We start from the raw sequence: 72,089 nt of genomic DNA, 5'->3' as shown, positions 1-72,089 counted from the left end.
CAGGCCAAAGCGCCTGAACCCATCTGCCAGCCCCAGCCTTCGGCCAAGAGACCGGGAGCACCCTGCCCGAGGGGCCGCGCACCCCGCAGCTGTACTTGGACGACCGTGTGCGTGAAAGCATGTGTGTCTACAGACGATTGTCTGTCCACATGCGTGTGCCTTGATGCAGGCTCCATTCGTGCTTAAGCGCGAGTGAGTGCACAGCTGCGCCGTTTGTTGGCAAAGCTCCGCGTGTCGCACGATGTTGCCCAGTCCTGCATTTCTCACGCAGACAGATACACGGGAGCTCTGTTAGTAAAGGAGCAAAGACAGTCGTAGGCAGAACTGAACGCTGCTCCGAGCTACTTCTCACCTATGGCAAATGCTTCACAGGGGCCCGAGGAAAGGCGCTCAGCAGCCGATCTACAAGAGAAACAAAAGAGATCATGCCTTAACGCGAAAGAGCAACAAGGCGTCACTGCGCAAGCTTGTCCCTCATCTACAGCTGAGAGTGGACACTTGTGTGCTTGTCGGAGAGATTGTGTCTTGCCTGTAAGTGTCTGGGAGTTTGGGGCAGGTCAGTGTGGCTGGTTCGATAATCAACGTCTAGGATAGCTGCAGAGCGGTCCCTGTTGGTGTGGGGACAGTCTGACTGTAGGTCAGTCTGTGGTCCTGGCGCCTGCTGTATCTATTCGTAGCTCCACACGCGTGTGAGTCCATGTCTTTCTCTCCACAAACTTGTGTGCTCATTTCGTCGCACATGTGCATCTGCGCTAGTGTTGAGCTCAGCGGAGTGTGTCTCTGGACACTTGGTGTGCGTTGGCTTTGCCTGTGTGTAACACATCACAGTCATGACTGCTCTGTGTGAAGAGAGATCAGGGAAATCATCTAGGCAGAGTCAACAAAGGAAAACCGAAGAGGGATTGACGTGTGCTCGACAGAGACGGATTCCCTGCGCTGACATTTCTCAGTAACGCCAGAAGAAAGCTGAGCGGTAGATCGACCGGAGAAATGCTTCCCTAGACGACATTTAGCGAATGAAGGGCATTGTGCGCGGCTTTCGGGATTGTGCCTGAAAAGTGCGAAAACCAGCAGAGCCTGTGCTCAAAAGCTGGTGGCTGTGTGACTGCATTGATGCACGTTCCCGTGTCTGCGAGTGTATAGACGGCTGTTTCACGTTCACACAAAGGCACCTGGTCGGGTTTTTCTTCTGTGCGTGCACACGCGTTTCCGTTGTCTCTTCGGAACAGACGTAGCTCTCTGCATGCTGAATGACGTGGTAAAACGCGTCTGCCTATATTTTGGTAAACAATCGAGGGTGCGTGTTCCGTCAGCGGCATTTTCGCAGACGAATCCGCAGAGACAGTTCTGAAAGCTCCGCACACCAGGACTGAATGTAGAACCAAGCAATTGCACCGGTGCCCTCGTAACATATTCTGACGGACGTCTTTTATGGCACAGCAGCACGAAGGTATTTGCGTTCAGGCACGAATCTGAAACAATGTATGGACGAGGATGTGTTGGTATTTTCTCCGTACGGCATGCTTCGTGGTAGCTTACTTGCCGATCGCAGGCTTAGCGGTTTCTATACAGGAATCCATATAGGGAGAGTGCATCGGAAAACTTGCGTTTTCTGCACTGGGACCTAGTTGCTACGCCTTCTGTTTGTTCACGTGAACACACACGATTCCCCACTGAAAATCAAGCAGAAACCATTCCACAAGCTCCCAGGTAGGCGCACCCACCACCTCGTGCACGCGAACGCAGCTAGAGAAAAGCACCTAATTTTTCACACTGATGCTTAAGCAAACGCCTGGCCACACACAAGCACACATCTGCAAGCGCGCCCACTCCCATCTATGCACAGAGAGACGTACGCGAAACGTACTGACATGCTTGAGGGTAAACAGGTGTGCGTTGATGGTTGGCGTACTGCATCACGCATACGTGGCTGCACGAGAATATTCTTTTGGAGGGTACGTGCAGATACATCCCTGTACTTGGACAACTATGTGCATGGAAGCATGTGTGTCTACAAACGATTGTCTGTCCACATGCGTGTGCCTTTTTGCAGGCTCCTTTCGTGCTTAAGCGCGAGTGAGTGCACAGCTGCGCCGTTTGTTGGCAAAGCTCCCCGTGTCGCAAGACGTTGCCCAGTCCTACATTTCTCACGCGGACAGATGCAAAGGAGCTCTGCTAGTAAAGGAGCAAAGACAGTCGCAGGCAGAACTTAACGCTGCTCCGAGCTACTTCTCACCTATGGCAAATGCTTCACAGTGGCCCGAGGAAAGGCGCCATGCAGGCGATCTACAAGAGAAACGAAAGAGATCATGCCTTAACGCGAAAGAGCAACAGGGCGTCACTGCGCAATCTTGTCCCTGATCGACAGCTGAGAGCGCACACTTGTGTTCTTGTCGGAGAGATTGTGTCTTGCCTGTAAGTGTCTGGGAGTTTGGGGCAGGTCAGTGTGGCTGGTTCGATAATCAACGTCTAGGATAGCTGCAGAGAGGTCCCTGTTGGTGTGTGGACAGTGTGCCTGTAGGTCAGTCTGTGGTCCTGGCGCCTGCTGTATCGATTCGTCGTTCCATACGCGTGTGAGTCCATGTTTTCTCTCCACAAACTTGTGTGCTCATTTCGTGGAACATGTGCATCTGTGCTAGTGTTGAGCTCAGCGGAGTGTGTCTCTCGACACTTGGTGTGCGTTGGCTGTGCCTGTATGTAACACAGCACAGCCACGACTGCTCTGTGTGAAGAGAGATCAGGGAAATCATCTAGGCAGAGTCAACAAAGGAAAACCGAAGAGGGATTGACGTGTGCTCGACAGAGACGGATTCCCTGCGCTAACATTTCTCAGTAACGCCAGAAGAAAGCTGAGCGGTAGATCGACCGGAGAAATGCTTCCCTAGACGACATTTAGCGAATGAAGGGCATTGTGCGCGGCTTTCGGGATTGTGCCTGAAAAGTGCGAAAACCAGCAGAGCCTGTGCTCAAAAGCTGGTGGCTGTGTGACTGCATTGATGCACGTTCCCGTGTCTGCGAGTGTATAGACGGCTGTTTCACGTTCACACAAAGGCACCTGGTCGGGTTTTTCTTCTGTGCGTGCACACGCGTTTCCGTTGTCTCTTCGGAACAGACGTAGCTCTCTGCATGCTGAACGACGTGGTAAAACGCGTCTGCCTATATTTTGGTAAACAATCGAGGCTGCGTGTTCCGTCAGCGACATTTCTGCAGACGACTCCGCAGAGGCAGTTCTGAAAGCTCCGCACACCAGGATTGAATGTAGAACCAAGCAATTGCACCGGTGCACGCAGTCACATATTCTGACGGACGTCTTTTATGGCACAGCAGCACGAAGGTATTTGCGTTCAGGCACGAATCTGAAACAATGTGTGGACGAGGATGTGTTGGTATTTTCTCCGTACGGCACGCTTCGTGGTAGCTTACTTGCCGATCGCAGGCTTAGCGGTTTCTATACAGGAATCCATATAGGGAGAGTGCATAGGAAAACTTGCGTTTTCTGCACTGGGACCTAGTTGCTACGCCTTCTGTTTGTCCACGTGAACACACACGATTCCCCACTGAAAACCAAGCAGAAATCATTCCACAAGCTCCCAGGTAGGCGCACCCACCACCTCGTGCACGCGAACGCAGCTAGAGAAAAGCACCTAATTTTTCACACTGATGCTTAAGCAAACGCCTGGCCACACACAAGCACACATCCGCAAGCGCGTCCACTCCCATCTATGCACAGAGAGACGTACGCGAAACGTACTGACATGCTTGAGGGTAAACAGGTGTGCATTGATGGTTGGCGTACTGCATCACGCATACGTGGCTGCACGAGAATATTCTTTTGGAGGGTACGTGCAGATACGTTCCTGTACTTGGACGACTGTGTGCATGGAAGCATGTGTGTCTACAAACGATTGTCTGTCCACATGCGTGTGCCTTGATGCAGGCTCCATTCGTGCATAAGCGCGAGTGAGTGCACAGCTGCGCCGTTTGTTGACAAAGCTCCCCGTGTCGCAAGACGTTACCCAGTCCTACATTTCTCACGCGGACAGATGCAAAGGAGCTCTGCTAGTAAAGGAGCAAAGACAGTCGCAGGCAGAACTTAACGCTGCTCCGAGCTACTTCTCACCTATGGCAAATGCTTCACAGTGGCCCGAGGAAAGGCGCCATGCAGGTGATCTACAAAAGAAACGAAAGAGGTCATGCCTTAACGCGAAAGAGCAACAGGACATCACTGCGCAATCTTGTCCCTGATCGACAGCTGAGAGCGCACACTTGTGTTCTTGTCGGAGAGATTGTGTCTTGCCTGTAAGTGTCTGGGAGTTTGGGGCAGGTCAGTGTGGCTGGTTCGATAATCAACGTCTAGGATAGCTGCAGAACGGTACCTGTTAGTGTGGGGACAGTGTGCCTGTAGGTCAGTCTGTGGTCCTGGCGCCTGCTGTATCGATTCGTCGTTCCATACGCGTGAGAGTCCATGTCTTTCTCTCCACAAGCATGTGTGCTCATTTCGTCGAACATGTGCGTCTGTGCTAGTTTTGAGCTCAGCGGAGTGTGTCTCTCGACACTTGGTGTGCGTTGGTTGTGTCTGTGTGTAAAGCAGCACAGCCACGACTGCCTCGGTGAAGAGAGACCAGGGAAATCATCTAGGCAGAGTCAACAAAGGAAAACCGAAGAGGGATTGACGTGTGCTCGACAGAGACGGATTCCCTGCGCTGACATTTCTCAGTAACGCCAGAAGAAAGCTGAGCGGTAGATCGACCGGAGAAATGCTTCCCTAGACGACATTTAGCGAATGAAGGGCATTGTGCGCGGCTTTCGGGATTGTGCCTGAAAAGTGCGAAAACCAGCAGAGCCTGTGCTCAAAAGCTGGTGGCTGTGTGACTGCATTGATGCACCTTCCCGTGTCTACGAGTGTATAGACGGCTGTTTCACGTTCACACAAAGGCACCTGGTCGGGTTTTTCTTCTGTGCGTGCACACGCGTTTCCGTTGTCTCTTCGGAACAGACGTAGCTCTCTGCATGCTGAACGACGTGGTAAAACGCGTCTGCCTATATTTTGGTAAACAATCGAGGGTGCGTGTTCCGTCAGCGGCATTTCCGCAGACGACTCCGCAGAGACAGTTCTGAAAGCTCCGCACACCAGGACTGATTGTAGAACCAAGCAATTGCACAGGTGTGCGCAATCACATATTCTGGGGGACGTCATTTATGCCACAGCAGCACGAAGGTATTTGAGTTCAAGCACGTATCAGAAACAAGGTGTGGACGGAGGATGTGTTGGTATTTTCTCCGTACGGCACGCTTCGTGGTAGCTTACTTGCCGATCGCAGGCTTAGCGGTTTCTATACACGACTCGGTATAGGGAGAGAAAGAGAGCGCATCGGAACACATGCGTTTTCTGCGCTGGAACCTAGTTGCTACGCATTGTTTTTGTCCACGTGAACACACACGATTCCTCACTGAAAACCAAGCAGAAACCTTTCCACAAGCTCCCAGGTAGGTGCTCCCACCACCTCGCGCGTACGAACGCAGCTAGAGAAAAGCACCTACATTTTCACACACTGATGCTTAAGCAGACGCCTGGCCATACACATGCACATATCCGCATGCGCGCCCACTCCCATCTATGCACAGAGAGACGTACGCGATACGTGCTTACATGCTTGAAGGCAAACAGGTGTGCATTGATGGTTGTCGTACTGCATCACGCATACGTGGCTGCACGAGAATATTCTTTTGGAGGGTACGTGCAGATACGTCCCTGTACTTGGACGGCCGTGTGCGTGAAAGCATGTGTGTCTACAAACGATTGTCTGTCCACATGCGTGTGCCTTGATGCAGGCTCCATTCGTGCTTAAGCTGGAGTGAGTGCTCAGCTGCGCCGTTTGTTGGCCAGGTTCCGCGTGTTGCACGACGTTGCCCAGTCCTGCATTTCACACGCGGACAGATTCAAGGGAGCTCTGTATAGACGGCTGTTTCATGTTCACACAAAGGCACTTGGTCGGGTGCATCCCAGATACAGCATTCCAGATTCAGCATCCCCGATACAGCTTCCCGGATACAGCATTCCAAATACAACATCCTAGATACAGTATCCTAGATACGGCATCCTAGATACGGCATCCTAGATACGGCATCCTAGATACAGCATTCTAGATACAGTATCCCGGATACAACATCCCAGATACGCCATCCCAGATACAGTATCCGAGGTACAGCATCCCAGATATAGCATCCCATATACAGCATCCCAGATACAGCATCCTAGGTACAGCGTAATAGATACAGCATCCCAGATACAACATGTCGAGCTGTGCTCCTCTCCCACACCAAGTGCTGATCGTGGGGCTCAGGGTGAGGCGGGGCAGCGAGGGGGTCCGTGGACTGGAATAAGTTTTGTTTGGGGTTTTTCAAACGCCTCTGCTGACACGTCGTATAAAAACCGATTGCTGTAGTGCTAAGGAATGAACAGGAGGATGAGCAACAGACTGCAGAAACTGCTTGCGTTTCGATTTATTGAAAAATTCTTATTGAACTCAAAAAGCAGTACGATCTTGCAGTGGTCTTCTAATACCTAGTGACAGCTGTTAATGTACTGGCTTGGAACTTTGAGATGAGATTTGAGATGAAGGGCTGTTCGATTGTGGAATATTGCAGGAGTAAATTTCAGGCATTTCAGCATGCCTGGCAGATCTGCAGCTTGCTAAAGACCTCAGGCTGTTTGGTTTAATCAGACTTTTGTAGATCCCACCTTCACTGGTCAAAGCACCGGCTGCCAATGTGTTTTCTGGTGTTGTCACTTCTTTCTGACCAAAGACGGCAGAGGCAGCAGCTCTACTGGTGGTGTCTGTTTGATTGAAACATGGGGATCTACAGGAACTTTAACCCGAAAGCTCAGGAAGTTGTGGTCCGTGGTCTATCTTTGTAATGTTTGTAGATTGTTCTGCAACGTTTGTGAGTGTGAACTGCTGTGCAGGTAGAAGGAAGAAAGATGTGTGAACTAAAGCAGCAGGAAGGCTGCAGCCGTGTAAGCCGGGGGTGCAAGCGGCACGAAACGGGCTGCAGCGGCGGAGCCCTCGGTCCCGGGCCATCCCGGGCAGGCGGCGGAGCCCTCGGTCCCGGGCCGTCCCGGACAGGCGCAGCCCGAGCGCTCCCGGCCCCGCTGCCGCTGCCCCGCCGGGGCCGAGGCCGGGGCCGCGCTGCGGGCGGACAGCGCCGCTCTGCGGCCGTCGGCGGCTCCGGGCCGGGAGGGGGGGCGGGGCCCAGTGGCGGGCGCCGGACGGGATTGGCTCTTGCGCCGGATGGGCGGGGCCACGCTGCGTAAGTGCGGGGGCGGGGGAGTGCGTGCCGCCGGTGCGGCGGCGGGAGGAGCGCGCGAGGAGCGGCGGGGCCGGCGGTGAGCGAGGGGCGGGCGGACACCGGGGAGACCGGCCGGGGCCGCCCCGGTCCCGGCTGAGGGGGGAGGCTGGAGGGGGAGGGACGGGCTGGTTTGGGCAGGAGGAAGGCGAGGGGCAGGCAGCCGCAACAGCGCGGCCCCGGGCCGAGCAAGGGGCGAGGGGGAAACACGCGGGCGGCTGTGAGGGAAGGGAGCCCCGGGCTGAGCGCTGCGCGGGGCTCGGGCGGGACCGTGGGGCGGAGGGGGGAGCCCGTGGTGCCACAGGGCAGAGGGAGGAAGGCGAGCGGGAGGGGGCGGTGCCAGGGGGCGCGAGGGGCGGGGGCGGCGCTGCCGCCGGGAGGGGCCGCGAACGGGGGGAGCGGCGGAGGAGCCTGAGGGCGGGACGGCGGGGAAGGAGCTTGGGCGGGAAAGGCTGAGGGACCTCAGGGAGGGGGTGACATCGGGGAGGCTTTGGCGGGAAAGGCTGAGGGACCTCAGAGAGGGGTGACATCGGGGAGGCTTTGGTGGGAAAGGCTGAGGGACCTCAGGGAGGGGGTGACATCGGGGGGGCTTTGGCGGGAAAGGCTGAGGGACCTCGGGGAGGGGGTGACATCGGGGGGGCTTTGGTGGGAAAGGCTGAGGGACCTCGGGGAGGAGATGGCGTCGGGGAGGCTGCAGGGGGCAATGCTGAGGGAGCTCAGGACGGGATGGCACTCAGGTCTGGTTTCAAAGGGAAATGCTGAGGTACCTTGAGGAATGGACGCTGGGCTGGGAGCTATGAACACATCAGACTGGTTAAGAGAGTGTTCATGACAGAAATTTGTGCAGTGAAGTATTCCAGCAAAGAGCGGGAGAAGAGCCAAACTTAGATCAGGCCTCCTAGGACGCCTGCAGGTTTGGGGACAGGGATGACGAGGTTGTTAATCCGGTCCTAACTGTTTCTTTGTCTGTCCCTCTCTTGCAGCACCTGACTGAATGGAGGAGCAAGTGGCCGGGAAGTTCCTGCGGCACACACAGGTCACATTTATCGCTCTCGCCCTCAGAGACCCGGAGATCCAAACCGTTCGCATCGTGCCTTGAAGCAGCCTGTGCTCATGCGCTTCTCCCAGGGAGAAGGCGGAATGGCAGTGACTGGCCACGTTAAGCCACAGGGTGCACACTGTGCAGCTGTCAAGCCCAGCTCTGCGTTAGCTCACACCTGCGGTTTTGCGCCGCACACGCACATTTGAGTTGTCGCTGGTTGTTGCAGCGTTTGGCTTTGGTGAGGACAGCGTGTGTTTGTCAGCAGTTGGTGTAGGTGGGATCTGGAGGAGAAAGCGGTATTTCCGTGCCAGAACTGGTTGGTGTTTGCATGGTATTGTGGCGGTTGTTCCCGCAGGCGATGAGTGCTGGAGTATTATTGCAGGATGAGGGGATTTTGGAGGCTTGTCTGTGAGATGCACTAGAGGCAGCAGCTGAAAGCGAAAGGCTGAGATTTGGAGGGTTTGTCGGTGGGTTTTGGACGGTTGTCAGCTGAAGAGTTGGCTGTTTGCAGGTGAGGTGTAGGGCAGAGGGTGAAGCTGACTTTGCCTGGGCGGCGCAACTGGCTGGGTGTGCAGAGCTGAGGAGAGCGGGCTGCTGCGGGTGACCCTAAAGCTGGAGAACCAGCCGGCAGCTCCAGACGCTCCCGCTGCCGGGCAGGGCCGTGCAGGCCAGTGCCCCGGGGCACAGCGACGTGACCCTCCGCAAGTACCAAAGAGCAGGTGAGGACCGTGGGCATTTGTACTGAGCTGTGACATCTCTAACCCGTGACATTGGGGTCCAGCCTGAGCAGGGCACGTGCGGAAGCTGTGCTGCAGGGACGGCAGAGCTGAGGGGAAGGGCTGTGCCAGGGGTTGGTGCCAAGGCAAGGTGGGCGCGCTGTGGGGTGTGGGGAGGTGTCAGCCCCGGACTCAGCCCCTGTCTGACTGTAGTGCCCTTGGGCTGGTGTAGCTCAGTCCTCTGTGTGTTTCTCTTCAGGGGGAGCAGCATGCAAAGGAAAAGCAAGGAAGGAGGTGAACCCATGAGGAAGAGTGATGGATAAAGGAGGGTTGGAGCGCACCTGCCAGTCAAGAGGGATCAAGAAAGAAGACACCAGTGGTGGAACCGCAGGTCAGGAGAGCTCAAGGAGGGAGAAAGGTGACTGTGGCCGTATGGGTTTTTCTAGCTCACACACCAATGAAAACAGTTTGGATAATAAAAGAAATGTATGCAAAACCGATAATTAAAGGCAGAGAATGTTTATATGCTATGTATGGGGTAGACCTGAAGGTATATTTCTTTCTACAACGAAGGAGAATTCGCAATACATGCTGCTGTCAGCAACGACCAGTAAGCGACAAGACTCTATTTACTGATGCCTGTGGTCGCTCACATAAAGTTGTAATTACATGGCTAAACTCAGATACCCAGTGCTGCAAACACAAGGTAGAAAAAGAGACCAAGAGTCAAACAAGTTCTTGAGCTGACAGCTGTTAGGATCGCTTTGAGGTGTTCTGTAACAAGCCTTTGAATGTTGTAACTGGCTCATATTATGCGACTGGCATACTTAACCGCCTGGAAGCTTCTTTTCTTAAGGAAGAGGATAATCCTCTTTTGATGGCTGAATTGAGAATGCTATGGTTTCTAATAAATCATAGACATCATAGGTATTATGCAATGCACACCCGCTCTCGCAGTGGCCCTTCCAGGACCACTTGCGGAAGGCAGTAGGAGGGCCGATGCACGAGCTGTGCCGCTCACTGTGCCTAAAGCCTTGGAGCAAGCTAAATGATCACATAAATTCTTTCACCAGAGTGCAAAGGCGTTAAAACGACAACTTCAAATGACAGTGGATCAGGCCAGGAGCGTTCTTATGTCCTGCCCTGATTGCCAACAGTTGGCACCCGCGCCATCCACAGAGGGTGTTAATCCAGGAGGGGTTACTGCCAATGAAGTACGGCCAGCGGATGTAACGCATTGTTCTGAATTGGGTAAATACGTACGTGTTTCTGTAGACGCTCATTCCAGATTTCTTGTTGCTGCTGCACACGCTGGTGAAAGAGCACGAGACGTCTGTAACATTGGTTGGCATGTTTTGCTGTTTGAGGAGTTCCACGATCTGTAAAACCAGAGGAAAGCGGAATGCACACTCGATTAGAGGAGCGATCCCCCAGCGCGCTGTAATAGAAGTGCCTGCTTTTTAACACTTTCAAAACAGTGTTAAAGAGTCTGTTTGACGACTTTTCGGTATCATTTCTGGCGACGAGGATGGGATAATCTGCCTGACCTGCCGTGGATCCCAGGATCTCTGGGACCTTGTGCCGGCACCGGGGAATTCCTGGAAGGGACCACAGCTCCTCGAACCAGCTCGGGACGCGGGTAAAACCCCATCAATGATATAAGGCACTTTCATTGTCTGGTTGCGTTGGCACGCTGCCTGCGCGAGACGTGGGCGACAGCAGCGCGTTGGGTCTGCGCATTCGCGTCTGCGCATTTTGGTAAACTGGGTAACTTAAAAAAAGAAAGAAATAAAAAATTAAAGAGGAAAATGAGAAAACAATAAATTAAAGAGAAAAACGAGGGAACAGCAATTTGATAAAGGTACCTTTAATGATTTTGCTGTTTGTGCCTTAGCAATTGTATAATTGTTTCTGGCTTTAGTGGTTTGTTGTTGTTGTTACTTGTGTCTTGGGGGATTTTATAGTCCAGTACTTAGGGTTCACCAATTGTCTGTCATTGTGATTGTGAAGTAGGTAGTGGACAATCGGCAGGAGGATTCGTGAGAAATCCCTCCCAGGCTGTGTTTTCTGACATTGGAAAAGGATCGTTTGCTGTTCAACAGGGCATCAACCAGGGAGAATCTGATTGAATATTGTAATTAATGGTGGCCACTGTAAATAATATTAATATACTTCACAGGTCTAGGTGGGTATACTTTGAGATCTGTGGTATAGTAATGTGCTGCATGTAATATGTAGTAAGATATCTATTTTAAATCATATATTGCCTATTACATAAGGCATATTACACAATATATAGTGTTACATATGCATTGTCTTTATCCTCTTCAGATCCATTTGTTTTGAAAAAGGATAATCAGGGAAAGAAATGCAAACCAGTAAAAGGTTTGTTGAAGAACAGCTATTGGTGTAGAATACACAAAGAACATGAGATCAAAATTGTCCCTCGGTCAGTCCAGAGTGGGATCCTGATATCCTTATATCGGGGGACAGGCCGCATTGGTATCGCCAGTGCATTTTATACGGGATTAGACACACTGCGCCTAAAGCTGTAAATATGCCAAAACCTTCTGAGATTAAACAGGATTGTGAGGAGTCTCCCACTGAGTTTTTACACTGTCTTAAACCAACAGCTCAGAAATATATTAATATAGATCCTGACTTGGAGAACAGAGAATGAGAATTCTTAGTTGACTGGGAGCTCATTATTCTGTGTTAAACACTATGCAGGGAATATTAAGTAGCGATTCTGTAACAGTTATGGGTGCCACAAAAATTGCAAAACACGGCCCTTTAACCTGCTGCTTAGAATGTTTGTATGTGGAGTCTGTACTTATTGATTGTGTACCATGTGTCTTCTCTTGTGCACAACGAATGGTTGAAAAAAGCTTTAATGGTGCAATGGCTGTGCAGTGACACGCTGCTATGGCTGCAATTGTTAAACAAAGAAGGGGAGATGTGGCAGGGTTGTGACATCAGGCCCGTGAGAAATTGCAAGAGTCACAGTGTGAGAACAAGTGCTGGTGGAACAACACAAGCAGCAAGGACTGTGTGGGACATGAACCATCAGGGACAGAGGGATTGGTACATGAGGGACAGAGGGATTGATACGCGGTGGGTACATGAGGGACAGAGGGATTGATACGCGGTGGGTACATCAGGGACAGAGGGATTGATACAGGATCTGTATATCAAGGACAGAGGTCCGCGATGTTTCAGATGCAAACCTGAGTTTGTATTAAATGTCTCTCTGCATCTTAAAGAGAGTCTGTGCCTCATCTGCTACACCCCTTTATCTGTTTCCCAAATTACGATTTAGACTGTATTTACCATTGTAAAAACAAAGCTTTCCCCCTTAATTTTTGTCACGTGTTGTAGTTAGAATTAACAGAGATATTGGAGCCCATCGTAGCTAAACTGGAAAAAGACAGCAGCCGTGTGTATTTTTAAATAAAGACTAAATCAAGTGTGCTAGCTCATTATCTTTAAGCATTTTACTGTGATCACGTCTCTCCCAAGGTTTTGTGTCTGTTGTATCAAGGCCTGACACCCACGGCCACAGTGGATGAATCACCATGGGCACAACACCAGGAACCTGCCTGTTCGTGTCCAGGATATCCACTCCAGCAGACACGTTTTAATTGGTACTTGCATTATGGATTAGATGCAACAAAAATCCATGCTTTCTTTTGTCCTTTGCTATAGAGGAGGGAGTTGAACTTTTCTATAGCAGATTCAATCACTTGTTGTAAAGCAATGAAATAAATAACTTAGGCTTTTTCTATGAATAAACAACATTTAATCCAATTCCTTAATTGTATTCCTTAAACACTTGTTCGTTAGACCATAAGCAAAACAGCGCTGGGTGTTAGTTCGTTAGTAGGCCCTTATTATGTGGTTGGTTAACCCTGAAAATGTTAGCTCCCTCTATCAATATAACCTCATAAACAAGTTTCAAAATTTTTATGTAGATCTTACCCACCTTTTCCTTCTTGCAGGTTCAGAGCCCGAGCCTCATTTGGTTGTATCTGTAAACATCTCAGCACAAATCACAACTGCATTTCTCACAGACAGAAGTGCCTGATCTCCACAGCTTGCCTGGCAGTGCAGAGAGCAGGAAGTGCGGTGAGTCCTGGGCCTTTGGGGACATTTCACCCTGTTTTGTGTCCCAGTCCCTCCCTGCTCCCTCCTCTTTCCTGCTGTGCCCTTCTTCCTCTTCATCTCTTCTCCCTCTGGCCCTCTGCTGCTTCCTCACCTATTCCCCCACCTTTCTGAATCTCTGTGCAGAGTTTCTCGTATCTCCCTCTCCGTCTCCACCCCTCTGTGTTCTCATCATCCCCGGTTTCTCTTTGTCGTCATTCTTGTCTGTTGCTCTGTCCCGCTCCGTGCCCCATCATTTCTCACTGTATCCCTCTGTCCTACTCCCTGCGCCTATTCCTGCCCCTCTTCTTTTTTACTCCCTTTTCCTCTTGCTGCCCACCCCAGGATTTTTTCCCAATCTCTATCCTGCCCCAATCCTTATTGTTCTTTCTCTCTCCTGCTCCCTCTCTGTCTTTCTGCCTGTCTGCCCTTTCCCTGCTGCTTCTTTCTCCATCTCTGTCCAATTACTGCCCCTTTTCCTTCTTGATGTCTTTCTGTCCTGTTTGTCTTTCTGTCTTCCTTGCCTGTTCCCAGCCCCATCCCCTCTCGCTGTATCTTCCCTGTCCAGCTGGCTCTGCCTTTCCTTTGTCTTCTCATCCTCTTTCCTGCTCCTCAGCCCTCTTTTCCTCTTCCTCCAGCTCATTGCTGCATGTTTTCCCTTTCCAGTCTCTTCATTTTGATCTAAACTTTGCTTCGATTCTCAGTCCCTTTGTTCTCTTCCCTTCCTGTTGCCTCTCAGTGGGCAGTGACGACCTGGTTCAGAGACAGCACGGCGACCACATCCCAGGTCGCTCGGTCCATCAGCACACAGATGCCACTGTGGTGGAAAGCAAATGGCGTTTATTAACAAGTAACACAGCGTTATATACCTTATGTTTGCAACGTCACGTCCATCTGCTTGCCTCACATACTCCTACCTACCTAGGGAGGGGCTACTATCTTTCTGTACAGCGCGAGATCTTCCGGCCTCCAGACCCTAACTACCTACAGGTATGCGTCACAACCCCCCCTGGACACTGTTTGTGTCACAAACGCCCCTGGACAGGGTGTGTCTCACAAACCCCATTGGACAGCATGTGTCACAACCCCCCCTGGAAACTGTGTGTGTCACAAACACCCCTGGACAACGTGTATGTCACAAACGCCCCTAGATAGGGTGTGTGTCACAAACCCCATTGGATAGGGTGTGTGTCACAAACCCCATTGGAGAGCGTATGTGTCACAAACCCCATTGGACAGGGTGTGTGTCACAAACCCCATTGGAGAGCGTATGTGTCACAAACCCCATTGGGACAGCGTGTGTGTCGCAAACCCCATTGGACAGCGTGTGTGTCACAAACCCCTTTGGACAGCATGTGTCACAAGCCCCCCTGGAAACTGTGTGTGTCCAAAATATCCCTGGACAGTGTGTGTGTCACGAACCCCCCTGGACAGTGTGTGTGTCACGAACCCCCCTGGACAGTGTGTGTGTCACAAACACCCTTAGACAGGGTGTGTGTCACAAACCCCATTGGAGACTGTGTCTCTCACAATCCCCATTGGACAGCGTGTGTGTCACAACCCCCCCTGGACAGCGTGTGTGTCACAACCCCCCCTGGACAGTGTGTGTGTCAAAAACCCCATTGGAGAGTGTGTGTGTCACAAACCCCATTGGACAGTGTGTGTGTCACAAACCCCATTGGACAGGGTGTGTGTCACAAACACCCCTGGACAGTGTGTGTGTCACAAACCCCATTGGAGAGTGTGTGTGTCACAAACTCCATTGGACAGCGTGTGTGTCACAACCCCCCCTGGACAGCGTGTGTGTCACAAACGCCCCTGGACAGTGTGTGTGTCACAAACCCCATTGGAGAGTGTGTGTGTCACAAACCCCATTGGACAGTGTGTGTGTCACAAACCCCATTGGACAGGGTGTGTGTCACAAACACCCCTGGACAGGGTGTGTGTCACAAACGCCCCTGGACAGGGTGTTTGTCACATACCCCATTGGACAGTGTGCATGTCACAAACCCCATTGAACAGCGTGTGAGTCACAAAGCCCATTGGACACGGCGTGTGTCACAAACACCATTGGACAGCGTGTGTGTCATAAACACCATTGGACAGTGTGTGTGTCACAAACCCCACTGGACACACAGATGACTACAGTAAAAAACCAGCACTGAAGGTATGCAGATCTTTATTTCTTCTAGTTGAGGGGATCAATAAGAGATTTAGCTGCTTGCACTGTTTTTGTTACTCACACACTGATGATCTAGTATAGAAGCTACAAACCTCACAAGAAGCAGACCCAGAACCTCATTTAAGTGCCCTAAAATCAAATTAAGAAGTCATTTAGCTGGTTTTCTCAGTGACCCCCCTGCTCTGAGGTTCCTCCTTGCACAGTGACTATCAACGCCAGAAGGAAAATTTACTTTAATCCCGCACGCAGGTGAATTTTGGGTTTTTAAGTTTCTTTCCTTAAATGAATGATGTATTTCTCTCTTACATGGTTAAGTAAAGGTTCACAAAAAAACTGCATTTCTTTGCTGGACTTTTGTTTCTTTTCAGTGGCAAAATTTGTCACTGTACAAATATTGGATCAGATGGCAACTAAAATATCATGAAGTTAGTTGACATTCCTCCAATACCCATCTATATAAACAGATTGTTATCAGTTACTAAAATGGTTAAAAATCAGTCTTACTGCTCGTCAGTTGTTATTAATGAGAAAACTGTTTTACATAACTGACCTGAAATGCAGATGAATCCAGAAGGAAAAAAAGCCTCGTTGTAGGAAGACAAGTTATCTGTTTGGGCATAAACTGCATAAATGGACGTATGAGAACAAGAGCATTCCACATAGTCTGATGTGTCATCAACCACTTTGCAGAACCCGCTGTCAGACAGCCAGCTGCAAAACAAAATGTTCACAAAGCTGGAAATCGACTTGTCTAATTCACACGGTAAACAGGCTTGAAAATTGTTGTATCTCTGAAAACACCGGGTTTTCTAAACTACTGCATCAGTTTATCTTCATCTATTGCACATCTTTCATGTGCAGTTTTTAGAATAGCATATTTACATGAAATTAAAACAGCTTTTAAAAAATTTTATTATTAAGAAAATATAAGTATATAGTCATGAACTTTGTTTTTCTGCTAGAAATTTTTTTTGTGGCCATGTTTTAAAACTTACACAAGATTCACAGTCCCATCTGAATTTTTAAATAGTGTGTTGCTTATACTTGCACACTGCTTTAGCCCATTCTGAAGAACACTTGCTGTTTGCTGTTTTGAAACTAAAATACATGTTCTCCTTCAGTATTGCTGAAAATTTTGGAAAAGGATACTACAGGTGACATCCTAAGCCATTTCTAGGGGAAACCACATTGTTCTGTGATACAATGTCTAGATAAAAGGAGAGTATGCAGGTAAATTCTGCTGCATCTCCTTCCTGAATAGTTTATATCAGTGACAGACTGATATAATCCAGACCATCTAATGAAATCATATCTAAACTAACTAGTTGTCTGCAGGATATAGAATGGAACTCTCTCTAATTTCATTTATACTGTGTGAACAGGAAAGAAATAGGCAAATCAAATAATAGGGCATTGAAGGGAATACACAGAAAACTTTAGCACATCGCTTGCAATGGTGTGAGTAGCAATAAGAATGGAAAATGATCAGCAGTTCACCACTTCTGAAAACCAGGATACATCAAGTCAAGCTAGCAGCAGCAATATTAAAAACTACCAGGAGATGGCTTTTCTGTCAAAAAGTAAGAGCCCTACAGAGATCATCGTCAAAAGTTATGCCAAAATTCTGGATATTAGCAAATAAGGAATATTCTGTTTCAGTGACTTGAAGCAATACCAGAGACGCAGGTTTAATTCTTTGTAAGAATGGACTCGAAATGTTGTCTGATAACAACTGTAAAGAGTACAAAAGACGCTAATATTAATGAAGTGATGCCATTCTGGAATTTATGGCCTCTCAGCATTGCCCAACACATCATTACGTAAACTAAACAGTACTGTAATGAAAAAAATCAATAGTAGAAGTCTGAGAAATCTCTAAGTTAGAATAACTACACATTTTATTAGACAGAATGTTTTACGTGCTGGTACAAAGGCCAGAAAAGTTAAGGTTAAAAGATGGATAAGAAATAGATCAATTTCGTACTTGCAGGCGATCTGATCGGACTTGATGGGATTTTATACAAATACACATGGTAGAAACTGGAAAACTAAACAGATTAATAAAACAACCTTTCAGCAGCTTGGCTCCAGAGGAGACATAGAGACTTTTGTGGAACAATCCGACTTCCTGTAGCATAAATCCGATAAACAACTTCATTGTTATCTTTCAAAGGGTATGAACTCCGACCCTTCAAACTCATAGAAAAAACCTGAAACAATACACACAACATAAACACAAACTTAATATTAAAATTCAACAGTCAGTGCTCATTTTAATCACAAACACACTAAAACGCTCACATCATTTTAAAGACATTTAAGATGGTTCGAGTAATATATAAATTAATTTATTGAAAAAATAAATTGCATTATCTTCAAACCTTGTTCTTCAAGGCAAGCTCTTTGTCTCCAGTAAGGAACCACTGCTGACTGCTATATTCTGTGAACTGTACAGATTCACAGCTCTCTTCTTGAAGAGGGGATAACACAACAGAGACCTTTAACAAATGTTCAGGTACTTGAATAAAATCTCCATCTTTTCCATCAAATCTGTGTCCGTTGCTTTGCTAAGGAAACCAGTTGTGAGCCATTATTGCAATGTACGGGCAGCTGTCAAGGCTATTTTTACCTCTGTTGAAGAGGAAAAGCAACAGGGCTGGTAAGTGGAACTGAACTTTCACTATGCTTCACATAATTACTCTAAAATGTATGCGTAATTAATATTTTATTCCTTCATCATTTTCAGCTTTATTACATTTAATAAAAAGACAGCTTCCGTTTCTGTGAAAAAAGGAGGGGCGGAATTATGATGTATTTTGGCTTCTCCATTTCTCCTCTGGATTTTGCTCACTATGATCTGTAAGAAAAACCATCCCATGGTAAAAGAGGTTATCATAATATTCATCTTTATAACTTGATGTAGAGAAGAGTCAATAACAAGGAGAAGCATTAAAATGGATGATCTAGCTCTTATTCCCAAGAGATGACACAAAAAACTTGCAATAAGGAATTTGAACTTTCAAGTTCTGGACACTGTTCCAGATAGCACTGTTATTTATGCCATTTACTGTCTTTTGGCTGAGATGGGCATCTTAACCCCTATAACTTATGAAATGTCACAGAAAGTTACATCTCCAAAAGAAACTGAGAAAGAAATCTAAAGCATGCTGATTTTCACCTGACGGGAAAAAAGAAAAAAAGTATTTTTTTATTCTAGATTCAACTACCAGTTTTTTAATAGGTTCACAGTGGGAGAAACCCACTGTTGAAAAGTGTTTGTGTCATAAAACTGTCATTTGTTTCTGCAGTCATCTATTTTCCCTGCCCATTAGCCTGGCCATAGGTTATGATGCACTTGCAGAAAAAACTAGGAATTTGAAACTACATGTAAAAACTATGAGTTGCTTTCAAGCAATTCTAAATAATGTTCAAGTGAGCAAAACCATGTACACAGAAATTAGAGAACGCCAGTAGAAATTTTGGGTTACTTACTGTCACCTACATCTTAAAGCATAGCTCTCCATCATATAATTACGTTATTTTCTTAGCAAGATTAATTAATCCTTTTCTAAGCAATATTTAAGCTAATGGTGACTTAATACATCCCAGATCTCCTGACTTCTACTCTCAGAGCTACCCCGCATTTGTGACACCAGCTCTTAGAGCTTTGTAAGATTCCGACAGAGGGCAACACGTTTTCATACAGGTAACAAGTCCCTTTTCTAAAAAATATCATTTACATTTTTACTGTATTAGCTTTCTGGTATTTTCAAAACGTATTTTGAATTCAAGGTTACTTACCTTTCTCCCGGTGACCCACACATTACCCCTGTCAACAGGGAAAAGGCAAATTTCCCGGTCACCGCAGCAAGCAGGCTATATCTTCGTGTGTCCTCGCGCTTTGGGCTAGCCAGGGTGCAGAGTATCTCATAGAAAAGGCTTCTACTTTTATCAGTGAGTAACTGTTTCTCACCAACATCTGTCACCTAAAGGGAGGAGAAGAAATCGAACATTTTATGCACACAAGTCTGCTTGTAACATTTCCTCATAAAACGAACATTTATCCCAGTGTTCATTCTGAAAGTTCAGCATATTTTTCATTTCTTGATCACTGCGGCCAAGGCATCAGGTGCAGTCTATGTCAAAACTACACAAAGATATCCTTACTAATGTGGATTTATTAAAGAAACCATGTGGGACTTTTCATTCCTTCGCAAGTCAAAGATCGTTGCGCCCTGAGGATTCTTGATATGATTTCTGTGTCAAAATGGCAACAGTCACAAATGAATTATTCTTCATTAATATTTTTATACTGTTTTGTGTCTAGGTATTTAAACATTTTCCAGCTCCACATTTAAACACTTTCCAGATCCATTTTGCATTGCTCCACAAGTCCAGAAGAGCCAGGAAGCCACAAAACTAGTCCCAGGGTTTTCACAGAACTCAGGGCAATGCTGAAGTGCTCAGGTACTTGCCAGCCCGATTGCCAGAGATAATGCAGAGGGAAAAAAAAGGAAAAGAATATGCAGGCCTGGTTAAGACAACAGCAGAAGACTCCAGCTGGTCCTGCTAGGACTTGCTGGTGTGTTGACTGTATTCAAATGTGAAGATAAGAACAACCTATCAGAGAGCAGTGTAGGGGAAAGGGACCTGGGGGTCCTGGGGACAGCAGGATGACCATGAGCCAGCACTGGGCCCTTGTGGCCAGGAAGGCCAATGGTACCTGGGGTGGGTTAGAAGGGGGTGGTCAGTAGGTCAGAGAGGTTCTCCTGCCCCTCTGCTCTGCCCTGGGGAGACCACACCTGGAATCTTGTGTCCAGCTGTGGCCCCTCAGTTCCAGCAGGACAGGGAACTGCTGGAGGGAGTCCAGCGCAGCCACCAAGATGCTGCAGGGAGTGGAGCATCTCCCGTGTGAGGAAAGGCTGAGGGAGCTGAGGCTCTGGAGCTGGACAAGAGGACACTGAGGGGGGACTCATTCATGGGGATCAATATGGAAAGGGAGAGCGTCAGGAGGATGGAGCCAGGCTCTTCTCGGTGACAACCAATGGTAGGACAAGGGGTAATGGGCACAAACTGGAACACAGGAGTTTTGGAGGTTCTGCTTAAATTTGAGAAGAAACTTGTTGCCGGTGAGGGTGGCAGAGCCTGGCCCAGGCTGCCCAGGGAGCTTGTGGAGTCTCCTTCTCTGCAGACATTCCAACCCGCCTGGACACCTTCCCGTGTAACCTCATCTGGGTGTTCCTGCTCCATGGGGGGATTGCACTGGATCAGCTTTCCAGGGCCCTCCAACCCCTGACATTCTGTGAATCTGTGATTCTGTGAACCCTGAGCCTCACTGCCTTGTGCCAGGGCTAAAACCAACAAAGATATGCTCTGAGAATCAAGAAATCGTAACAAGCTCTGTGAAAGCGTGACACCGAAGGGAAAATGTGGCACAGCACAAAACATCGTGCTATAGGTACATACACAAAATCAATACCAGTTGTTCTTTTCAACCTATTTGATTGTTGATTGCCGGCCACCATCCTAACTTGTAGCAGGCAAACGTCTTCCATGACTGGGACTTCACAGCTTCTATTTTTACCTTTGTCTGTGTCCCTGGGTCCCTGGGTCCCTGCTGTGGATGCTGTCCTTGATCTTATCACAGGCCTGGGTGTTATTTTACTCTTATTAAAGTCATTGGTCATTCAAGAAAGAGCAGGAAAGGTTTACCTTATCTATTATATGCATCACAGCAGTAAGCTGCTCTTCTGTGGTTTCTGTAGCCACTTTGACATTCAGATTCTGGAGGACTCTGTGTAAGATGGTGTCATCAAGAGGCTGATGGAGTTGATCAGTGAGCCCCCAAACTGGCAAGGAGTCCAAATCTGACACAATGGTGACCTTAGCAATGCCATACACGTCATCTGCCCTGGCACCGCCTGTGGGATTAGAAAGTACAACCTGGAAACGCTTTGGAAATGGGTTTAAAGATCCTGTCTTTGGAGTCAGGGTCACATCCAGGAACATATTTCTCTGTCCGGGTTCAAAACTCAATAAACCCTCAGATCTGGCAAAATCTTGTCCTGCCACAGCTGGAGATACGAAGGTCCGGCCAATAGGTTCAGGTTTCCGTAGCTCCTTAAAACAAATCAGAAGAGTTTGGGGTAACATTATGATAGATACAATCGTTCAAAAACAGCTGCTGTAGAACTCCTGTTGTAAATGGGTAAAATTTAAGTGTGTAAAAAAAGAAACCCTCTTTCAAAATGCAGTTAAGAATTATATAACAATTACCTTAAATGAAATATCTCCCTGAAGTAGCAATCTGTCACCTGTAATCACTGACTACCCAGGGAAAGAATTATATATATATTGTCGATAGTGTACAGGATCCCTCTCGTTCTTTTGCAAAACAAAAATCACAAAGCTTTTTCTGGGTGAACAGATGTTACAGAAACGTTAGCACATCTGTAAGGTGAATTCCAGAGGGCACAATGTAAGTTTAGGTCTGTAGCATGAAATTCCCTCGGTTCAGGGTACAGACAGGCATTACAGATACATAAAAACTAAACAAAGGAAAAAAATAAACCACTCTGGAAACCTGTGCCCAAATTAATATCAGTTCATGATATTTTTAGTCCCAGTAAAGATACCTAGGAATGCTATAGGGCCTCATTTCTTCTGTGAAGTAGCACTCTTTTCACCTTCCACGAGGTCTGCAGATTCTTCATATCCTTACTGCTTTTGTCAGTTGCCATAATCCTGGTATTATATCTCGTAATATAACAAACTTTCCTTAAGTGGAAACTAACATTCCGGGCTATTATTCAAATTCAATAGTATTTCTTAATTTAGTAAGAACTGATTGTATACTGACTATTAAGCAAAGATGTTTATTTGTGAAATACTAGACCGCTTTTGAAAACATTTTGCTTTAATTAGTAGAGTTTACTTATGGAATAAATCAGAATTTTTTTTTGAGTTCAGAGAACTTAGTAAATCAATGCAGTGTGTATCTCTTTCAAAATTGCTCTAGAACAAAATCACATCATCTGTGCAAATTTCAGTAAGAAGTTTCCTTTTGTTTACCCCTTCCAATCGAGAACTAGGAAATGGAGCAATAAGTGGTAATAAAAGCACCAGTGGCAAGAGCATTGTTTAAGAAATCTTTGTAGAAATGAGATAAACATCTGTTTCCTGTCTGCCACGGCTTCTTATTTTACAGGTACCAAGAGCACCAATAATTTGGTGTGTGGTCACGCACACTCATTACCTAAAAATATCCGAAGAAGGGTTGCTATATAAAAATTATAAACAGGTAAAGAAATGCTCCCTATATTTCAGCCTAAATATACACTGGACAGTAGCAATTTCTTCTCCATTTAACATCTAAATTATAATGAACTTTTGGCTGGAAAGAATGTGAAAATTTGTTATCACGCAATTCAACAAAAATTGCACTGGTCAGCTATAAGAAATGGATGGAAATATCACGTAATCCCATGCAGTTGAAATAAATATGCATCCAATACAGCAATAGAATGCAAAGCATTTTATTGTAAAGGTTGATGGAATTACACCCCTCTTGCAGCCTGTTCCTTGACGTTGAAAGCAAGGAAGGAATCATGTTTTTGCAGTTGTGTTACTTCTGCTAAAGGAAAATCTTCATAATCTGTCAGTTAATAATGAGGTAGTCATTTAGAGATAAAAGGGTCCCAAGTTAGAAGTGTCTGATGTTACAGCTGTAAACATAACCCAAAAAATGAAAAGGGATGGTAAAATAGGCTTAAGCATGTGAGATTTTTTAATCAGATAATTTTAGTTTAGAACTTCAAGAAAATGCAATAAAATCTGATGAAAGCGCTCCTTCTCTTTTCCTCAGTGTGCTCTGTGTATTAATACATTTTCCACCTAAAACAGCAAGTGTGTTGGCATCTGAATCTTGACAGGCATACGCATAATAAAAACTTAATTTGAGAGAAAAAAGCCTCAAAAATTTGAGTATTTCAAGAACTTTAGGACAAAGAAAGAAATGTATTTAATGCCTGCCTGCCCGTTGTCTTTGAGGTAACTGAAAGGTACTATGAAACAAATCACTCTTGATAATACAAGAGTGAACAAGGCCTTTTTACTAGTGGAAAACAAACAAAATTATAATGTATGGGCCCAGCAAATGCTTGACTGCTTCCTGAAAAAAATGCTAATGACAGCCAGATTCACTTTACAGAATGAACGATTTACTAGCAAAAAAATAAGTTAAATTATAAAAACAGCAACAGACGCTTTACCTGCATGCTGGAGCTGACCACTGTGGTGACCGATGTACTAGAATCTCTATGCACTTGCAGGCTGATTAAAGTTGTCTTCTTGTGAGCCACAGCAAAACGAGATCCCACAGCAAAATACACTAAACCACGAGGAGCGTCGCTTTCAAGGACGGTTATAAAAGCAAATCTGGCACTGCTGTTCAATGCAGCTCCTGTGCTTACAGCATAAAGCTCAACAAAAAAATACGTCTCAAATTCAGGTACCTGTAAAGGAGGGATGATTTTCATGTCATTATAAGACCCACTAATTATTTGTTTTTAAAAAGTTTGCATTATTTTGTATGCACAATGGATACTAACACTATAAGCATGCCTCTTGAAATGTGCAGTAAGTGCAAGGAAGTATTAATATATCCTAAAAATAATAATGTTGCAGCAATGCCACGTGCAATAATGACATCGTGAATTTTTGCATGGGACTCTACCGCAGTGAAACAGCTATTTGTATACTACACGTATTGTTACCGTCAATTTGCCATAAGACAAGATGGTAAATGCTTTAAGAGCTCAATTTTCCAGATTATGGAGTTACACAGCTGTACATTTTGTAAGGAATTTGCTCTTTCACTTAATTTTTGCCTTATGAAAAGGCATGTACCCACCTTCTTACCTGTGTAAAAAACTCCATAGAAGAGTGAGTATGCAGTTTTGAATCTTCAGTTAATATTGACTGTATTTTTATATTGAACTCTGCTAACCACAGTTTTGAATAGTCTGGAAATACAGGCTATTGAATTTCAGCGTTCACATGTCAAAGAATTAGTCTAGGAATTTCTACAAACTGAATGCCTGTTTATTGAAAATAAGGTAGCAATATTAAATTACACTATGACGTGTTGCCCTACCTTTGATTTTCTATCTACACTACAGATATAACATGTTTAGAAATAGATATCCGATCCCTGAGATTCCATAAATAATTGGAAATATGGCATCCGAACCTATTAGATGCACTGAGGAAGCAGCAAACCAGCAAAAAAACCTCCATAGTTCTTTACAAGACAACAGCATTATAAAAAAAAGTTGGTAATTGAAGACGATTTCAAGTATAGATTTTTGTTCCGGGTCTGGATTTTTGGAAATTCTACTGTAATTCTAGGAAAGCAGGATCCAGCTCTTAGCAAATGAAGTCAGTGCAACTGACCAAGCAAAAACTTTCTAAAAGCTAGATGTCATACCGTACGCCATAAAAACGTAAAATATTTATTGAATGCATTTATTACTTCATCATTTCATAATGTATTTGTTGCTAATTTATAAGCTATTTTATGGAAGAAGAACTGGAAGAAGAATTAAAGAATATTTGGGGGGGGCTAAACAGCATATATTTTTAATCGAGTAGTCATCAAGTAATTATTCACATGGAATGATCTTGACTAATGGATGACAGGCACAAATTCACTGTAGCGCCACAGGGAACTAACCTTCCATTAGCACCTGTTTGAGTGGCACACGCTTGTGCTTCATGTGGTATAAATGCATGTTTCTAACGCTGCCAGTCCGCTGTCATTAAATAATGGAGACACTCCTCTGGAATAAACAGGTTCAAAATCCCAGTTTGCTCAGCGAGGCCACCTGTGATCCACTCATGCATGTATTTTATTCCTTGGCTCTGTAATTTAAAAATTACATCCGAAGATGCAGAAGGAAAATAGCCCTCTGAGCTAAGGGAATGCACACAGTTCCCTAGTGGGAAATAATTGTTTCCCACATCCTACATCTTGCGTTGTTTTCTAAAGTGTAGTCAGACAAACTGTAGAAACCTTCTCATATTGTCTTTTTTCCATTCCCCAGACCTCAGCTTTGCCACTAGCCTGACGGTTCAGATAGTTTATCGGAAAATTTCAAACTCTTCACTCTGAAAGAATGACAAACATTAATCTTTCCTTTCTTAAGGGACTGTTCTAAGCACCAGATGTTCAAACAAAATTATTTTTTCCTTTTGTTTCTAGTAAAAATTGTTGCAATAAAAGCGTTTTGGTTTTTTATTTTTGTAGAATGAGGTGGTGTTAGTCGCAGGATATGCTTTCTATAAAACACCCTAAGAAGTCCTTTAACTGATTAAAAATTTACTGTGTGGAGGATAAGAATGCAGCAAATGAATACACATCTCACTGAGATAACTCCATTCTTTTTTCTTATGGTTCTATAAAAGATCTGCATTTTACTCTTCAAATTAAATACTCATCTTCCCAAGTTTTTAGCAGTCACCATGGACGCAGCACAAGCCTGTAAATAAACATGTATTTGCAGAGGAGCTGAGCAGATGTCAAGTTACCATCTCCAGACTGTGTCCCATACATCACTTCCTCCAGATCAGAGGGTTTTTTCAGTCTTGATAAGCTGCAATTCAACACCACAGGGCTATACACAAATGAGTAATAATTACTTACATTCTCAGGCTTTAGTTCAATGGAGATGTTGCACAACGTTTGACCTGCCATGCAGGTAGTGGATCCCACCACGGATACAAGTTCATTCTCCAAGTTCACGCCATCCTTCAGAAGGACAACAGCTGTTTTATTAAAGGTCACACGCCAAAAGATCTTCACCTCTTCAAAAGCCCGATAAGCAAATCGAGAGTATATATGTACTGAAGGAGATCACTATTGTTTTAGGAAACATAAACCACGGAGGTAACACACGTTTTCTGTTATGATTCAAAGCTTATCACCAGGGAACAAACTGCTGTAGGATGAAAACTTCTCTTTTTTAATTTAAATTCCTTCACCTGACATGTGTTTAGATCACAAAAACATCACACAGGAAGAAAATAAAGCAATTACACGGAGCTAGATTATTCTCAATTTTTATTTCAGAAAACATGACATTAGCTGCATAAGAGACACTGGTTCTTGGAAGGGAGTTACCCGTGTACCTTCCTTAATACTACAGTGACCGTTCGCCTGGAAAACCAGGTAGGATTTGTCTTTCCTCTAAGTTTAAGGAACGTGAAGTACTTGAGCATATTTGATTAAAAGTACACATCAATGTGCAACATATAGATATATAGAGATATAGATATGTGCTAATTAGAAAAAATATAGTGTCTGTGTGACTGAAAACATTATCATAGTGCTGACACTCAGGTGCCTTCTTAATTGCTCATTTTAGTATTCATACCTACATTGTACTACACGGGGAGTTGAGAACTTGAATTACACCTCGAGCAGGGCAAATATTTTAACTCAAGCAAATCTTTCACACTTGTAGCCTTATAGTGTAAGTTGGAAAATACTTGTTTTTCCTGTGTCTGCTTTATCACAGTAGAGTGACAGACCTAATCACATTCACAACTTAAAGCCAGTTCATCAACTTCTGAGAAGTTACTAAAGCAGCTGAAAGGCAGATTTATTTTAAAACTCTTTGATAAACTCTTCCACTAACAGCAGCTCCTGTGGTTAACAACACAGCATGTTACAACATGTGGGAAGCACATTCGAATCGGCTGTTGCCTGCACCTGTTTGGTTGCCTTGTGACAATCAGCAGCACCTCTCTGTTCTCCGAGTCTTCATCAAGTACGAGACCGCTTTGTACTTCTGGAACAAATCCCAAAATGCCATTCTGGAGATCACTTCCTATAGAGGAAACAGTCCATGAAAGTAAGCAAGAAAGTTAAGCTGAGACTAAATTATAACCTTCATGTGAATAACCACTAAAAAAAATTTAAAATAGGTATCAAAACAATGCTACAAAGTATCATCTGGGGACACCTTGAGAAAATTTATTATAATATTTCTGGGTTTAATTTACACTACATAGTTATCCAGAACTTTAAATGTTGGCATTTCTAAATTTTATTTTAACCAGTAGAATAAGTACTTTTGAAAGCAGATATAGTAGGGTACGGGATGATGATGGGCTTCCAAGGACAGCTTTCTTATTCGTCCCACTCATACTCTTGTTGAAGCCATTAATTTTTCCAAATTGTCACATCAGCTTTTCTTCTGCATCTTTAATTCCGTGTGTGCAAGTATGGAGCTGCACAATACTTCACTGTTCTCATGGGAATGTAAACATCTTTGGCAAAACAGCAGTGTATGGAAAAAAAATCCAGGTTTAATGAGGGGAAGCTAATGTCTTCACAGTGTCCCATTAAATCTTGTTACTAAAGGATTTCTCCTTTACAGGTAGCAATGGCTTTACTTACCAGTGCATGCTGAATGTCAATATAGAGACTGATACTTTGCACAAACCCCATTGTATGTAAAAGTGACAAAATGGCAAAAGTAAAAATCTAAAATGCCTGCAATGCTACTGGATCTACATAAAAACTACTCAAGATTAGTCTTTTCCCTTAAAGAGTAAAACAGGGCAAGAACAGAGAGAAGCATAATCTCTAAATGTATTTTGAGCTACGTTGCTAGGGGACGCGTAGTAGCTTTGTACATTAGATGCTTCCTCTGCTCTGGAAAACTCAAGATTTCACAATAGAATACCCTGCTTATCGTCAAGTAGATTGCCAATCTTTACATGAAAATTGCTATGAAAACATAGTCATGTACTGTTATTAATTTTCCCAGGGAAATAATCTTACCTGCAATAATTACTGTTGCAAAAGCAGCAAATCCCTATTCATCCTTTCCTTCTACAATCTGAGCTCCATATTCAGGATTTGAGAGGAAAACATAAAACAATTCCTGTCCTTCAGGCTCATCATCGTCAAAAATCTTTATGGACACCCTGCTTTCTCTTTGTCCATCCAGCAAAGTCAAAGAGACTGACTGTTCCTCAAAATCTTCGCCTTCCATTGCCCAAGTGAAGTTGGATCTTCCATCAATGGAAGGAAATCCTTCATAAAAGGATATGAATCTGCTCCACTTTGTGCACTCACTCCCCCAAAGGTTTTAATGGTTACTTCAACATCACCAGTAAAACCCTTGGTCCTTCTGATATGAAGTATCGCTGTGTTGGGGGTACTGTTGTTGGCATCTTCTTCAACATAAATAAACTCTGGCCCCAAACTTAGTATTCCATGAAGAATATCATTAGCGAGGATATTAACGGTTGCAACACTGAAAGCTGGATTCACACGTGGACTCCAGGCAAGGTTCACAGGTTGAACATCCAAAATTTCCACACAAGTCAAATTTACAAAAAAAAATTCCTCAATTGCAGAGACAGAGTCATCAATTATTGATATTTCTATCACAGCGTTTGTCTGAAAATGTGAAAACATAAGCTCTCCATTGTAGATGGGTACAAAGTCCTCTAGTGGTTTGGCACTTCCTGGAATGGTCTGATATGTCAATTTAGTGAGATTACTTTGAAAACCAAACAATCTTTGGACATGTAGTGTGTCTGCCCAAACATCATCTTCAACTGAAACAGACCTTGAGTTAAGAGCAAACTGGAAGATCCCCATTGGCTCAATTTCAGCTGTTGTAAAACCCGATCTGAAACAGAAAAGACACCAAAGTTGACAGAGGAAATACGAAGCGTGAAGAAAAGTAAAACATTAAAGCAGAATAATTTCCAGTGAACAATCAATGATGGCTGTAAGAAAGCGGATCAAACAAATGTCTAATAGCAGAGGGAAGAAATAGCAACCATACCAAAGCAAGATGTAACATGATTGCCTGAAAAATGATTTTGTAATAATAGGATCGAACAGCCCTCCTCAGATGCAATGCACCCAAATCAGCACAGGATACAGAGTAAAGTTTAAATAAAATAAAGTCTTCCTGAGAAAATGGAGAAGCAAAGTAAAGTATGATGTTTTTCCGTTCTGGACACAATGAAAGAAGATACATTACAATACAGCCACCCCGAGTAATACCAGTTTTATCTATAGAACAAACTTCCCATTTCAAAGGAAAACTGAGGGATAGACAGATCCTAACAGATCTACAGTTAGAGCCAGGAAGCTAGAGAATGAGAGGAAGTTATTTTAAAACTTACAGTGGGGCTTTGAAATACTAACTGCCCCCTCACAGGAATTTTTTTTCCAGATCTGAGCCCTGTGATCAATATAAACTTAAGCTCTACTTCATTCATATTAAATAGATCCCTTTCTTATTAGAAAATAAGCATAGAGGCAAAACTCTTCGTTAAATCTTGTGTCTTATACCTGTCTGCAGAACTGACCTATTATTCAGTGCTAGAGGCTATCAAATGGCACTAAAATTACAGTGATTTTGGTCAAAAAACTAGACCATTTCCACCACTAAGGGAGCCAAAAGCTCTTCAAAGTCACCTTTACCCTCCCTGGGATGTCATCTTCAGTTTTCTAGGAAAGGTCATTCTCACATACTTAATGTACTTGATTCACAGGGTAAATAGGGGCTCTGAGGACACCAGTCCACAGGACAGACAAGCCCAGGAGAAGGGCTCAATCTCAGGATTTATCCATCCATTTCACTCCTGACTTCCTTCAGATTTGCCACTGTAATTGTAACATGGCGAAGCCAAAACCTTTCTCCATACGTGGTGTTACTCCATGTCCATTCTTTTTATACCACTTCTAGCTATCAATGGCTAAGGATGAATGAAAATAAAATAGCTTGAAGAACAGATAACTTATCTGAGATGGAAAACTACATTAAACGTAATGGTTTTGGTTTTTTAAAAAATAAAAAGGAGGTTTATATAAATTAGGTATTTTCAGAACATTTCTTGTTTTATTTTTCTTATTATAAATAATTTGTTATGTAAGACCTTCTAAATATGGATTTTTAGGGACACGAATGAAAACTGTTAAGAGTTGCTTTCGGTCTTCAGCTTCCCGGCTAAAACTGTTGATCTTCATTGTCTTGACTGTCTCCGTTATTCTAGGCACCTATGAAATAGACTGGAGTTGGATAAAAGCCTCAGTTCTGAACAGGTCAGATCTAGATCACTTTGTTCTCACCTGAGACAAGCTATACAAATTTATCAAAGAATGGACTACAAGTTACTAGCTGCCTAGAATAATAACAACAGGGATTTGTATAAGTTTTGTATCTGTACACAGGTCATAATTCTTATGGCATTGGTGCGACTCAAAAATACAAGTAGCATCCTTACCTCAGGCGAGCCCCACCAGACACATTGCTGTGCGCTGCTGTTAAAGTGATGGCAAATGACTCACATTTATTTAGGCTTGGAGTGGCCTGAAATGAAATCACTTTACTTTGCTCACCAGAGGAAAATGCAACAGTACCTGAAGGAAAGAGAGAGTGAGAGAGAGCAAAAGTCAAAATAATCCAATAGGAATCCTCTTTTTATCTGGCAATGCGCTAAAGTACAGACTTTAATCACAATTCCACTCCATTTAGGAAGAAGAAAACTGGATAAGGGTCTTTCCTATATGAAGCTGTCCTTCATGGCCACAGCATCGTGCCTGCCTCCCAGACATGGATCTATGAAGTTGAAGGGTTTTTTTGCTTATAAAATGAACACATCCCTTATAGCTAAAAATTAGACCATACCATTTCAATCTAATGACGCTTTATTAATAGAGAGAGCATACAGAGGTATATATAACTAAAAGGTGGTATCATCACTTCTGCAACTTTCATAGCTGTTTCCTCAGACTGTTACTCACCAAACAGAGGAGTAATATTGCCTGACTGAGCAAAGTCGGTGATCAGGTCTGCTGGGTATCCTGAGATCCAGCTCACGATGACAGAGCCATAAACTCCTTTTCTGGTGATGACAGCCTGGCCTGTCCCTGCTATAATGTCTGTAAGTCGTAAAATCACAGATTCAAAGCCAACCTGTGGAAACATAATGGATTTTGTTATAGAAAATGGAATAAAAGTGGACAATAACATATATGAAAGAGTACTATATTTTGTAAGGTAGGCATCTTAACAGTAGTTACACATGCATATAAATATATGTATGTACATGTCTATATATGTTTGTGTATATATATATATATATAAATGCTTTCTTCACAACTCTTCAACATTTCTAAATCTTAGACTTCTGAGAATTAGATATCAGGGAAAAAAAGGAACCAGTATGAATGACATTTTGGTACTGAAAACACTGACTATAGCATTTTGTGTCTGTCATTCAAAAGGAAAACAAACCAACCTGCCCTTAATGCTCACATGCAATGTCTGTGGTACCATACAGATACACACAGGTCTAAAATAAAGTATTATTTGTCTATCCAGTGAAAGTAAGTTGTTGTCACATTACATTGTTCACAAAAACATTCTTGATAGTATGATGTACTTTTCTTTCTTTGACCAAAAAATAGAAATGAAAAGATAATTCACACATTCTAAAATGATAAGTGGATGTATGGTAGTAAACAATGTTTACAGAAAGACCATTTGCATCAAGTTCAATTCCAAATTGAAAGACAAAACAGTGTGTCAAGAGAATTAAAATCATTACATAAAGACTTCAATAAAATTTAAGAGACAAAAACTCAGCATGCTGTTGTCTTTGCTTGCCACATAAAAAGGGAACTGTAGCACATATGCCATATTGGAACAGGTATAGTATATTTTTTCTGTCTCATACAAAGCAGACAAATGGAAAATTCCCCACTCAGTGATTAGTCAAAGGTACTGTCAACTGCACTAAAACGCAGCATGACCTCCACTTCTTTTTGCACATGAGACTGCATGCATGCTCTTATCTACTTTGGGGCTGCTGTACTTAAAGGAATAACATCGTCCAGAACTAGCTATTTTCCTCTAAGTCTCAGAACTTCCACTTCATGTAAACAAAAGTATAAGTAAATCATCATATTTATGCTATTTACATTTTATAGATGAAGAGACCTTTTCAAACTGCATTTACACATCTCTATATGAATTTGTATCAGAGAAAAGACAATATACAGTACAAGTAATAACTGGAACAGTCTTGTTGGTCATTAAATTGCTTGCAATGATGAAAACTTTAAGGAGCAAACTGAATTCTTATAGCGGCTGCCTTTTGTAATGAAGCGTACCTTCCTTCTGCGGTAGAAAATTACACTGCAGTCAGTCTACTGACCTGTGAATTGGCAGCTTCCTCAGGAACAAGCAGAATGGCTGACTTCGCTTTTCCTAATATTTTGGCACATCCTTGGCACTTGTCCCAACCAGGCTTACGTTAGTCAGTTCCAGGGTAAAATTCAAGCCCAGTACAATAAACGCCTTTGAGAGGAAGAATGCAATTAAAATGGTGGCAATGTAATTCCACTGAAAACACGATAACCACCAGTTCAAAGAGTTAAGTGGCAGAAAAATCAGCAGATTTTGTTGTTTGCATGAAAAAGCAGTGTTTTCAAGTCAAGCCTTTTGTTGATTATCTTTCTATAAAGAAACACAGTTAAAACAGCAATATTGTGATTGTAATTTACCAGCAGTTAATTGAAAGATGAGTTTATAGAGCAAGTATTGCCATTTTACTGAACTGTATCTAACATAGTGGGTCTCAGCTTGATCTTAACTCTTAGGGTTAATAAGAGTATTTGAATACATAAAATAACAAAATATTGAACTGATAGTAACACAAAGCAATGATGGAAGGAAACACTGGATATTTGAACGCATGCATAGAGTGATTTTGCAGTTATTACCTGAAAATGTGATATTTGAACCCACTTCTAGTCCATAAATAGGAAATTCATTATACCAAAACTCTCTTTTCTGCTTCTTGACAGTGGACAGTATTGAGAGTTCAGTATCTTATTCCAGCACATTTGTATTGTGATGAACACAAATGGAAACAATAGATACCACGTGACTTAAAAGGATAATACAGACCTGGTTGCTTATTGGCACTCTTTTCACTCCAAAGCTGGCACCGTCTTTTATTGTGAGGTATCCCACCTCATTCTCAGGCTCAATTAGTGCTTCTTCACAATGAGATGTGATATGGTACTCCACAATTGCTTCTCCAAATGCCCCAGCATGCCGAGTTACATTGATCTGAACATACCGACGATCCAGGTTCCTCTCTACGAGTACTGACTGCTGGTCAGAGTACAGGGCGAACACTCCATAGGGGTCATCATTTGCAAACACATTGATTTCCGAAATTCTTTTCTCTTGGTCTAAATCTGCTCCACCTTCTACTGAAATCAGCTGCACCACATAGTTCTCAACCAGTCCTGGAACATCGTCAGGTAACAGGTAGATGATTATCTCAGCTGTGCTCTCCTGGTCAGCAATGACAACAGATCCCTCTGTCCTAAGAAAGTCACCCGTGATGTCAGATTCACTACGTATTTCCAAGTAAACCTGAAATTTATTTAGAAAATGCACAAAATGAAGGCAATATCACCCACAGAGTCGGAAACTTTCACATTCATGGTTCAGTATAGATTGCATACGGAATAGGTTGGGTTTAGATGGGTAAAATAAAAATTTGTTTAAGTATGCATAGAAAGAAGCACATAGACTATCTTACAAAGTGGTGTGTTGTTCTTCCAGCAGTACTGTGAATGCAAAGATTAGCTTTGTATATCTTCTGGACACCTACGTAAAACTATACGGAATCTCTGAACAATTGCTTGAAATTATTTCTATTTTTACACCAAGATATCCTTGCTGTTTTTCCAGTTTCCAGAATTCCTCACAACAGAAAGGTGTGAAGAGTTCTCATTAAACACATTAGATGCTTTTTATTTTATTTTTTTTTTTTTTAAATAAATGAGTACTTGTGAAAATGCTGACTTGCAAACAACTTTAGGTAAAGACAATGTAGGTGATGATTCTAAAATGTCTGATTCTTACCTTTACATATGGCTGAAAAAGAGTAAATTGTGCGGATCTCAAAGAAAGCTCACTATGAAAGTCTGGTCTCTCCTGTTCTCCCATCAAAAGCACAGGAGCAGAGGGAGAGAGAAAGCAAGACAAGCACTCCAGTGCTGGTTTTCTGGTTTTTTCACTGACCAGGGGAGACTGAATCTGACTCTACAAACCACAACTACTAGAGCTGAGCCCTTGCTAAACTCAGTCTAAAAGGCGACATTTCAAAATCTGAGAAATACGCAATTGAAAGGCACAGAATAAGATCTCCCTCCATGCATTGATACAGAGGATTATTTCAGATTATAATGTTGATTAGGAAGAGAGTGAGAATACCGTTATGTTTCCCATGGTGCCCTGGATTCGTCTGACAAACAGTGTAATACTTTGTGGCCCTTCCACTGCAGAGGGTTCTGTGAAGTTTTTCTCAGTTAACGATTCAGGAGCAAACTGTACCATTCTGTTGGGATCACCAAACTTCTGTATCTTTAAGGAAGTAATTGAATAAAAAAAAATTCAACAATCAGAAATGTAAAGTGAATAGCATTCTTGTTTGAAACATTGAGATTTTCATTGCTAGATGCTATAGGGAATGTATCAATTAGTTCTTCCTCTTGAGTTTTCTCCTCTTAAGAAGACTCAAGAGTACATCAGTATTTAGAAGAGAGTCTGAGAGAGTCTGCTCTCTAATAGGTCATTTCCCAACTTATACTGGAACCTGGGGTTGTTCCTGCCCAGACACAAGACTCTACACTTGCCCTTGTTCTATTTCATTACATTTCTCCCTGCCCAACTCTCCAGCCTGTCCAGGTCTCCCAATGGCAGCACAGCTTCCAGTGTCAGCCACTCCTCTCAGCTTGGTGTCATCAGCAAACTTGCTGATAGTCACTCTGTTCCCTCATCCAAGTCATTGATGAATATATTGAATGATACAGGCCCCAGTACTGACTCTTGAGGGACTGCACTAGATACAGGCCTCAACTGGACTCTGCCCCATTGACCACGACCATCAAACCCATGTAGCAGGGGAGGCAAAAGAAAAAGAGGCAAATGACAAGCTATTCAATCATTATGATTACCCTTCAAAGCTTTGCAGGATAAATACCAATAACAGAGATCTCAAGAGGAAGAAAAGCAATAATGACTTACTATTAGTGTAATGCTGTTTGCCTTAGGATCTAGTTCTGCTTCACCTTTCATAAGGCTCAGCCTAATAATGAAGATCTCCTGAACTTCAACTTCTTCACGAGGATGGATTTGTAGATTAATAGTTCTCAGCCCTCCTTCCCCTTCTCCAAAATAGAATGATCCGTTCACAGGGTCACCAATGTCACTATTCAAGGGAGATAAAAACCTCTTCTGAATTGGGTCCCAAGATGTCCCAATTAATCTGTGGAAGATACCAGTTTCAGATTTACAGTAGTGACATATTATAACTGCCTCCCAGGTCGGGGGAAGTGACAGAGTAACACAAGCGACATAAAAATTCTTGCATCTGCTAACAAGCTACATTTAAATATGTGCTCTTTTTACAGAACACAACATATTAATAATTGATTATATGTGGGAAAATATAGAATCCTTTGGAGAAAAATAAACATTAAAAATAGAAATTCTGAAGTGCTAGTTAGCCACAATGCCATTTTATTAAATTCTAGATATTAGTTACAGAAAAGAAAATAAACTGAGGTTTCTGTAGCACGTAACAGGAAATGCACAGGCCAGTTTACTTTTCTCTTCCTTTCACAAGTTGTTTTGAAAAGCTCACCAAATAAGTATCCTGACCAGAAACATTCCCTGGCAAGTGTGATATCAAGACTGAGAACGACAAATATTTTCTGCAATAGAAGTTTTTAATGCCTCAAATCACGATTCACACTTCCTCAGGCTGATTAAAAGCTAGAATATTTTCAAAATTTCCCACAAATTAGATTGGTTTTGAAGGGGTCCTATTCAGCATCTTAAAATTATTATTTTGACACTTAATTGTTTTTCAGTTTTCTTCAATGACTTCTAGGAAAAGTCCAAGAAGACCACGGCAGTTTTCACATGAGGAGAGCAGTAGCTCATGGCCTTTAATGCCAATTTTCCAATCATTTGCCCAGACTGTGGAAGCCTTATCTTGGTTCATATTTATACTTTCACTTTGGCAGTGATACATACAGACTAAAAAAAGTCTAGAGGCCTCATAGTAAACAATTTACTGAAAATGAAAATAAATTGACCAGCTTCAGGAAGTAATTCAACTGAGTTCAATTAAATTAGCGGTGGTGCATGAAATTAACCATATTTTCAATGGGATTGGGAGATGGTTCAAAATAAAGTACACCAGACCATACTAAAAGGAGAAAAGCAGGAGGACAAAGAGAAGATCAAAAAAGTAACAATATTTTCTGTTCTTCTGCAACTATACAGAATTCACACTTAATGAAAAGCTGCAACTATCCCATTAGAAATCAGTCACAAGGAAGCCCCTGACGGCAAAAAAAGAAGATTTTTGGCCTTGTCACTGGAAAACGTTCAGTTTTTGAGAACCAGGGCCCACCTGTGTCTCCCCAAACAATTTTCCTGTCCTTTCCAGCACCAGCGACACTGTTGTCGGTGTATCGGGGTTGGGAAGAGTAATTCGACTTTGGCTGAGAAATCGGATGATGCCCTGGGGGCAGTCGCTTTTGGCAATGGTGACCTGGCTCAGTAGATGGAGCCCAAGGGCTGCTCCACCAGTGGCTCCCGTCAGCTGGATTTCAAATTGCTCCGCAAATTCGCTGCATGGAAAAAAAAACCAGAAAAAAAGACCTTCTGAGACACACAAGAACAAAAAATTAAAATTATGATTTGTCATTCAACCATGCGTCCAGCTGGATGTGTTTAAAGATATACAGAAGTCATCTCTGTAAGCATACAGCAGAAGATTCCCCCCATTTGCAGAGAATGGTGATATCTGAAATAAAAATATTGTTTTATTTTCCACATGTGCTAAATTTAAAAAAAAAAAAAAAAATCAGCAAAATATTTTATTATTCACAGCAATACTATTAACACCCAAACTTTCTGATAATCTAGGTAAAAAGAATGTAGTTGTTTGCATAAAATTTAACAGGCACTATGAAACTCCAATCATAGCTTCTTTTCCCTCCCTTTAAATATTTCAGGGCTGCAGAAATTTGCTTTTCAATTCAAACTCTGCTGACAGGCACACTGCACGTGCTAAAAAACAGTTTCTCAGAAGTAGATTAGTGAATAAATATCTGAAAAAAATAATTACCTTTCTTCATCATCTGTGATAGAGATATAGATAAAAGTCTGGTTCTGGCCACGATAAAAAATGACAGAATCATTATGGATGATGTAGTCAGCGTTCAGAAGTGCAGAAATACTTCGAGAAAGGAAATCGGCTGTTACATCGCCATACGTTCCACGCTTTCTCACAACAGGAATCATGATTAATCCAGCATCCTCTTGAACTTCAAGAAAAATTGGGAAAAAAAAGTTATTTTATTTCAAAATTTGTGAGAGAGCCACAGGCTTATCCTCTAAACCATAGTGAAAACCTCTGGTAAACTTACCCTGTAGAAGGATATACTGTGGATCAAATTCTATGATGCCTTCTGCATTATCACTTTTTGCTATAGTGACTCGTACTGTGGAGATATTTCCTATTACTGGGGGTTGAGCTATCTGTAGATCATTTTCCTTTACGGTGAAATCAAATCCACTTGCAAGAACATAAAAAGGAATATTACATTAAAAAAAAATCTTGCAAAAGTATTGTAATGCAAGTATGACAATTTTCAATTACCACAAATACTTTTATTTTCTGACAGTTACCACTGAAGATTTTTGGTCACACTTTTTCAAACTATATCTGCAAAACTGGCAGTTTTTTCACAGAAATGTGGGTCTTTCGCTTTTTCTTTCACATTTTCTTCTTCTTTGAGTTTCATGTGATTTGACAACTTCTATGTAGTGGATGGACTTTCAGCTTTAATAAATCTGAATCAGCAAAATCTTAAAATTAATGTTGAAAGAATTTGGATTGCCATACATCCAATTTGTATTATTATTACTATTATAGCTGCCATATGAAATTTTACAGTAAAACACCTGAAATCCAGCGGTGCCTTTATGCAGGTAGGTCAGATTCCAAATACAGTTTGATCTCCTGCTTTTAATTAATTTTATCTTATAATTAATTTTATCTTGACCTTCCTTGGAGTTCCACTTTGGTAATCATCACTGAAAAGTCTTCAGGACCTTCAGGAAAGTCGTCATCATGAATTTCAACCGAAATCATTCTACTCTCCTCATGTGGTTCAAATAACAGTTCCCTTACTGTGGGGGTGAAATCAACTCCCTCCTCTGCAGTCCCATTTATTCTCTGGAAGCAAAGACGCACTTTGCCATAGGATCCCCTTGAACGCAAAACAGTGATGTTAACCTGAGGGAGAGAGGACATTTGCTTTAAAAAATGGCTTTGCTTTTCTGTTACCATTCTGAGACTGTTCTATAGGCACCTTCTCAACGGTTCTGCCAGGTGACAATTTGCTGCAGTAAGTGCAGAATACACATAATTTAACAGACAGGCATCTTTCTCAGAGTATTAAAAACACCAAAAGCCTCAGATGGACTGTGCTATGATAAATGCAGAATAAATCTCTGCCTTTTTTTTTTTTCCTAAAGTTAAGTATAAATCTACCGACAATATTGATATCTATCGATATTTTACGTAAGAAGGAATTTTAACCATATACCCATTTTTCTTCTTCTGTTGTCAGCAATATTTCTCGTGAAAATGTAAACTCTCCGTATGGAAAATCACTGGCGGCCATGGTAATATTTGCTGTGCTGCTAGATTCATTTATGAGTCCTCCATCACTGATCCCAGTTAATTCAAATGTGTAGTAATGCTTCTCCTCAGGACGGTTATCATCGACAGCCTAGGGAGAAGAATCAATTAACCATTTCCAGGTAGAGAGGTATAACTAATTTCTAATCAAGATGCTGGCTAGATAAAAGGAAGAACCTGAAAGAGCTACTGGTGTAAAATCTCTTGTACCTGTATTAGAACCACTGCTGCACACTGCCTGTCTCGCATTGTCAAGGTCTCCAACGTCTCAATAAATTCTGTGTGATGACGGGGTGTTATATTCCAATATATTATGATTTCACCAAAAATCCCTGGGCCACGTGTCAGGCTGCAGAATGCAAACACAGATTTAATCTTCTACCTTTAATATTTGATACCAAATCCAGAGATATAAAGCATAGATATTGTTGTGCATGGAAGAAATGTTACCAGCACTGTGAAGCTTGAATTTTAATCTATTAAGTCACTATTAAGATCTTTACCATAACCTCTTCAGAGCAATAACGTGTCTGCAGTTCTGATTTACTTCCCCATGTTGGGAGGCATCTTGAGCTGTATTTTTACCCAGAGCACTTTATAGTTTCTTTGTGCATACAGTCCAACGTTGGCAGCTGAAAACTGAGCTGTCTTTCTGCTTTTCAGGAAACAGACATGCAAAACAGAAGGGAAATGGGACTTACGGGTAGCACCCAGAGGTAATTTGGTTTTGAAGGCAGAAAGATACGAGAATAGTACTATGAGATCACTTGAGAAATGTTCTGTGTGCTGCTTGTCTAAAAAGCTAGAGGCTAATCCTACTCATGACATTGTCGGTGAACTGAAGCATGGCAAGAAATTGTCTATACCATGATCTAGTACATGTTCTAAACTGGTGCTGCACAAAGCATCCCTTTGTCTGTTGGGATTCTCAGGGCAGCATGAGAATCTTGTTTTCTTGCTTCTATTTGCTGTTTCACTAAGGGAAAGTGTTGTAATACTTTTTCTCCAATTCTGTTAGAAGGTATGGTAACATTGTGATTTCTTCATCTTGTTTTCAGCTGACTGAATGCAGTGAAAGAATTGCATCTTGTTTCAACTAAGACCCAGTGCTGCTTTGGTTATGCTGATCATCGTAACAATGTACCGAATTTCAGTTCAAGCACCAACCCTGAACTGAATCCTGAAAAGCACAAAGCATCTTCAAATATAATTGACTGCCTTCCCCTATTCCTTTGATTAGAATCCTCTTTCCTTTAATGAATCTATGTTGTAAATAATTGGAAGACATATCTAAAGCTCCTCAGCAATACTGAAAAGACACCTACGTAGTATGTTCTGCCCTTCTTAAAAAACAAGCATCTAATTTTGAAAATACTTATGATTTTAGAAGTGATAATGAAATGCAGCATTCAATTAATTCTTGCCAAATGTGGAGCCTCATAGCTTTTGAAACAGAGCTGTTTTGGATAAATGAGTGATGTACTCACCTAATAAGAGCAGTCCCATTATAATTTCCTGAAGGTTCTCCAATCAGAACATGCTGGGATGAATGAGCTATCCCAACCACCCCAGAAGCTCCTTCATCACCCACAATAATGATGGTTGCAACACCTAGGAAGAGAACAAAAGCTTCTCATGGTAAAACAAAGCTAACTAGTGAGGTATTTTTTTAGCATGTTTGGTGACACAAATGCTTAAGCACCAGCTTCCCGGGGAGCCCATGGAATCCCCAACCTTGGAGATATTCAGAATTTCAGTAGACAAGGCATTCAGTGACCTGATCTCATTGTGAAGGCAATTCAACAAGGTGACCCCCCTAGATGGTTTCTTACAAACGAAATTATTCTATGCTTCTTACAGGTCTGAACCTGGTTTTGGTTTCTGCTTGTTTTTGTTAAACAATTCTTTACAGACAATGTTGATTATCTGAACACAAAAGTCTACGTCAACACTTGATTTAGACGGAAAAAATACGATCTAAAATTCCCTTTGATTTCTTCACATAAGGAAAAAACTGAGGGAAAAATACTGACCTCCTTTTGTCACAGGAGCTCTGCTAGCTCGTTTCTTCTATGTTGTTTCTGGGGGGAGCTGGGTTTTATTTACGGGGGGGACGTTTGAGTCGATTCATGTGAAGATACACAATGCTGCACTAGCTTTTAAGAAATGTGTCTTTTTTTCAGACCACTTCACTTCTTCACAGAATATCAGTTCTAACTATAACATTCAGCACATATTCGGCTCCTCTCTTTGACTTGTAGAACGAATCCCAAAAGATACATCTCCTTAGGACTCAGGGCGTCTAGCACACAGACAGCCGCGGCGCGAAAGCCGCGCCCACAGGACACAGAACCCGCCGCGCCTCGCCCCGAGCTCCCGCCGAAGCGGCGCCCCACTCGCCACGCCACCAGCTCTGCTTTTCAACGTCCCCTCGACTAACGGGGGCTGCGCCGCTCCCGGAGGGACCGCCGGACCGGGCACGGGCGCTGCGCCGGAGGGAGACACGGCTCCAGACCGCCAGCCTTCAGCGCACCTGCCCGCAGGCTCACACGCCTCCCGCCAGCTTCGCCAGCTTGGCGGGGGGGAACCGGAGACGAACGCCTCCGCGCCGCGCCGGCAAATCCCGCCCGCCCCGTTCCACCGGCACGGTCACCCGCGCCGCGGCCGCACTCACCTGCCGCCTCTTTCGCCGCTCCGCTCCCGCCAGGCGCTCGTGCTTTGGGCATGCGCGGTAGCGAGACCGCAGCACCCGCCCCTTGCCGCGTCCCGGTTGGCTGCCTAGGACACGTCAATCACCTCTCTCGCCGCCTAGCAGCGCTCGCGAGTCGGGCATGCGCAGTACGGAGACCTCAACGCCCGCCCCTCTGGCAATCTGATAGGCGGACAGAGTGGCGACTGACGTGCCTAGGCAGCCAACCAGCGCTCCGCCCCTCCAGCCCTCCAGCCCTCCCGCGCCAGCAGCCGCGTTGCAAAGGGAACAATAAACCGCGCTCCCCTGCTTTCCGCTGAAAAGGGGGGCGGCTGGGTCCCCGCAGCAGAAAAAACCCTTCCGTCCTGCATTGCCCTTCGCCAGTACAACTGCACAGCTGGGAACTCGGCAACGTCAAGCGGCCGTCTGACAGACGCACACTCGGAACTTGACTCGGCTGGCGATTTTGGCTGGCTTACACACACGGACTTGCACTTCTCTGAGGAAACAAATTCTTTTTTAAGCACAGCCTCTCCTTGGGGAAGAAAAAACGCCCCCTCCGCGCTCCCAAACACTAGGCAGCCGTGGGGAAACCACCGAAAGCCAAGACCGACAGCAGCAACGTCGAGTGCAATCTGGCTCCCATTCTGATCACGCACTTAATGGCCTCTCCCAGGCCTGCTAATGACTGCTCCTTTTCTGGAAGGACAAACTGAACGTCCTAAACTGAAGACTGCACGGAACACAGCTCCACTGGCAGCCAATTCACCTCTTCTCCGGCTTCCACGGGGAATATCTTGTAGCGTCCTCCAATTCGCAAACGTTCCTCCTCGGTTCACGGCCCCAGACGCGGAATCTCGTGAGCAGCGAGCGGAAACATTCGCGCGGGATTTTCTTCACGGCACCGAGAAGGTGGCGCTGGCAAAAAAGCAGGCCAAAGCGCCTGAACCCGTCTGCCAGCCCCAGCCTGCGGCCAAGAGACCGGGAGCACCCTGCCCGAGGGGCCGCGCACCCCGCAGCTGTACTTAGACGACCGTGTGCGTGAAAGCATGTGTGTCTACAGACGACTGTCTGTCCACATGCGTGTGCCTTGATGCAGGCTCCATTCGTGCTTAAGCTGGAGTGAGTGCACAACTGCGCCGTTTGTTGGCAAAGCTTCGCGTGTCGCACGACGTTGCCCAGTCCTGCATTTCTCACGCAGACAGATACACGGGAGCTCTGTTAGTAAAGGAGCAAAGACAGTCGTAGGCAGAACTGAACGCTGCTCCGAGCTACTTCTCACCTATGGCAAATGCTTCACAGGGGCCCGAGGAAAGGCGCTCAGCAGCCGATCTACAAGAGAAACAAAAGAGATCATGCCTTAACGCGAAAGAGCAACAAGGCGTCACTGCGCAAGCTTCTCCCTGATCTACAGCTGAGAGCGAACACTTGTGTGCTTGTCGGAGAGATTGTGTCTTGCCTGTAAGTGTCTGGGAGTTTGGGGCAGGTCAGTGTGGCTGGTTCGATAATCAACGTCTAGGATAGCTGCAAAGCGGTCCCTGTTGGTGTGTGGACAGTGTGCCTGTAGGTCAGTCTGTGTTCCTGGCGCCTGCTGTATCGATCTGTCGGTCCACACGCGTGTGAGTCCATGTCTTTCTCTCCACAAGCATGTGTGCTGATTTCGTCGCACATGTGCATCTGTGCTAGTGTTGAGCTCAGCGGAGTGTGTCTCTCGACACTTGGTGTGCGTTGGCTGTGCCTGTGTGTAACGCAGCACAGCCACGACTGCCTCGGTGAAGAGAGATCAGGGAAATCATCTAGGCAGAGTCAACAAAGGAAAACCGAAGAGGGATTGACGTGTGCTCGACAGAGACGGATTCCCTGCGCTGACATTTCTCAGTAACGCCAGAAGAAAGCTGAGCGGTAGATCGACCGGAGAAATGCTTCCCTAGACGACATTTAGGGAATGAACTGCATTGTGCGCGGCTTTCGGGATTGTGCCTGAAAAGTGCGAAAACCAGCAGAGCCTGTGCTCAAAAGCTGGTGGCTGTGTGACTGCATTGATGCACGTTCCCGTGTCTGCGAGTGTATAGACGACTGTTTCACGTTCACACAAAGGCACCTGGTCGGGTTTTTCTTCTGTGCGTGCACACGCGTTTCCGTTGTCTCTTCGGAACAGACGTAGCTCTCTGCATGCTGAACGACGTGGTAAAACGCGTCTGCCTATATTTTGGTAAACAATCGAGGCTGCGTGTTCCGTCAGCGGCATTTCCGCAGACGACTCCGCAGAGCCAGTTCTGAAAGCTCCGTACACCAGGACTGATTGTAGAAGGAAGCAATTGCACCGGTGCACGCAGTCACATATTCTGACGGACGTCTTTTATGGCACAGCAACACGAAGATATTTGCGTTCAGGCACGAATCTGAAACAATGTGTGGACGAGGATGTGTTGGTATTTTCTCCGTACGGCATGCTTCGTGGTAGCTTACTTGCCGATCGCAGGCTTAGCTGTTTCTATACAGGAATCCATATAGGGAGAGTGCATCGGAAAACTTGCGTTTTCTGCGCTGGGACCTAGTTGCTACGCCTTCTGTTTGTCCACGTGAACACACACGATTCCCCACTGAAAACCAAGCAGAAACCATTCCACAAGCTCCCAGGTAGGCGCACCCACCACCTCGTGCACGCGAACGCAGCTAGAGAAAAGCACCTAATTTTTCACACTGATGCTTAAGCAAACGCCTGGCCACACACAAGCACACATCTGCAAGCGCGCCCACTCCCATCTATGCACAGAGAGACGTACGCGAAACGTACTGACATGCTTGAAGGTAAACAGGTGTGCGTTGATGGTTGGCGTACTGCATCACGCATACGTGGCTGCACGAGAATATTCTTTTGGAGGGTACGTGCAGATACATCCCTGTACTTGGACAACTATGTGCATGGAAGCATGTGTGTCTACAAACGATTGTCTGTCCACATGCGTGTGCCTTTTTGCAGGCTCCATTCGTGCTTAAGCGCGAGTGCGTGCACAGCTGCGCCGTTTGTTGGCAAAGCTCCGTGTGTTGCACGACGTTACCCAGTCCTACATTTCTCACGCGGACAGATGCAAAGGAGCTCTGCTAGTAAAGGAGCAAAGACAGTCGCAGGCAGAATTGAACGCTGCTCCGAGCTACTTCTCACCTATGGCAAATGCTTCACAGTGGCCCGAGGAAAGGCGCCATGCAGGCGATCTACAAGAGAAACGAAAGAGATCATGCCTTAACGCGAAAGAGCAACAGGGCGTCACTGCGAAATCTTGTCCCTGATCGACAGCTGAGAGCGCACACTTGTGTGCTTGTCGGAGAGATTGTGTCTTGCCTGTAAGTGTCTGGGAGTTTGGGGCAGGTCAGTGTGGCTGGTTCGATAATCAACGTCTAGGATAGCTGCAGAGAGGTCCCTGTTGGTGTGTGGACAGTGTGCCTGTAGGTCAGTCTGTGGTCCTGGCGCCTGCTGTATCGATTCGTCGTTCCATACGCGTGAGAGTCCATGTCTTTCTCTCCACAAACTTGTGTGCTCATTTCGTCGCACATGTGCATCTGTGCTAGTTTTGAGCTCAGCGGAGTGTGTCTCTCGACACTTGATGTGCGTTGGCTGTGCCTGTGTGTAACACAGCACAGCCACGACTGCTCTGTGTGAAGAGAGATCAGGGAAATCATCTAGGCAGAGTCAACAAAGGAAAACCGAAGAGGGATTGACGTGTGCTCGACAGAGACGGATTCCCTGCGCTGACATTTCTCAGTAACGCCAGAAGAAAGCTGAGCGGTAGATCGACCGGAGAAATGCTTCCCTAGACGACATTTAGCGAATGAAGGGCATTGTGCGCGGCTTTCGGGATTGTGCCTGAAAAGTGCGAAAACCAGCAGAGCCTGTGCTCAAAAGCTGGTGGCTGTGTGACTGCATTGATGCACGTTCCCGTGTCTGCGAGTGTATAGACGACTGTTTCACGTTCACACAAAGACACCTGGTCGGGTTTTTCTTCTGTGCGTGCACACGCGTTTCCCTTGTCTCTTCGGAACAGACGTAGCTCTCTGCATGCTGAACGACGTGGTAAAACTCGTCTACCTATATTTTGGTAAACAATCGAGGTTGCGTGTTCCGTCAGCGGCATTTCTGCAGACGACTCCGCAGAGCCAGTTCTGAAAGCTCCGCACACCAGGATTGAATGTAGAACCAAGCAATTGCACCGGTGCCCTCGTAACATATTCTGACGGACGTCTTTTATGGCACAGCAGCACGAAGGTATTTGCGTTCAGGCACGAATCTGAAACAATGTGTGGACGAGGATGTGTTGGTATTTTCTCCGTACGGCATGCTTCGTGGTAGCTTACTTGCCGATCGCAGGCTTAGCTGTTTCTATACAGGAATCCATATAGGGAGAGTGCATCGGAAAACTTGCGTTTTCTGCGCTGGGACCTAGTTGCTACGCCTTCTGTTTGTCCACGTGAACACACACGATTCCCCACTGAAAACCAAGCAGAAACCATTCCACAAGCTCCCAGGTAGGCGCACCCACCACCTCGTGCACGCGAACGCAGCTAGAGAAAAGCACCTAATTTTTCACACTGATGCTTAAGCAAACGCCTGGCCACACACAAGCACACATCTGCAAGCGCGCCCACTCCCATCTATGCACAGAGAGACGTACGCGAAACGTACTGACATGCTTGAGGGTAAACAGGTGTGCGTTGATGGTTGGCGTACTGCATCACGCATACGTGGCTGCACGAGAATATTCTTTTGGAGGGTACGTGCAGATACGTCCCTGTACTTGGACGACTGTGTGCATGGAAGCATGTGTGTCTACAAACAATTGTCTGTCCACATGCGTGTGCCTTTTTGCAGGCTCCATTCGTGCTTAAGCGCGAGTGAGTGCACAGCTGCGCCGTTTGTTGGCAAAGTTTCCTGTGTCTCAAGACGTTGCCCAGTCCTGCATTTCTCACGCGGACAGATGCAAGGGAGCTCTGCTAGTAAAGGAGCAAAGACAGTCGCAGGCAGAACTGAACGCTGCTCCGAGCTACTTCTCACCTATGACAAATGCTTCACAGTGGCGCAAGGAAAGGCGCCATGCAGGCGATCTACAAGAGAAACGAAAGAGATCATGCCTTAACGAGAAAGAACAACAGGGCGTCACTGCGCAATCTTGTCCCTGATCTACAGCTGAGAACGCACACTTGTGTGCTTGTCGGAGAGATTGTGTCTTGCCTGTAAGTGTCTGGGAGTTTGGGGCAGGTCAGTGTGGCTGGTTCGATAATCAACGTCTAGGATAGCTGCAGAGAGGTCCCTGTTGGTGTGTGGACAGTGTGCCTGTAGGTCAGTCTGTGGTCCTGGCGCCTGCTGTATCGATTCGTCGTTCCATACGCGTGAGAGTCCATGTCTTTCTCTCCACAAGCATGTGTGCTCATTTCGTGGAACATGTGCATCTGTGCTAGTTTTGAGCTCAGCGGAGTGTGTCTCTCGACACTTGGTGTGCGTTGGCTGTGCCTGTGTGTAACGCAGCGCAGCCACGACTGCCTCGGTGAAGAGAGAGCAGGGAAATCATCTAGGCAGAGTCAACAAAGGAAAACCGAAGAGGGATTGACGTGTGCTCGACAGAGACGGATTCCCTGCGCTGACATTTCTCAGTAACGCCAGAAGAAAGCTGAGCGGTAGATCGACCGGAGAAATGCTTCCCTAGACGACATTTAGCGAATGAAGGGCATTGTGCGCGGCTTTCGGGATTGTGCCTGAAAAGTGCGAAAACCAGCAGAGCCTGTGCTCAAAAGCTGGTGGCTGTGTGACTGCATTGATGCACGTTCCCGTGTCTGCGAGTGTATAGACGGCTGTTTCACGTTCACACAAAGGCACCTGGTCGGGTTTTTCTTCTGTGCGTGCACACGCGTTTCCGTTGTCTCTTCGGAGCAGACGTAGCTCTCTGCATGCTGAACGACGTGGTAAAACGCGTCTGCCTATATTTTGGTAAACAATCGAGGCTGCATGTTCCGTCAGCGGCATTTCCGCAGACGACTCCGCAGAGCCAGTTCTGAAAGCTCCGCACACCAGGACTGATTGTAGAAGGAAGCAATTGCACCGGTGCACGCAGTCACATATTCTGACGGACGTCTTTTATGCCACAGCATCATGAAGGTATTTGCGTTCAGGCACGTATCAAAAACAATGTGTGGACGAGGATGTGTTGGTATTTTCTCCATATGGCACGCTTCGTGGTAGCTTACTTGCCGATCGCAGGCTTAGCGGTTTCTATACACGACTCAGTATAGGGAGAGAAAGAGAGCGCATCGGAACACATGCGTTTTCTGCGCTGGAACCTAGTTGCTACGCATTGTTTTTGTCCACGTGAACACACACGGTTCCCCACTGAAAACCAAGCAGAAACCATTCCACAAGCTCCCAGGTAGGCTCACCCACCACCTCGTGCGCACGATCGCAGCTAGAGAAAAGCACCTACATTTTCACACACTGATGCTTAAGTAAACACTTGGCCATACGCATGTCCACATCCGCAAGCGCGCCCACTCCCATCTTTGGACAGAAAGACGTACGCGAAACGTGCTGACATGCTTGATAGTAAACAGGTGTGCGTTGATGGTTGGCGTACTGCATCACGCATACGTGGCTGCAAGAGAATATTCTTTTGGAGGGTACGTGCAGATACGTCCCTGTACTTGGACGACCGTGTGCGTGAAAGCATGTGTGTCTACAAACGATTTTCTGTCCACATGCGTGTGCCTTTTTGCAGGCTCCATTCGTGCTTAAGCGCGAGTGAGTGCACAGCTGCGCCGTCTTTTAGCAAAGCTCCGCGTGTTGCACGACGTTGCCCAGTCCTGCATTTCTCATGCGTACAGATGCACGGGAGCTCTTCTAGTAAAGGAGCAAAGACAGTCCTAGGCAGAACTGAATGCTGCTCTAAGATACTTCTCACCTTTGGCAAATGCCTCACAGTGCGCGAGGAATAACTTTACGCAGCCGATGTACAAGAGAAACGAAAGAGATCATGCCTTAAGGCGAAAGAGCAACAGGGCGTCACTGCGCAAGCTTATCCCTCATCTACAGCTGAGAGCGAACACTTGTGTTTTTGTCGGAGAGATTGTGTCTTGCCTGTAAGTGTCTGGGAGTTTGGGGCAGGTCAATGTGACTGGTTCGATAATCAACGTCTAGGATAGCTGCAGAGCGGTCCCTGTTGGTGTGGGGACAGTCTGACTGTAGGTCAGTCTGTGGTCCTGGCGCCTGCTGTATCTATTCGTCGCTCCACACGCGTGTGAGTCCATGTCTTTCTCTCCACAAACTTGTGTGCTCATTTCGTCGCACATGTGCATCTGCGCTAGTGTTGAGCTCAGCGGAGTGTGTCTCTCGACACTTGGTGTGCGTTGGCTTTGCCTGTGTGTAACACAGCACAGTCATGACTGCTCTGTGTGAAGAGAGATCAGGGAAATCATCTAGGCAGAGTCAACAAAGGAAAACCGAAGAGGGATTGACGTGTGCTCGACAGAGACGGATTCCCTGCGCTGACATTTCTCAGTAACGCCAGAAGAAAGCTGAGCGGTAGATCGACCGGAGAAATGCTTCCCTAGACGACATTTAGCGAATGAAGGGCATTGTGCGCGGCTTTCGGGATTGTGCCTGAAAAGTGCGAAAACCAGCAGAGCCTGTGCTCAAAAGCTGGTGGCTGTGTGACTGCATTGATGCACATTCCCGTGTCTGCGAGTGTATAGACGGCTGTTTCACGTTCACACAAAGGCACCTGGTCGGGTTTTTCTTCTGTGCGTGAACAGGCGTTTCCCTTGTCTCTTCGGAACAGACGTAGCTCTCTGCATGCTGAACGAAGTGGTAAAACGCGTCTGCCTATATTTTGGTAAACAATCGAGGCTGCGTGTTCCGTCAGCGGCATTTCCGCAGACGACTCCGCAGAGCCAGTTCTGAAAGCTCCGCACACCAGGACTGAATGTGGAACCAAGCAATTGCACAGGTGCGCGCAATCACATATTCTGGGGGACGTCATTTATGCCACAGCAGCACGAAGGTATTTGCGTTCAAGCACGTATCAGAAACAAGGTGTGGACCGAGGATGTGTTGGTATTTTCTCCGTACGGCACGCTTCGTGGTAGCTTACTTGCCGATTGCAGGCTTAGCGGGTTCTATACACGACTCGGTATAGGGAGAGAAAGAGAGTGCATCAGAAAACTTGCGTTTTCTGCGCTGGAACCTAGTTGCTACGCATTGTTTTTGTCCACGTGAACACACACGATTCCTCACTGAAAACCAAGCAGAAACCTTTCCACAAGCTCCCAGGTAGGTGCTCCCACCACCTCGCGCGTACGAACGCAACTAGAGAAAAGCACCTACATTTTCACACACTGATGCTTAAGCAGACGCCTGACCATACACATGCACATATCCGCAAGCGCGCCCACTCCCATCTATGCACAGAGAGACGTACGCGATACGTGCTTACATGCTTGAAGGCAAACAGGTGTGCATTGATGGTTGTCGTACTGCATCACGCATACGTGGCTGCACGAGAATATTCTTTTGGAGGGTATGTGCAGATACGTCCCTGTACTTGGACGGCCGTGTGCGTGAAAGCATGTATGTCTACAAACGATTGTCTGTCCACATGCGTGTGCCTTGATGCAGGCTCCATTCGTGCTTAAGCTGGAGTGAGTGCTCAGCTGCGCCGTTTGTTGGCCAGGTTCCGCGTGTTGCACGACGTTGCCCAGTCCTGCATTTCTCACGCGGACAGATTCAAGGGAGCTTTGTATAGACGGCTGTTTCATGTTCACACAAAGGCACTTGGTCGGGTGCATCCCAGATACAGCATCCCAGATTCAGCATCCCCGATACAGCTTCCCGGATACAGCATTCCAAATACAACATCCTAGATACAGTATCCTAGATACGGCATCCTAGATACGGCATCCTAGATACAGCATTCTAGATACAGTATCCCGGATACAACATCCCAGATACGCCATCCCAGATACAGTATCCGAGGTACAGCATCCCAGATATAGCATCCCATATACAGCATCCCAGATACAGCATCCTAGGTACAGCGTAATAGATACAGCATCCCAGATACAACATGTCGAGCTGTGCTCCTCTCCCACACCAAGTGCTGATCGTTGGGCTCAGGGTGAGGGGGGGCAGCGAGGGGGTCCGTGGACTGGAATAAGTTTTGTTTGGGGTTTTTCAAACGCCTCTGCTGACACGTCGTATAAAAACCGATTGCTGTAGTGCTAAGGAATGAACAGGAGGATGAGCAACAGACTGCAGAAACTGCTTGCGTTTCGATTTATTGAAAAATTCTTATTGAACTCAAAAAGCAGTACGATCTTGCAGTGGTCTTCTAATACCTAGTGACAGCTGTTAATGTACTGGCTTGGAACTTTGAGATGAGATTTGAGATGAAGGGCTGTTCGATTGTGGAATATTGCAGGAGTAAATTTCAGGCATTTCAGCATGCCTGGCAGATCTGCAGCTTGATAAAGACCTCAGGCTGTTTGGTTTAATCAGACTTTTGTAGATCCCACCTTCACTGGTCAAAGCACCGGCTGCCAATGTGTTTTCTGGTGTTGTCACTTCTTTCTGACCAAAGACGGCAGAGGCAGCAGCTCTACTGGTGGTGTCTGTTTTATTGAAACATGGGGATCTACAGGAACTTTAACCCGAAAGCTCAGGAAGTTGTGGTCCGTGGTCTATCTTTGTAATGTTTGTAGATTGTTCTGCAACGTTTGTGAGTGTGAACTGCTGTGCAGGTAGAAGGAAGAAAGATGTGTGAACTAAAGCAGCAAGAAGGCTGCAGTCGTGTAAGCCGGGGGTGCAAGCGGCACGAAACGGGCTGCAGCGGCGGAGCCCTCGGTCCCGGGCCATCCCGGGCAGGCGGCGGAGCCCTCGGTCCCGGGCCGTCCCGGACAGGCGCAGCCCGAGCGCTCCCGGCCCCGCTGCCGCTGCCCCGCCGGGGCCGGGGCCGGGGCCGCGCTGCGGGCGGACAGCGCCGCTCTGCGGCCGCCGGCGGCTCCGGGCCGGGAGGGGGGGCGGGGCCCAGTGGCGGGCGCCGGACGGGATTGGCTCCTGCGCCGGATGGTCGGGGCCACGCTGCGTAAGTGCGGGGGCGGGGGAGTGCGTGCCGCCGGTGCGGCGGCGGGAGGAGCGCGCGAGGAGCGGCGGGGCCGGCGGTGAGCGAGGGGCGGGCGGACACCGGGGAGACCGGCCGGGGCCGCCCCGGTGCCGGCTGAGGGGCGAGGCTGGAGGGGGAGGGACGGGCTGGTTTGGGCAGGAGGAAGGCGAGGGGCAGGCAGCCGCAACAGCGCGGCCCCGGGCCGAGCAAGGGGCGAGGGGGAAACACGCGGGCGGCTGTGAGGGAAGGGAGCCCCGGGCTGAGCGCTGCGCGGGGCTCGGGCGGGGCCGTGGGGCGGAGGGGGGAGACCGTGGTGCCACAGGGCAGAGGGAGGAAGGCGAGCGGGAGGGGGCGGTGCCAGGGGGCGCGAGGGGCGGGGGCGGCGCTGCCGCCGGGAGGGGCCGCGAACGGGGGGAGCGGCGGAGGAGACTGAAGGCGGGACGGCGGGGAAGGAGCTTGGGCGGGAAAGGCTGAGGGACCTCAGGGAGGGGGTGACATCGGGGGGGCTTTGGCGGGAAAGGCTGAGGGACCTCAGGGAGGGGTGACATCGGGGAGTCTTTGGTGGGAAAGGCTGAGGGACCTCAGGGAGGGGGTGACATCGGGGGGACTTTGGCGAGAAAGGCTGAGGGACCTCAGGGAGGGGGTGACATCGGGGGGGGCTTTGGCGGGAAAGGCTGAGGGACCTCGGGGAGGGGGTGACATCGGGGGGGGCTTTGGCGGGAAAGGCTGAGGGACCTCGGGGAGGAGATGGCGTCGGGGAGGCTGCAGGGGGCAATGCTGAGGGAGCTCAGGACGGGATGGCACTCAGGTCTGGTTTCAAAGGGAAATGCTGAGGTACCTTGAGGAATGGACGCTGGGCTGGGAGCTATGAACACATCAGACTGGTTAAGAGAGTGTTCATGACAGAAATTTGTGCAGTGAAGTATTCCAGCAAAGAGCGGGAGAAGAGCCAAACTTAGATCAGGCCTCCTAGGACGCCTGCAGGTTTGGGGACAGGGATGACGAGGTTGTTAATCCGGTCCTAACTGTTTCTTTGTCTGTCCCTCTCTTGCAGCACCTGACTGAATGGAGGAGCAAGTGGCCGGGAAGTTCCTGCGGCACACACAGGTCACATTTATCGCTCTCGCCCTCAGAGACCCGGAGATCCAAACCGTTCGCATCGTGCCTTGAAGCAGCCTGTGCTCATGCGCTTCTCCCAGGGAGAAGGCGGAATGGCAGTGACTGGCCACGTTAAGCCACAGGGTGCACACCGTGCAGCTGTCAAGCCCAGCTCTGCGTTAGCTCACACCTGCGGTTTTGCGCCGCACACGCACATTTGAGTTGTCGCTGGTTGTTGCAGCGTTTGGCTTTGGTGAGGACAGCGTGTGTTTGTCAGCAGTTGGTGTAGGTGGGATCTGGAGGAGAAAGCGGTATTTCCGTGCCAGAACTGGTTGGTGTTTGCATGGTATTGTGGCGGTTGTTCCCGCAGGCGATGAGTGCTGGAGTATTATTGCAGGATGAGGGGATTTTGGAGGCTTGTCTGTGAGATGCACTAGAGGCAGCAGCTGAAAGCGAAAGGCTGAGATTTGGAGGGTTTGTCGGTGGGTTTGGGGCGGTTGTCAGCTGAAGAGTTGGCTGTTTGCAGGTGAGGTGTAGGGCAGAGGGTGAAGCTGACTTTGCCTGGGCGGCGCAACTGGCTGGGTGTGCAGAGCTGAGGAGAGCGGGCTGCTGCGGGTGACCCTAAAGCTGGAGAACCAGCCGGCAGCTCCAGACGCTCCCGCTGCCGGGCAGGGCCGTGCAGGCCAGTGCCCTGGGGCACAGCGACGTGACCCTCCGCAAGTACCAAAGAGCAGGTGAGGACCGTGGGCATTTGTACTGAGCTGTGACATCTCTAACCCGTGACATTGGGGTCCAGCCTGAGCAGGGCACGTGCGGAAGCTGTGCTGCAGGGACGGCAGAGCTGAGGGGAAGGGCTGTGCCAGGGGTTGGTGCCAAGGCAAGGTGGGCGCGCTGTGGGGTGTGGGGAGGTGTCAGCTCCGGACTCAGCCCCTGTCTGACTGTAGTGCCCTTGGGCTGGTGTAGCTCAGTCCTCTGTGTGTTTCTCTTCAGGGGGAGCAGCATGCAAAGGAAAAGCAAGGAAGGAGGTGAACCCATGAGGAAGAGTGATGGATAAAGGAGGGTTGGAGCGCACCTGCCAGTCAAGAGGGATCAAGAAAGAAGACACCAGTGGTGGAACCGCAGGTCAGGAGAGCTCAAGGAGGGAGAAAGGTGACTGTGGCCGTATGGGTTTTTCTAGCTCACACACCAATGAAAACAGTTTGGATAATAAAAGAAATGTATGCAAAACCGATAATTAAAGGCAGAGAATGTTTATATGCTATGTATGGGGTAGACCTGAAGGTATATTTCTTTCTACAACGAAGGAGAATTCGCAATACATGCTGCTGTCAGCAACGACCAGTAAGCGACAAGACTCTATTTACTGATGCCTGTGGTCGCTCACATAAAGTTGTAATTACATGGCTAAACTCAGATACCCAGTGCTGCAAACACAAGGTAGAAAAAGAGACCAAGAGTCAAACAAGTTCTTGAGCTGACAGCTGTTAGGATCGCTTTGAGGTGTTCTGTAACAAGCCTTTGAATGTTGTAACTGGCTCATATTATGCGGCTGGCATACTTAACCGCCTGGAAGCTTCTTTTCTTAAGGAAGAGGATAATCCTCTTTTGATGGCTGAATTGAGAATGCTATGGTTTCTAATAAATCATAGACATCATAGGTATTATGCAATGCACACCCGCTCTCGCAGTGGCCCTTCCAGGACCACTTGCGGAAGGCAGTAGGAGGGCCGATGCACGAGCTGTGCCGCTCACTGTGCCTAAAGCCTTGGAGCAAGCTAAATGATCACATAAATTCTTTCACCAGAGTGCAAAGGCGTTAAAACGACAACTTCAAATGACAGTGGATCAGGCCAGGAGCGTTCTTATGTCCTGCCCTGATTGCCAACAGTTGGCACCCGCGCCATCCACAGAGGGTGTTAATCCAGGAGGGGTTACTGCCAATGAAGTACGGCCAGCGGATGTAACGCATTGTTCTGAATTGGGTAAATACGTACGTGTTTCTGTAGACGCTCATTCCAGATTTCTTGTTGCTGCTGCACACGCTGGTGAAAGAGCACGAGACGTCTGTAACATTGGTTGGCATGTTTTGCTGTTTGAGGAGTTCCACGATCTGTAAAACCAGAGGAAAGCGGAATGCACACTCGATTAGAGGAGCGATCCCCCAGCGCGCTGTAATAGAAGTGCCTGCTTTTTAACACTTTCAAAACAGTGTTAAAGAGTCTGTTTGACGACTTTTCGGTATCATTTCTGGCGACGAGGATGGGATAATCTGCCTGACCTGCCGTGGATCCCAGGATCTCTGGGACCTTGTGCCGGCACCGGGGAATTCCTGGAAGGGACCACAGCTCCTCGAACCAGCTCGGGACGCGGGTAAAACCCCATCAATGATATAAGGCACTTTCATTGTCTGGTTGCGTTGGCACGCTGCCTGCGCGAGACGTGGGCGACAGCAGCGCGTTGGGTCTGCGCATTCGCGTCTGCGCATTTTGGTAAACTGGGTAACTTAAAAAAAGAAAGAAATAAAAAATTAAAGAGGAAAATGAGAAAACAATAAATTAAAGAGAAAAACGAGGGAACAGCAATTTGATAAAGGTACCTTTAATGATTTTGCTGTTTGTGCCTTAGCAATTGTATAATTGTTTCTGGCTTTAGTGGTTTGTTGTTGTTGTTACTTGTGTCTTGGGGGATTTTATAGTCCAGTACTTAGGGTTCACCAATTGTCTGTCATTGTGATTGTGAAGTAGGTAGTGGACAATCGGCAGGAGGATTCGTGAGAAATCCCTCCCAGGCTGTGTTTTCTGACATTGGAAAAGGATCGTTTGCTGTTCAACAGGGCATCAACCAGGGAGAATCTGATTGAATATTGTAATTAATGGTGGCCACTGTAAATAATATTAATATACTTCACAGGTCTAGGTGGGTATACTTTGAGATCTGTGGTATAGTAATGTGCTGCATGTAATATGTAGTAAGATATCTATTTTAAATCATATATTGCCTATTACATAAGGCATATTACACAATATATAGTGTTACATATGCATTGTCTTTATCCTCTTCAGATCCATTTGTTTTGAAAAAGGATAATCAGGGAAAGAAATGCAAACCAGTAAAAGGTTTGTTGAAGAACAGCTATTGGTGTAGAATACACAAAGAACATGAGATCAAAATTGTCCCTCGGTCAGTCCAGAGTGGGATCCTGATATCCTTATATCGGGGGACAGGCCGCATTGGTATCGCCAGTGCATTTTATACGGGATTAGACACACTGCGCCTAAAGCTGTAAATATGCCAAAACCTTCTGAGATTAAACAGGATTGTGAGGAGTCTCCCACTGAGTTTTTACACTGTCTTAAACCAACAGCTCAGAAATATATTAATATAGATCCTGACTTGGAGAACAGAGAATGAGAATTCTTAGTTGACTGGGAGCTCATTATTCTGTGTTAAACACTATGCAGGGAATATTAAGTAGCGATTCTGTAACAGTTATGGGTGCCACAAAAATTGCAAAACACGGCCCTTTAACCTGCTGCTTAGAATGTTTGTATGTGGAGTCTGTACTTATTGATTGTGTACCATGTGTCTTCTCTTGTGCACAACGAATGGTTGAAAAAAGCTTTAATGGTGCAATGGCTGTGCAGTGACACGCTGCTATGGCTGCAATTGTTAAACAAAGAAGGGGAGATGTGGCAGGGTTGTGACATCAGGCCCGTGAGAAATTGCAAGAGTCACAGTGTGAGAACAAGTGCTGGTGGAACAACACAAGCAGCAAGGACTGTGTGGGACATGAACCATCAGGGACAGAGGGATTGGTACATGAGGGACAGAGGGATTGATACGCGGTGGGTACATGAGGGATAGAGGGATTGATACGCGGTGGGTACATCAGGGACAGAGGGATTGATACAGGATCTGTATATCAAGGACAGAGGTCCGCGATGTTTCAGATGCAAACCTGAGTTTGTATTAAATGTCTCTCTGCATCTTAAAGAGAGTCTGTGCCTCATCTGCTACACCCCTTTATCTGTTTCCCAAATTACGATTTAGACTGTATTTACCATTGTAAAAACAAAGCTTTCCCCCTTAATTTTTGTCACGTGTTGTAGTTAGAATTAACAGAGATATTGGAGCCCATCGTAGCTAAACTGGAAAAAGACAGCAGCCGTGTGTATTTTTAAATAAAGACTAAATCAAGTGTGCTAGCTCATTATCTTTAAGCATTTTACTGTGATCACGTCTCTCCCAAGGTTTTGTGTCTGTTGTATCAAGGCCTGACACCCACGGCCACAGTGGATGAATCACCATGGGCACAACACCAGGAACCTGCCTGTTCGTGTCCAGGATATCCACTCCAGCAGACACGTTTTAATTGGTACTTGCATTATGGATTAGATGCAACAAAAATCCATACTTTCTTTTGTCCTTTGCTATAGAGGAGGGAGTTGAACTTTTCTATAGCAGATTCAATCACTTGTTGTAAAGCAATGAAATAAATAACTTAGGCTTTTTCTATGAATAAACAACATTTAATCCAATTCCTTAATTGTATTCCTTAAACACTTGTTCGTTAGACCATAAGCAAAACAGCGCTGGGTGTTAGTTCGTTAGTAGGCCCTTATTATGTGGTTGGTTAACCCTGAAAATGTTAGCTCCCTCTATCAATATAACCTCATAAACAAGTTTCAAAATTTTTATGTAGATCTTACCCACCTTTTCCTTCTTGCAGGTTCAGAGCCCGAGCCTCATTTGGTTGTATCTGTAAACATCTCAGCACAAATCACAACTGCATTTCTCACAGACAGAAGTGCCTGATCTCCACAGCTTGCCTGGCAGTGCAGAGAGCAGGAAGTGCGGAGAGTCCTGGGCCTTTGGGGACATTTCACCCTGTTTTGTGTCCCAGTCCCTCCCTGCTCCCTCCTCTTTCCTGCTGTGCCCTTCTTCCTCTTCATCTCTTCTCCCTCTGGCCCTCTGCTGCTTCCTCACCTATTCCCCCACCTTTCTGAATCTCTGTGCAGAGTTTCTCGTATCTCCCTCTCCGTCTCCACCCCTCTGTGTTCTCATCATCCCCGGTTTCTCTTTGTCGTCATTCTTGTCTGTTGCTCTGTCCCGCTCCGTGCCCCATCATTTCTCACTGTATCCCTCTGTCCTACTCCCTGCGCCTATTCCTGCCCCTCTTCTTTTTTACTCCCTTTTCCTCTTGCTGCCCACCCCAGGATTTTTTCCCAATCTCTATCCTGCCCCAATCCTTATTGTTCTTTCTCTCTCCTGCTCCCTCTCTGTCTTTCTGCCTGTCTGCCCTTTCCCTGCTGCTTCTTTCTCCATCTCTGTCCAATTACTGCCCCTTTTCCTTCTTGATGTCTTTCTGTCCTGTTTGTCTTTCTGTCTTCCTTGCCTGTTCCCAGCCCCATCCCCTCTCGCTGTATCTTCCCTGTCCAGCTGGCTCTGCCTTTCCTTTGTCTTCTCATCCTCTTTCCTGCTCCTCAGCCCTCTTTTCCTCTTCCTCCAGCTCATTGCTGCATGTTTTCCCTTTCCAGTCTCTTCATTTTGATCTAAACTTTGCTTCGATTCTCAGTCCCTTTGTTCTCTTCCCTTCCTGTTGCCTCTCAGTGGGCAGTGACGACCTGGTTCAGAGACAGCACGGCGACCACATCCCAGGTCGCTCGGTCCATCAGCACACAGATGCCACTGTGGTGGAAAGCAAATGGCGTTTATTAACAAGTAACACAGCGTTATATACCTTATGTTTGCAACGTCACGTCCATCTGCTTGCCTCACATACTCCTACCTACCTAGGGAGGGGCTACTATCTTTCTGTACAGCGCGAGATCTTCCGGCCTCCAGACCCTAACTACCTACAGGTATGCGTCACAACCCCCCCTGGACACCGTTTGTGTCACAAACGCCCCTGGACAGGGTGTGTCTCACAAACCCCATTGGACAGCATGTGTCACAACCCCCCCTGGAAACTGTGTGTGTCACAAACACCCCTGGACAACGTGTATGTCACAAACGCCCCTAGATAGGGTGTGTGTCACAAACCCCATTGGATAGGGTGTGTGTCACAAACCCCATTGGAGAGCGTATGTGTCACAAACCCCATTGGACAGGGTGTGTGTCACAAACCCCATTGGAGAGCGTATGTGTTACAAACCCCATTGGGACAGCGTGTGTGTCGCAAACCCCATTGGACAGCGTGTGTGTCACAAACCCCTTTGGACAGCATGTGTCACAAGCCCCCCTGGAAACTGTGTGTGTCCAAAATATCCCTGGACAGTGTGTGTGTCACGAACCCCCCTGGACAGTGTGTGTGTCACGAACCCCCCTGGACAGTGTGTGTGTCACAAACACCCTTAGACAGGGTGTGTGTCACAAACCCCATTGGAGACTGTGTCTCTCACAATCCCCATTGGACAGCGTGTGTGTCACAACCCCCCCTGGACAGCGTGTGTGTCACAACCCCCCCTGGACAGTGTGTGTGTCAAAAACCCCATTGGAGAGTGTGTGTGTCACAAACCCCATTGGACAGTGTGTGTGTCACAAACCCCATTGGACAGGGTGTGTGTCACAAACACCCCTGGACAGTGTGTGTGTCACAAACCCCATTGGAGAGTGTGTGTGTCACAAACCCCATTGGACAGCGTGTGTGTCACAACCCCCCCTGGACAGCGTGTGTGTCACAAACGCCCCTGGACAGTGTGTGTGTCACAAACCCCATTGGAGAGTGTGTGTGTCACAAACCCCATTGGACAGTGTGTGTGTCACAAACCCCATTGGACAGGGTGTGTGTCACAAACACCCCTGGACAGGGTGTGTGTCACAAACGCCCCTGGACAGGGTGTTTGTCACATACCCCATTGGACAGTGTGCATGTCACAAACCCCATTGAACAGCGTGTGAGTCACAAAGCCCATTGGACACGGCGTGTGTCACAAACACCATTGGACAGCGTGTGTGTCATAAACACCATTGGACAGTGTGTGTGTCACAAACCCCACTGGACACACAGATGACTACAGTAAAAAACCAGCACTGAAGGTATGCAGATCTTTATTTCTTCTAGTTGAGGGGATCAATAAGAGATTTAGCTGCTTGCACTGTTTTTGTTACTCACACACTGATGATCTAGTATAGAAGCTACAAACCTCACAAGAAGCAGACCCAGAACCTCATTTAAGTGCCCTAAAATCAAATTAAGAAGTCATTTAGCTGGTTTTCTCAGTGACCCCCCTGCTCTGAGGTTCCTCCTTGCACAGTGACTATCAACGCCAGAAGGAAAATTTACTTTAATCCCGCACGCAGGTGAATTTTGGGTTTTTAAGTTTCTTTCCTTAAATGAATGATGTATTTCTCTCTTACATGGTTAAGTAAAGGTTCACAAAAAAACTGCATTTCTTTGCTGGACTTTTGTTTCTTTTCAGTGGCAAAATTTGTCACTGTACAAATATTGGATCAGATGGCAACTAAAATATCATGAAGTTAGTTGACATTCCTCCAATACCCATCTATATAAACAGATTGTTATCAGTTACTAAAATGGTTAAAAATCAGTCTTACTGCTCGTCAGTTGTTATTAATGAGAAAACTGTTTTACATAACTGACCTGAAATGCAGATGAATCCAGAAGGAAAAAAAGCCTCGTTGTATGAAGACAAGTTATCTGTTTGGGCATAAACTGCATAAATGGACGTATGAGAACAAGAGCATTCCACATAGTCTGATGTGTCGTCAACCACTTTGCAGAACCCGCTGTCAGACAGCCAGCTGCAAAACAAAATGTTCACAAAGCTGGAAATCGACTTGTCTAATTCACACGGTAAACAGGCTTGAAAATTGTTGTATCTCTGAAAACACCGGGTTTTCTAAACTACTGCATCAGTTTATCTTCATCTATTGCACATCTTTCATGTGCAGTTTTTAGAATAGCATATTTACATGAAATTAAAACAGTTTTTAAAAAATTATATTATTAAAAAAATATAAGTATATAGTCATGAACTTTGTTTTTCTGCTAGAAATTTTTTTTGTGGCCATGTTTTAAAACTTACACAAGATTCACAGTCCCATCTGAATTTTTAAATAGTGTGTTGCTTATACTTGCACAGTGCTTTAGCCCATTCTGAAGAACACTTGCTGTTTGCTGTTTTGAAACTAAAATACATGTTCTCCTTCAGTATTGCTGAAAATTTTGGAAAAGGATACTACAGGTGACATCCTAAGCCATTTCTAGGGGAAACCACATTGTTCTGTGATACAATGTCTAGATAAAAGGAGAGTATGCAGGTAAATTCTGCTGCATCTCCTTCCTGAATAGTTTATATCAGTGACAGACTGATAGAATCCAGACCATCTAATGAAATCATATCTAAACTAACTAGTTGTCTGCAGGATATAGAATGGAACTCTCTCTAATTTCATTTATACTGTGTGAACAGGAAAGAAATAGGCAAATCAAATAATAGGGCATTGAAGGGAATACACAGAAAACTTTAGCACATCGCTTGCAATGGTGTGAGTAGCAATAAGAATGGAAAATGATCAGCAGTTCACCACTTCTGAAAACCAGGATACATCAAGTCAAGCTAGCAGCAGCAATATTAAAAACTACCAGGAGATGGCTTTTCTGTCAAAAAGTAAGAGCCCTACAGAGATCATCGTCAAAAGTTATGCCAAAATTCTGGATATTAGCAAATAAGGAATATTCTGTTTCAGTGACTTGAAGCAATACCAGAGACGCAGGTTTAATTCTTTGTAAGAATGGACTCAAAATGTTGTCTGATAACAACTGTAAAGAGTACAAAAGACGCTAATATTAATGAAGTGATGCCATTCTGGAATTTATGGCCTCTCAGCATTGCCCAACACATCATTACGTAAACTAAACAGTACTGTAATGAAAAAAATCAATAGTAGAAGTCTGAGAAATCTCTAAGTTAGAATAACTACACATTTTATTAGACAGAATGTTTTACGTGCTGGTACAAAAGCCAGAAAAGTTAAGGTTAAAAGATGGATAAGAAATAGATCAATTTCGTACTTGCAGGCGATCTGATCGGACTTGATGGGATTTTATACAAATACACATGGTAGAAACTGGAAAACTAAACAGATTAATAAAACAACCTTTCAGCAGCTTGGCTCCAGAGGAGACATAGAGACTTTTGTGGAACAATCCGACTTCCTGTAGCATAAATCCGATAAACAACTTCATTGTTATCTTTCAAAGGGTATGAACTCCGACCCTTCAAACTCATAGAAAAAACCTGAAACAATACACACAACATAAACACAAACTTAATATTAAAATTCAACAGTCAGTGCTCATTTTAATCACAAACACACTAAAACGCTCACATCATTTTAAAGACATTTAAGATGGTTCGAGTAATATATAAATTAATTTACTGAAAAAATAAATTGCATTATCTTCAAACCTTGTTCTTCAAGGCAAGCTCTTTGTCTCCAGTAAGGAACCACTGCTGACTGCTATATTCTGTGAACTGTACAGATTCACAGCTCTCTTCTTGAAGAGGGGATAACACAACAGAGACCTTTAACAAATGTTCAGGTACTTGAATAAAATCTCCATCTTTTCCATCAAATCTGTGTCCGTTGCTTTGCTAAGGAAACCAGTTGTGAGCCATTATTGCAATGTACGGGCAGCTGTCAAGGCTATTTTTACCTCTGTTGAAGAGGAAAAGCAACAGGGCTGGTAAGTGGAACTGAACTTTCACTATGCTTCACATAATTACTCTAAAATGTATGCGTAATTAATATTTTATTCCTTCATCATTTTCGGCTTTATTACATTTAATAAAAAGACAGCTTCCGTTTCTGTGAAAAAAGGAGGGGCGGAATTATGATGTATTTTGGCTTCTCCATTTCTCCTCTGGATTTTGCTCACTATGATCTGTAAGAAAAACCATCCCATGGTAAAAGAGGTTATCATAATATTCATCTTTATAACTTGATGTAGAGAAGAGTCAATAACAAGGAGAAGCATTAAAATGGATGATCTAGCTCTTATTCCCAAGAGATGACACAAAAAACTTGCAATAAGGAATTTGAACTTTCAAGTTCTGGACACTGTTCCAGATAGCACTGTTATTTATGCCATTTACTGTCTTTTGGCTGAGATGGGCATCTTAACCCCTATAACTTATGAAATGTCACAGAAAGTTACATCTCCAAAAGAAACTGAGAAAGAAATCTAAAGCATGCTGATTTTCACCTGACGGGAAAAAAGAAAAAAAGTATTTTTTTATTCTAGATTCAACTACCAGTTTTTTAATAGGTTCACAGTGGGAGAAATTTTGGGTTACTTACTGTCACCTACATCTTAAAGCATAGCTCTCCATCATATAATTACGTTATTTTCTTAGCAAGATTAATTAATCCTTTTCTAAGCAATATTTAAGCTAATGGTGACTTAATACATCCCAGATCTCCTGACTTCTACTCTCAGAGCTACCCCGCATTTGTGACACCAGCTCTTAGAGCTTTGTAAGATTCCGACAGAGTGCAACACGTTTTCATACAGGTAACAAGTCCCTTTTCTAAAAAATATCATTTACATTTTTACTGTATTAGCTTTCTGGTATTTTCAAAACGTATTTTGAATTCAAGGTTACTTACCTTTCTCCCGGTGACCCACACATTACCCCTGTCAACAGGGAAAAGGCAAATTTCCCGGTCACCGCAGCAAGCAGGCTATATCCTCGTGTGTCCTCGCGCTTTGGGCTAGCCAGGGTGCAGAGTATCTCATAGAAAAGGCTTCTACTTTTATCAGTGAGTAACTGTTTCTCACCAACATCTGTCACCTAAAGGGAGGAGAAGAAATCGAACATTTTATGCACACAAGTCTGCTTGTAACATTTCCTCATAAAACGAACATTTATCCCAGTGTTCATTCTGAAAGTTCAGCATATTTTTCATTTCTTGATCACTGCGGCCAAGGCATCAGGTACAGTCTATGTCAAAACTACACAAAGATATCCTTACTAATGTGGATTTATTAAAGAAACCATGTGGGACTTTTCATTCCTTCGCAAGTCAAAGATCGTTGCGCCCTGAGGATTCTTGATATGATTTCTGTGTCAAAATGGCAACAGTCACAAATGAATTATTCTTCATTAATATTTTTATACTGTTTTATGTCTAGGTATTTAAACGTTTTCCAGCTCCACATTTAAACACTTTCCAGATCCATTTTGCATTGCTCCACAAGTCCAGAAGAGCCAGGAAGCCACAAAACTAGTCCCAGGGTTTTCACAGAACTCAGGGCAATGCTGAAGTGCTCAGGTACTTGCCAGCCCGATTGCCAGAGATAATGCAGAGGGAAAAAAAAGGAAAAGAATATGCAGGCCTGGTTAAGACAACAGCAGAAGACTCCAGCTGGTCCTGCTAGGACTTGCTGGTGTGTTGACTGTATTCAAATGTGAAGATAAGAACAACCTATCAGAGAGCAGTGTAGGGGAAAGGGACCTGGGGGTCCTGGGGACAGCAGGATGACCATGAGCCAGCACTGGGCCCTTGTGGCCAGGAAGGCCAATGGTACCTGGGGTGGGTTAGAAGGGGGTGGTCAGTAGGTCAGAGAGGTTCTCCTGCCCCTCTGCTCTGCCCTGGGGAGACCACACCTGGAATCTTGTGTCCAGTTGTGGCCCCTCAGTTCCAGCAGGACAGGGAACTGCTGGAGGGAGTCCAGCGCAGCCACCAAGATGCTGGAGGGAGTGGAGCATCTCCCGTGTGAGGAAAGGCTGAGGGAGCTGGGGCTCTGGAGCTGGACAAGAGGACACTGAGGGGTGACTCATTCATGGGGATCAATATGGAAAGGGGGAGCGTCAGGAGGATGGAGCCAGGCTCTTCTCGGTGACAACCAATGGTGGGACAAGGGGTAATGGGTACAAACTGGAACACAGGAGTTTTGGAGGTTCTGCTTAAATTTGAGAAGAAACTTGTTCCCAAGGTTTCTCTGTCCAGGTTCAAAACTCAATAAACCCTCAGATCTGGCAAAATCTTGTCCTGCCACAGATGGAGATATGAAGGTCCGGCCAATAGGTTCAGGTTTCTGTAGCTCCTTAAAACAAATCAGAAGAGTTTGGGGTAACATTATGATAGATACAATCGTTCAAAAACAGCTGCTGTAGAACTCCTGTTGTAAATGGGTAAAATTTAAGTGTGTAAAAAAAGAAACCCTCTTTCAAAATGCAGTTAAGAATTATATAACAATTACCTTAAATGAAATATCTCCCTGAAGTAGCAATCTGTCACCTGTAATCACTGACTACTCAGGGAAAGAATTATATATATTGTCGATAGTGTACAGGATCCCTCTCGTTCTTTTGCAAAATAAAAATCACAAAGCTTTTTCTGGGTGAACAGATGTTACAGAAACGTTAGCACATCTGTAAGGTGAATTCCAGAGGGCACAATGTAAGTTTAGGTCTGTAGCATGAAATTCCCTCGGTTCAGGGTACAGGCAGGCATTACAGATACATAAAAACTAAACAAAAGGAAAAAAATAAACCACTCTGGAAACCTGTGCCCAAATTAATATCAGTTCATGATATTTTTAGTCCCAGTAAAGATACCTAGGAATGCTATAGGGCCTCATTTCTTCTGTGAAGTAGCACTCTTTTCACCTTCCACGAGGTCTGCAGATTCTTCATATCCTTACTGCTTTTGTCAGTTGTCATAACCCTGGTATTATATCTCGTAATATAACAAACTTTCCTTAAGTGGAAACTAACATTCCGGGCTATTATTCAAATTCAATAGTATTTCTTAATTTAGTAAGAACTGATTGTATACTGACTATTAAGCAAAGATGTTTATTTGTGAAATACTAGACCGCTTTTGAAAACATTTTGATTTAATTAGTAGAGTTTACTTATGGAATAAATCAGAATTTTTTTTTTTAGTTCAGAGAACTTAGTAAATCAATGCAGTGTGTATCTCTTTCAAAATTGCTCTAGAACAAAATCACATCATCTGTGCAAATTTCAGTAAGAAGTTTCCTTTTGTTTACCCCTTCCAATCGAGAACTAGGAAATGGAGCAATAAGTGGTAATAAAAGCACCAGTGGCAAGAGCATTGTTTAAGAAACCTTTGTAGAAATGAGATAAACATCTGTTTCCTGTCTGCCACGGCTTCTTATTTTACAGGTACCAAGAGCACCAATAATTTGGTGTGTGGTCACGCACACTCATTACCTAAAAATATCCGAAGAAGGGTTGCTATATAAAAATTATAAACAGGTAAAGAAATGCTCCCTATATTTCAGCCTAAATATACACTGGACAGTAGCAATTTCTTCTCCATTTAACATCTAAATTATAATGAACTTTTGGCTGGAAAGAATGTGAAAATTTGTTATCACGCAATTCAACAAAAAATGCACTGGTCAGCTATAAGAAATGGATGGAAATATCACGTAATCCCATGCAGTTGAAATAAATATGCATCCAATACAGCAATAGAATGCAAAGCATTTTATTGTAAAGGTTGATGGAATTACACCCCTCTTGCAGCCTGTTCCTTGACGTTGAAATCAAGGAAGGAATCATGTTTTTGCAGTTGTGTTACTTCTGCTAAAGGAGAATCTTCATAATCTGTCAGTTAATAATGAGGTAGTCATTTAGAGATAAAAGGGTCCCAAGTTAGAAGTGTCTGATGCTACAGCTGTAAACATAACCCAAAAAATGAAAGGGGATGGTAAAATAGGCTTAAGCACGTGAGATTTTTTAATCAGATAATTTTAGTTTAGAACTTCAAGAAAATGCAATAAAATCTGATGAAAGCGCTCCTTCTCTTTTCCTCAGTGTGCTCTGTGTATTAATACATTTTCCACCTAAAACAGCAAGTGTGTTGGCATCTGAATCTTGACAGGCATACGCATAATAAAAACTTAATTTGAGAGAAAAAAGCCTCAAAAATTTGAGTATTTCAAGAACTTTAGGACAAAGAAAGAAATGTATTTAATGCCTGCCTGCCCGTTGTCTTTGAGGTAACTGAAAGGTACTATGAAACAAATCACTCTTGATAATACAAGAGTGAACAAGGCCTTTTTACTAGTGGAAAACAAACAAAATTATAATGTATGGGCCCAGCAAATGCTTGACTGCTTCCTGAAAAAAATGCTAATGACAGCCAGATTCACTTTACAGAATGAACGATTTACTAGCAAAAAAATAAGTTAAATTATAAAAACAGCAACAGACGCTTTACCTGCATGCTGGAGCTGACCACTGTGGTGACCGATGTACTAGAATCTCTATGCACTTGCAGGCTGATTAAAGTTGTCTTCTTGTGAGCCACAGCAAAACGAGATCCCACAGCAAAATACACTAAACCACGAGGAGCGTCGCTTTCAAGGACGGTTATAAAAGCAAATCTGGCACTGCTGTTCAATGCAGCTCCTGTGCTTACAGCATAAAGCTCAACAAAAAAATACGTCTCAAATTCAGGTACCTGTAAAGGAGGGATGATTTTCATGTCATTATAAGACCCACTAATTATTTGTTTTTAAAAAGTTTGCATTATTTTGTATGCACAATGGATACTAACACTATAAGCATGCCTCTTGAAATGTGCAGTAAGTGCAAGGAAGTATTAATATATCCTAAAAATAATAATGTTGCAGCAATGTCACGTGCAATAATGACATCGTGAATTTTTGCATGGGACTCTACCGCAGTAAAACAGCTATTTGTATACTACACGTATTGTTACCGTCAATTTGCCATAAGACAAGATGGTAAATGCTTTAAGAGCTCAATTTTCCAGATTATGGAGTTACACAGCTGTACATTTTGTAAGGAATTTGCTCTTTCACTTAATTTTTGCCTTATGAAAAGGCATGTACCCACCTTCTTACCTGTGTAAAAAACTCCATAGAAGAGTGAGTATGCAGTTTTGAATCTTCAGTTAATATTGACTGTATTTTTATATTGAACTCTGCTAACCACAGTTTTGAATAGTCTGGAAATACAGGCTATTGAATTTCAGCGTTCACATGTCAAAGAATTAGTCTAGGAATTTCTACAAACTGAATGCCTGTTTATTGAAAATAAGGTAGCAATATTAAATTACACTATGACGTGTTGCCCTACCTTTGATTTTCTATCTACACTACAGATATAACATGTTTAGAAATAGATATCCGATCCCTGAGATTCCATAAATAATTGGAAATATGGCATCCGAACCCATTAGATGCACTGAGGAAGCAGCAAACCAGCAAAAAAACCTCCATAGTTCTTTACAAGACAACAGCATTATAAAAAAAAGTTGGTAATTGAAGACGATTTCAAGTATAGATTTTTGTTCCGGGTCTGGATTTTTGGAAATTCTACTGTAATTCTAGGAAAGCAGGATCCAGCTCTTAGCAAATGAAGTCAGTGCAACTGACCAAGCAAAAACTTTCTAAAAGCTAGATGTCATACCGTACGCCATAAAAACGTAAAATATTTATTGAATGCATTTATTACTTCATCATTTCATAATGTATTTGTTGCTAATTTATAAGCTATTTTATGGAAGAAGAACTGGAAGAAGAATTAAAGAATATTTGGGGGGGCTAAACAGCATATATTTTTAATCGAGTAGTCATCAAGTAATTATTCACATGGAATGATCTTGACTAATGGATGACAGGCACAAATTCACTGTAGCGCCACAGGGAACTAACCTTCCATTAGCACCTGTTTGAGTGGCACACGCTTGTGCTTCATGTGGTATAAATGCATGTTTCTAACGTTGCCAGTCCGCTGTCATTAAATAATGAAGACACTCCTCTGGAATAAACAGGTTCAAAATCCCAGTTTGCTCAGCGAGGCCACCTGTGATCCACTCATGCATATATTTTATTTCTTGGCTCTGTAATTTAAAAATTACATCCGAAGATGCAGAAGGAAAATAGCCCTCTGAGCTAAGGGAATGCACACAGTTCCCTAGTGGGAAATGATTGTTTCCCACATCCTGCATCTTGCGTTGTTTTCTAGAGTGTAGTCAGACAAACTGTAGAAACCTTCTCATATTGTCTTTCTTCCATTCCCCAGACCTCAGCTTTGCCACTAGCCTGACGGTTCAGATAGTTTATCGGAAAATTTCAAACTCTTCACTCTGAAAGAATGACAAACATTAATCTTTCCTTTCTTAAGGGACTGTTCTAAGCACCAGGTGTTCAAACAAAATTATTGTTTCCTTTTGTTTCCAGTAAAAATTGTTGCAATAAAAGCGTTTTGGTTTTTTTTTTTTTGTAGAATGAGGTGGTGTTAGTCGCAGGATATGCTTTCTATAAAACACCCTAAGAAGTCCTTTAACTGATTAAAAATTTACTGTGTGGAGGATAAGAATGCAGCAAATGAATACACATCTCACTGAGATAACTCCATTCTTTTTTCTTATGGTTCTATAAAAGATCTGCATTTTACTCTTCAAATTAAATACTCATCTTCCCCAGTTTTTAGCAGTCACCATGGACGCAGCACAAGCCTGTAAATAAACATGTATTTGCAGAGGAGCTGAGCAGATGTCAAGTTACCATCTCCAGACTGTGTCCCATACATCACTTCCTCCAGATCAGAGGGATTTTTCAGTCTTGATAAGCTGCAATTCAACACCACAGGGCTATACACAAATGAGTAATAATTACTTACATTCTCAGGCTTTAGTTCAATGGAGATGTTGCACAACGTTTGACCTGCCATGCAGGTAGTGGATCCCACCACGGATACAAGTTCATTCTCCAAGTTCACGCCATCCTTCAGAAGGACAACAGCTGTTTTATTAAAGGTCACACGCCAAAAGATCTTCACCTCTTCAGAAGCCCGATAAGCAAATCGAGAGTATATATGTACTGAAGGAGATCACTATTGTTTTAGGAAACATAAACCACGGAGGTAACACACGTTTTCTGTTATGATTCAAAGCTTATCACCAGGGAACAAACTGCTGTAGGATGAAAACTTCTCTTTTTTAATTTAAATTCCTTCACCTGACATGTGTTTAGATCACAAAAACATCACACAGGAAGAAAATAAAGCAATTACACGGAGCTAGATTATTCTCAATTTTTATTTCAGAAAACATGACATTAGCTGCATAAGAGACACTGGTTCTTGGAAGGGAGTTACCCGTGTACCTTCCTTAATACTACAGTGACCGTTCGCCTGGAAAACCAGGTAGGATTTGTCTTTCCTCTAAGTTTAAGGAACGTGAAGTACTTGAGCATATTTGATTAAAAGTACACATCAATGTGCAACATATAGATATATAGAGATATAGATATGTGCTAATTAGAAAAAATATAGTGTCTGTGTGACTGAAAACATTATCATAGTGCTGACACTCAGGTGCCTTCTTAATTGCTCATTTTAGTATTCATACCTACATTGTACTACACGGGGAGTTGAGAATTTGAATTACACCTCGAGCAGGGCAAATATTTTAACTCAAGCAAATCTTTCACACTTGTAGCCTTATAGTGTAAGTTGGAAAATACTTGTTTTTCCTGTGTCTGCTTTATCACAGTAGAGTGACAGACCTAATCACATTCACAACTTAAAGCCAGTTCATCAACTTCTGAGAAGTTACTAAAGCAGCTGAAAGGCAGATTTATTTTAAAACTCTTTGATAAACTCTTCCACTAACAGCAGCTCCTGTGGTTAACAACACAGCATGTTACAACATGTGGGAAGCACATTCGAATCGGCTGTTGCCTGCACCTGTTTGGTTGCCTTGTGACAATCAGCAGCACCTCTCTGTTCTCCGAGTCTTCATCAAGTACGAGAGCGCTTTGTACTTCTGGAACAAATCCCAAAATGCCGTTCTGGAGATCACTTCCTATAGAGGAAACAGTCCATGAAAGTAAGCAAGAAAGTTAAGCTGAGACTAAATTATAACCTTCATGTGAATAACCACTAAAAAAAATTTAAAATAGGTATCAAAACAATGCTACAAAGTATCATCTGGGGACACCTTGAGAAAATTTATTATAATATTTCTGGGTTTAATTTACACTACATAGTTATCCAGAACTTTAAATGTTGGCATTTCTAAATTTTATTTTAACCAGTAGAATAAGTACTTTTGAAAGCAGATATAGTAGGGTACGGGATGATGATGGGCTTCCAAGGACAGCTTTCTTATTCGTCCCACTCATACTCTTGTTGAACCCATTAATTTTTCCAAATTGTCACATCAGCTTTTCTTCTGCATCTTTAATTCCGTGTGTGCAAGTATGGAGCTGCACAATACTTCACTGTTCTCATGGGAATGTAAACATCTTTGGCAAAACAGCAGTGTATGGAAAAAAAATCCAGGTTTAATGAGGGGAAGCTAATGTCTTCACAGTGTCCCATTAAATCTTGTTACTAAAGGATTTCTCCTTTACAGGTAGCAATGGCTTTACTTACCAGTGCATGCTGAATGTCAATATAGAGACTGATACTTTGCACAAACCCCATTGTATGTAAAAGTGACAAAATGGCAAAAGTAAAAATCTAAAATGCCTGCAATGCTACTGGATCTACATAAAAACTACTCAAGATTAGTCTTTTCCCTTAAAGAGTAAAACAGGGCAAGAACAGAGAGAAGCATAATCTCTAAATGTATTTTGAGCTACGTTGCTAAGGGACGCGTAGTAGCTTTGTACATTAGATGCTTCCTCTGCTCTGGAAAACTCAAGATTTCACAATAGAATACCCTGCTTATCGTCAAGTAGATTGCCAATCTTTACATGAAAATTGCTATGAAAACATAGTCATGTACTGTTATTAATTTTCCCAGGGAAATAATCTTACCTGCAATAATTACTGTTGCAAAAGCAGCAAATCCCTATTCATCCTTTCCTTCTACAATCTGAGCTCCATATTCAGGATTTGAGAGGAAAACATAA

Source organism: Nesoenas mayeri, assembly GCF_963082525.1.
Source record: "Nesoenas mayeri genome assembly, chromosome: 21".
NCBI classification, from domain to species: Eukaryota; Metazoa; Chordata; class Aves; order Columbiformes; family Columbidae; genus Nesoenas; species Nesoenas mayeri.
Note: the sequence above shows the minus strand (reverse complement) of the source record.